This window comes from Abramis brama, assembly GCF_963993115.1.
Source record: "Abramis brama genome assembly, chromosome: 1".
NCBI lineage: Eukaryota > Metazoa > Chordata > Actinopteri > Cypriniformes > Leuciscidae > Abramis > Abramis brama.
Window position 1 is genome coordinate 61,151,630 of NC_139963.1, and position 71,766 is coordinate 61,223,395.

A 71,766-nucleotide genomic window follows, 5' to 3' on the forward strand; every position below is an offset into this window, starting at 1 on the left:
GCTATAAAGTTCCTGCTCTTGTAGCACTCGTTCAAAAAGTGTAGTGTTTTGTGATCATTCCAGCAAACTTTGTACTCCCTCTCAGAAATAAATTTAATCTATTTCTATTTTATTTTTGTGTGTCTGTGCACATATTGCTGTTCATATCCTATATAGAATATGGGGGAAATTTTCACTTTTGTTTTAAAATACTATATTGAGTATTAAGTTTGAGTGACATCATTTCCACTTGCTGAGTCCTGCTCAAAGCTTAGAACAACTTTGGATTTGAGTGAGACAGGTTTGTTGCAAATGTGTTCTGAAGTAAAGAGTTTAAATATAATAAATTAAGTCAAGATTTTGATCAATATCGGTGGATGACATGTTTTAATGCTGGATTGAGTCATTGCTTGAATGTCGTTATTTTTGTGTATATTCTGGGTTTTGTGTTAATGAGCTCTTAATATGTTACCATACCATGCCACTTTATTTATATAGCACAATTTAAACAAACAACAAGGTTACCAAAGTGCTTTACAGAGATAAAAATATAAAACAAAAACAAACAAACAAAAAAAAATAATAATAATAAAAGCATCAACAATAACAATGACATCGACAACGAAGACCACAGCAGCTCTCATGGTGAATCAAAAGCCAGGGAATAAAAATATGTTTTGAAACGAGATTTAAAAGTGTGGAGGGAGGATGCGCAGGCCGCAGCGCAACTTTAATGTGCGGCGGTAAATCATTCCAAAATTTGGGATCAACTGCTGAAAAAGAGCAGTTGCCTCTGGTCTTCAGCCTGGTCCTGGGCACATTCAGCCGCAGCTGATCACCAGACCTCAGTGACCTTGACGGGGTGTAAATGTGCAGGAGCTCTGAAATGTACTGAGGTGCCAACCCATTTAGCGACTTAAAAACAAACATTAAAATCTTAAAATGTATTCTAAAATATACAGGGAGCCAGTGGAGCAAGGCCAAAATAGGAGTAATATGTTCATGTTTCCGGATGTTGGTTCAAATTGCCGCCCACGCGCCATTATGAATGGCAGGTTTGGTAAAAACTATGCAGTTAACTTTGTCAAAGTATATTGTCTTTATATGTCTAAAATTGCGTATTTGTAGTCACGTGTGTACTTGAAATAGTTGATAGCAGATGCAGTTACAGTGTTAATGGGGGTTCACTTTTCTATCTTCTCTCTCCTGTCCTGTCTTTAATAAACTGAAGATATGTGATATTGTAACAAATATACTACCACTATACGATCATATGTCATTTGTGATGCATGTTGTGAAATGAAACAAATAAAAGGGACATTGTAAAAAAAAGTTTTATTAGTAAATGTTGTAGAGACCAGCTTTGGATTTGAGTGAGACAGAGACCACAGAACTGAGATTGTGTTGATTAATTCTTGTCCTGTCTTTAATAAACTGCAGACGTGGTTCCCCAAAGAGCCTGGTGTTGGTGGTTTATTTGTGGTGCTGGGTGAAATCCGCTACATAAGTACTTATTGAAATTAAGTACCTAATCAGTGAGTATGCGGTTTTGGACGCAGCCTTATTCTTCACTTCTGTTCACTGTCTGGTCTTGTTCATTTGAAAAGGATAGATATACATAAGGATATATATATATATAAGGATTCTTACCCAGCTATCACTACCCTTGATTGTCCAACTACTATACTCCAGCATCTCCATTGTCTCTAGCGTCTCCATCTCCATTGTCTCGTCTCTCCTGTGTGTCTCCATTCCTGTAAGAAGAACTATTCCAATCATCACCTGAACTCCGCTCTCCAAAGTATAATTGTTCATATCACTTATCTGCATCCAGTCTCTGCTCTTTGTTGTCAAATTAACTCCTGTTATATCTTCACTAATCATCTCTTGAGTCTGCTTCCGTAACAGAAGACCAGACCATCTACAGACAGACAACAATATGGGCATCGTCCTCAGTCCCCTAGACCACCTGAGGTGGAAGGGTACTTAAACCTTCTGTGTCCTGTCCAGGACCCAAAAATGCAGGTTACAAAGATTGGGACGCGGGTGCCAGATGGTGCCCCATCTCTGAGAAAGGAGGTCCTTCCTCAGAGGGATTGGCCATGAAGGGGCTGTCGCTAGGAGCACCAGTTCGGAGAACCAAGTCTGGCAATGTGAAGTGTCTGGGGAGGCAAACAGATCTACCTGTGTGTCACTGAACTGTTCCCAAATCAGCTGTACTGGGGATGGAGTCTCCATTCCCCAGGATATGGCCGTCGTCGTGAGAGCTCGTCGGCTGCATGATTCAGCTCTCCCGGGATGTAAATGGCTCGAAGCGACCTCAGATGCTTCTGACTCGATAAGAGGACATGGCGTGCGAGTTACAACATACGGCAATTGATGAATGACTGTCACCATTTTGTCTGAACAGACCAGTACATGCTTGCCCTTCAGCAACGTCCCAAAAAGGTGCAGAGCTAAACGTACGACCAGCAACTCGAGGCACTTGACTTGTCCTAGGCGCTGAGGTCCTGCCCAGGAGCCTGCGGCAGCATGCCCATTGCACATGGCACCCAGCCCGTGGTCGAGGCATCTGTTGACACAACACTCCGGCCCATAGAAAAGAGATGTTCAACCATGGGTTGAAGGTTTGACGGCAGGCCAAAGTGACTAGCACCCGGAGCGTGCCCTGTTGCCATGCCCATCGCAGGACTCGATCGCGAAGCCAGTGCTGAAGCGGTCTCATATGAAGCAACCCGAGCAGCGTGACAACCGCTATGGATGCCATATGCCCCAGGAGCCTCTGAAACAGTTTCAGTGGGACCTCACTTTTGCCCTCGAATTGACTCTGGCAATTCAGCAGTGACTCAGTGCGCTCACTCGACCGAGTTGATTTCCATACCGAGAAAAGAGATCCTCTGCACAGGGGAGAGTTTGCTCTTTTCCCAATTGACCCGAAGGCCCAGACGGAAGAAGTGACGGCAATGAAGCAAAAGTAAAAAACAAACTGATTTCTTTAAAACAATCACCCGCTGTTGCCTGTATTCTCCTCTTGACTGTCTGGCTCTTCCTCTTGACAAGGCGGGGTGCTGCTTTCAGTGGCTCAGGGAACTCCGCCGGTAACATTGACGTTGACGCCACACACTCCACTTTCCCGTCCTCCGCTTATCCCCCAGAACATAGGCGACTGTCCACCATATATGTTCATCACCATTTCAGTGGTGTCTTTAAGTTTCTCTTGGGGTCCTCCTCCCGTTTTTGGATATTTCCTCTTAGATATTTATTTTTTGGCATCTTCTACCATGTTTTTGTATCTTTTCTGTACGTCTTTAACGCTCCGCTCAATGGTCGGATTAACCCTGTTAACTGTCGTAGCAATCTTTTTCCAAATTATTATTTTTTTCTTGTTACTACATTCTCCGCTAAATTTCCCAAGTAAAATGTCCTTGTATCTGTTATACTCCTTCAACAAACACATATTTTCCACTGGGGTAAACTGCACTGAGCAGCTGAATGCGCTTACTTGATCTGCCATGTTTTTTTGTTTTGAAAAGTGTCTTATTTTACCCAGAATGCATTGCAGTGTAGTCCTACTTAAGATAGTCAAGAGTCATACGTGCTTTGTACAACGGTCTGATTTAGATGTCTATCTGAAGACTCCGGTGTAAGAGTCAGGCGCTCTAACAAGGCTGCATCCTCCAGCGTCTGTCGCTAGAGCACCTTTTGAGATCAGAGGAGTGAGGTTTACTCACACAGCGACTACTAGCTGTCCTCCATTACACTGGCTAGTTCCTATAACTAAGTTTCCAGAACTATGCGGTGTGAAAAACACTAATGACTTAAAATGACCGTAAAGACTTTCTCATATGATTCAACATCTCGTAATAATGAGATACTTTCTTGTTATAATGAAAAACTTTCCACGCAGATATCAAGCAGTCAGAAAATGTCTTTTTAATCATCATGGCTGTTAAGAACCTAACTTTGTTGCTCAGTGCATTCAGACTGTGGTGATGTGGTTTCTCCACTGTGTGGATCTTCATGTGTAGCTTCAGGTGAGTTTTAGTAGTGAAACTGGCTCCGCACTAATCACACGTGTGCAGTTTCTCCCAGTGTGGATCCTCTCATGTGTTTTCCGACTTAACTAATTGAATCTCTTGTCGCAGTGTGAACACTTGTAAGGTTTTTCTCCAGTGTGAATTCTCTGGTGCAGTTTTAAACAGTTCGCTGAATTCGGTTAAATATAATATCTCCCTTTGGAGTGGACTTTTAGCATTTTTCATATTTTTTTACGCTTGAAACAGCAACATTACACTCTAAATAAAGTAAAAAAAATAAAATGAAAAAGCATAATAGCACCCCTTGAACTAGTTTTTAATTCATAATTTTTATTAGGATTTTCTATGTTCAACAATTCAGAACATTTCTTAAAATTGTGACACCCAGGAAGTGGCATCATCTGGGCTATTACTACTGCATGATGGGAGGACAAGAAAATAATCTAAATCCATTCTCTCAGTTTTTACACAAACTGTACAGTGTTGGTCATAATCATCAACCCTGTTACCAAAGTTATTATTGTAAGAAGAATAATCTCCTTAACTATGAATAACTGCTCTAATTTATGAGAAACTATAAATGAGAAACTTTATCAGTAACTATAAATGAGATTTTGCTTAATTTATACTTAATTTGCAACACGTATCAGCCATTCTGGAAAGTTAATTTACTTGATTTGTTGTTTACAGTTTTAAGAAAAACTATATTTATATATGTATATAGTATATTAAATGTAGGCTATATGTATTCAAAACTATATAAAATATGGTATACTGTAAAATGTGATAAAACATAATGGAACCTATTTCAAAGTTTGCGTTCAAGCCACCAAACACCGTTGTTGTGCAAATGAACGGCCAGAGCACATTAAAAGTTTCTCTTTTTAGTTAAAACAAGTTAATAACTAATGATCTTTGCATGGGAAGTGAATAAATCAAAAACCAACTTTAGCTGGACAATTACTTTATTTTAAGACTTGCAGTGTAAACGCAGCTTAAGTGGTTTCTCCACTGCATGGATCTTCATATGTCGCTTCAGGTGAGTTTTAAAAGAGAAACTCTTTCCACACTGATCACACGTGTGCGGCTTTTCTCCGCTGTGGATCCTCTCATGTCTTTTCAGAGATGATGACTGACTGAATCTCTTGTCACAGTGTGAACACTTGTAAGATTTTTCTCCAGTGTGGATCCTCTCATGTGATTTCAGATTGGTTGACCGACTGAATCTCTTGTCACAGTGTGAACACTTGTAAGGTTTTTCTCCAGTGTGAATTCTCTGGTGCTCTTTTAAACTGTCCGCTGTAGTAAAAGTCTTCTCACACTCAAAGCACATGTACTCTCTCACACCAGTGTGAATTTTCTGATGTTTATGTAAACTATCCAGCCGTGAAAAACTCTTTCCACACACAGAACATGAATGCGGCTTCTCCTTCGTATGAACTCTCAGGTGTGTCTTCAGGTGTGATGTACTAAGAAATGTTTTCCCGCACTGATCACATGTGAATGGCTTCTCTCCGGTGTGAACTCTCATGTGAACATCAAGACTTTGTTTGTGTGGGAAATGTTTCCCACACTGATCGCATACATAAGGCTTCTCTCCGGTGTGGATCCTCTTGTGTCTCTTTAGGTGTGATGACCTAATAAATGTTTTCCCACACTGATCACATGCGTGGGGCTTTTCTCCAGTGTGGATCCTCATGTGAACATAAATATTTTGTTTGTATGTGAAACTCTTTCCACACTGAGTGCAGGTTGTAGATTTATTGGCTCTTGTTTTCTTTAAAAATGTCTTTTTAGTCCTTGAGTGACTCAAAGGTTTTTCTCCAGGTTTGACATGATGTTCCTCCTCCACGTCACTCAGTTCTTCACTCTCCTCGCTCTCTTCCATCAGGTCTGACATGAAAGAAATTATTTTTTTATTTTCAGTACATTAAAAATAATTCAGTAATAGACAACTGCTATTAAATATTATGATCACGTTGATGCATTTTTATAAATTATTATCCCTGAAACCTTCCATGAATGAGCTACATTGATCTTCCAATTATTACTTTTAAAGCATAAATATATTCCATGCTTCTGTATTTATTTTACTAAAGATTTTTTTTAATGTGAATGTGGGACACCAGAAACACAAGATCAAGTGAACTTCCCTATGCTGTAGTTCAAGTTTAAAGGGTTAGTTCACCCAAAAATGAAAATTCTGTCAGGCTTCTAAGGGTTTGAAACTTGCTGGCCCAGAAAAGGTATTAAAGAGATTGTTAAATAGTCCAGTATTTTTGTTTGTTTTTGCGCACAAAAAGTATTCTCGTCGCTTCATAAACTTAAGATTGAGCCACTGTAGTCACTTGGACTATATTAACGATCTCTTTAATACATTTTCTGGGCCAGCAAGTTATAATGTCTTAGAAGCCTATGGAGGAGTGATCCAGCTGTCAAATTTAATCAAAAATATCTTAATTTGTGTTCTGAAGATGAACGAAGGTCTTACGGGGTTGGAACAACATGAGGGTGAGTAATAACTGACAGAATTTTCATTTTTGGGTGAAATATCCCTTTAAAGTGCCCATAGAAACTTCACATACTGAAAGTCTAGACTGACTTTAACTAGTGTTGAACTGAAATGTTTTATTATAATTATCAGGAGCGCTTTAGATTCTAAAAAGTTCTAAAATACTTACAGTATACATAATTGATCAATTCTCCTGGTTGTTCCCCCTTTATTACCAAAACTTTACATATTGTTCGCTTATGTAATCTAAAGCATTACCAATTTATCTGTGTCCTACATGTTTCACTCAACCTGTTACTTTTGATATGAACCAATATAGAGGAAACCTCTGTATGTTTTAAGTACCTTTTGTTCTGTCATGTTATAAGTTCTGGGTAAAGTGTTATGTAAGATGTTTAGGTTCATGTTTGTATGTTGTTTATGTGAAACTTTGGCCAGGACTCCCTGGAAGAAGAGATTAAATGAGACTATCCTGGTGAAATAAAGGATACAAAAAATAAAAAAATAAAATAAAAATAAAAAAAGATTTTAACTTTTTAACTAAAGTATTTCTTAAACCTGTGACACTCTGCTGCATGGTGGGAGGGCAAGAAAATAATCTCAATCCATTGTCTCAGTTTTTACACAAACTGTAGCATTGACTGTATTCATAAACCCTGTTACCAAAGTTATTTTCAAGAAATATAATTAGAATAACGTCTATGATTTATGTGAAATACAACTTTATCAGTAACCATGAATCATATTTTGCTTAAGTTATACTTACAACCCTGTCAGTCATTCTGGAAAGTTAATTTACTTGATACAGTTTACTCTTTATTGCTAAAAAAATATATTTTTAACTATAGCTGAGAATTATCCAATATTTGGGTAATATATTTGGTCTTTGGAATTCATAATTCATAAAACATTTGGTATATTCCAAAATGGTTGCAAAAAAAAAAAAAAGTGAACCATAAACCAGAGCTAAAATTATACTTAGTTTGACCTGATGTTGACAATCAATATAAAAGTTTCTCAAACCTCCATTTACTGAACATTTGTTGAAAATTCAGTACCTATATTATAGTTTAACTGTTTATCTAAATGTGCTTGAATGTTTCTAACATGAATGTTCTTCAGCATCATGAATGAATGAAGAATAAACACCAACCTCTTTGTTCTTCAGGATCTTCAGTGTGTTTCATTCTGCAGGGTTCTGGATCACTCATGTTCTCACTGTCCTCTTTAATAAACTCAGTCTTTGCAGATTTCAGCTCTTCCTGATGCTCTGATGCTCGTCTTCACTTGCAGCTGATTGGAATTTACAGCAATTGCAGTGGGAGGAGCTTCACTGACCATGTGACTGCCATGGGAGGAGCTTCACTGATGATGTAATTACTGTGGGAGGAGCTGATCTGCCAAAATCAAAAATATATCAGTTACAGAATTTGTTTTAAGCATTTATGTCTAGAGGTGTAACGGATCACAAAACTCACGTTTCGGATCATTTAAGTTTTTTGAGTCACAGAGAGGATCAGCAAAAACAAGTTTTCATTTATTACTTGAAGATTAAAGTACTTTGATCGATACCACAGCAAAAACAGCTGGCATAAATGATAAGGTTAAAACATCATTAAAGACAAGTGAACATTCAATATTAAAATACACAAATGTCAAGCATAGATAAATACTATATAACAAAGTTACAAAGCCTAACAGTAGTATTCAGCAATGTAATTATTTAGCCTAAATGTAAAGCAACACTTTTGTGTTTACGGTAGAAATTAAATAAAGATTAGAAATATTGAATGTGTAAGTTGGCAAGACAAAACACATGCAAATGATAAACTTTCACTCTATGAAGGTTAAATTTAGCAATTAATTCACAAATCACATTCACGCCAAACCACGGGACCTGGTCCGAACGGACCAGGTCCCAAAACGTCTACAAGACAAACGTCTTTTTTTGTTGCTATTATTGCTAACCATAACATTGTCCTGCTTCTTCGTTAAAATATAGGCAGATATCTAGACATAAGAAAATCTAAACATTGTCTTCCAAAATATAATTGATGGCCATAAAAACAGTTAAAAAGATGAACACTGAAACAAACTTACATATTTGTAGTCAACAATTACCCAACATTAATCTATTCACACCAATGAAATGAGCTTTAAGTGTCATTTCACAGGAGATCTGAAGACATCAGCATAATAAATGAGGTGAAAACAGGAACTATTGTCATGAAATAAAGAGTGTTTTCAGCAGATCTGTTAATATTGATGAGCTTCAGACTATCAACACTCATTCAACAAGCCATTCAGGATCATCAGCAGATCATCTCACTTTATTCTGAGTGTTTGCTGTTAGAAACACATTATTTGAGTCAGGATACATGATAAAAGCCTGTAAAACTGCTCTATTGGAAGACAATACTGTTATTGCTCACAATTGTCACATGATGCACACACAAATATTGATGAGCCTCAGACTATCAACACTCAGAGAGGTAACTTATACTCAGAGTCAGTTACCATGGTAACTTACTCTGTGAACCTAACCTGGTCGAGAGCAGGTTTTCTGGGTAACCCACAGTTTCTTTTCTGTTGGTTACTTAGTAACGAATGATTTTTTTTTACTGAAGTTAAAGAAATATTAAATATAACATAACAATAAGAATACTTTACAAAGAAAATATGGTACTTTTATAGGTTAATAAATTCATAAATAAAAAATAAATTAAAAACACCATAAATTTTATTTTAGCGAAGATAGTGATATAACATTTATTTAAAAAAAATAATATTTTTTTCATCAGAGTCTGATTCTGCACCGCCAATAAATCGAAATTTCTTGAAATGTCACGCCTTTTCTTGTGGTCCAAGTCCTTCCCTATATGCCGTTGCATCTTGGACGCGTTTTGATGAGCTTTTCTGTTGTTTAGACATGGTTACATTCACTTAAAGTATCCAAAGCGCACAATACTCCATTGTACTCCGTTCAGTTGTTTACACCGAGTGCCTCCATAATGGCCGCGTATCCGCGTTACCGCCTAGAACGTGACGTCGGTGAAAACCCTCTTTATATAACATGTTTGACATCATTTAAGAAAGTAATTGAGCTTTATATTGATCAATCCAATTTTCTATGAAGAAAAAAGCAGTTAAAACTTGTAAATGTGTCTTATGTAGTTCTACATGAATCCCCCTAGTGTTACATTTGTTGTCTTTTCTTGTATACTGTAGTATTTGTAGCATACTCTTTTTTTTGTTTTTGTTAACAGTATAAAAAAAAAACACTAAAAAGAAGGGTTCACATTATCAGTAACTCCACATTGGTTGTTTCCTGCAGTACTCATAGATTTTGATATTCGTAATGAAAGAATCTGGAAACATTGTGGCTATTGTTGAAGATAGACTACAAACTATATATCAATCATTTGTCCCAGTATACGGATGGATCTCAATATACAGGAAGAACGGGTTTTGCTTTCAGTGTACCATCCTTAAACAATTCTGTTAATATGAGAACATCAGATAATTTATCAGTATTCACCGTAGAGAGGAAGGCAATAGCAACAGCACTACAGTGGATAGAAGAGACTCAAATCAAAAAGGTTATACTTTGTACACATTTATGTTCGCCATTAAAGTCATTGACGTCATTCACATCTCACAGTCGACAGGATATAGTAAAAGAGATATATGAAAAAAAATAAAAGTTAAAGTATATACTAAGAAAGAGTGGCAACATAATTGGGATACAGTAAATACAGGACATCATCTTTATGAAATACAACGAGAAGTAGGAGTAGTGAGGATAACTAAAAGAAGCACCAAAGAGGAAAATATTTGAACAAGATTAAGGGTTGGACATACTATGCTGAATACAACCTTAAAAATAATCAATAAACATCCAACAGGATTATGTGAGTATTGTGGATTAGAGGAATCAAACATGTTATTTGTGTTTGTCAAAAGTATAATAATGAATGAGAAATAATGAAAAACTTAGAAAGAGGGGAATGATAATTCATGAATGAAAAATATAATTACTTATGGTTTAGAGAGTTTATTTCTTTATCTCAAGAGAACAGAGCTGATTAAGAGAATTTTTTTTTTTTTTTTTTAGATGAGTAAATTCTGGTTCACACTCCAATACAGTAGGTGGCGATAATGCACCTTCGTCGCGCCGCTGTGACGCAATCGCACTTCAAATGTGCCTGCCCACACACACACACACAGTTTCAGCGTCGGGTCTTCTGAGGTGAGGAGAGCATTTCAGGGTATTTCTCATGTTTACACAACCATTACACACACTTTATACAGTTCATTAAGCGACAGACTCATTTCGGTATTGTTTTCATCGATCACAGCGATACTTGTGCGTCTTTTCTGGCGTCTTCCTACTGAAATAAACATTTAGTGCAGCAGCAGCGAGCATGAGGAGAATATGTTGAGTTCATTCAGACCTGAGCGATTTTGTGTTCGTTTGTGTGATTGTCTCGATGTTTGGCGAGAGAACTGTTACTGAATGTCAAGTCAAAAGTTAAAGTTTGAGATCTGTGAGGGGAATTGGACTCGATATCAAGTGTTGCTGCTTCCGTTTTATTTCTACTCTTAACATCTTTTGATTCAATTTGGTATTTCTTTACTTTGCATTGTTAACTGGAAAAGATACCGCTAAATACTTAAAATTGAGCTTATAGGTAGCCACGTGAGACAGTTTAAACCTATAAAATTATTTTTATAGGCTATACAGCCATCTACTGGTTACACAACAGTATTACAGATGATAAATGCTGCTTGACTCAGAGGTAAATATTTAGTACTGTAAAATCCCTTAAATATATAAGCAGTTTGTATAGTTATATTATAATACATTTCCTCTCTCTTTTTCCAGGGAGTGGAGTAGGGCTGCACGATTTTGAGAAAAAACCTAATTGCGGTTTTTCTGACAAATATTGCGATTGCGGTGCGATTTTTGCGTTCGATACTTTTAAGTGCATAAAACCTAAAATTATGAATAAAATATGTTGTTACTTTTACGACACAGAGGGTTAAATAAACTACATACATAGTGATTGAGGTAATGAGATTTTGATGAATGTTTGATGCTTCGTGATTATTAAATACCTGAACCTAAATACCAAAGAATAAGACGACATAATGGAAATTAACTTAACCACTTGGTCATTTGTTTTTAAATTTAACAATCTTAAACACTGAAAAATAGAAAATGAATTCTTATTAGATTTAGATTTACAATTAGAAAAACAAAATAATTCTGTAGTCCACTGCCATTTACTGAACATGAAACTGTTATATTGCACACATTTTAAAATAAATGACAATAACAATTAAAAACAACACCTTATCCAGCCTTCTGCAAGATAAGAAAGTGCAAAATCAGAAACTGTGTCAGAGTGCTACATTAAAGGTTTTTTACTATAAAACACCAACATATTTACCATTTCTGGCTTGAGACAGGCACGCTCACATGTGACAATGTTGTCACTGGCACTGAAAATATGCTCTAATGGCATAGAATAATGAGACATACTGGGAATTACCTTGACAAATGTTAAATTTACTTTGAGAAAAAGTGAACAATTCTAACCCATTAAACTTAAAAATTGAAAAATAAATAATACAATCTCTTATTAGACTTGGAATTAGAAAAAATAAATAGCAATACTGCAACCCACTGGCATTTAGTAAACATAAAACAGCTGCATTGCACACATTTTGAAGTAAAATAAAAAGCTAGATCAGCTTTCCTTCTGAAAGATAAAGTGCAAAATTGAGAACTGTGTCACAGTGTAACATTTTCAGAGTTCTTTTGCTAAAAACACCAACATGTCTACAATTCTCGCATGAGACATGTGACAATGTTGTCACTGGCACCGAAAAAATGCTCTGATGGCATAGAATAACAAGACATACTGGAAATCCACTTGAAACATTGTAAATTCACTTTAAGAAAAAATGGACAATCACCAAACATAAAACGGTTGTATATTGCACACAATCATTTTAAAGTAAAATAAAAAAACAACAACATCTCATCTTGCCCACTGCAAGACAAAGTGCAAATATGAGAACTCCTGTCAGAGTGCTACATTTTTAGAGGTTTTTTGCTAAAAACACCAACATGTCTACCATTTCAGGCTTGAGACAGGCCCGCTCACATGTGACGATGTTTCCTGAGGCACTGAAAAGACGTTCTGAGGGCGAACTCGTTGCTGGCACACACAAATACTTTCGAGCCAGTCTGCTTAGTATTGGGAAATTCACAGTGTGAATTTTCCACCAAGCCAGGGGGTCACTTTCTCCGGTAATGACTGGAGCCATCAAATAGCTGTTAAGTTCAGCGTCAATGACAGCCTCTACCCGCACAGCAGCAGAGGGTGTCTGTTTGGTAAACAAACTGCCCACTGAGCGCAATCCCTTCTTCTCAGTTGCCCCTGTGTCGCTAACATGAGGCCTTTTCTCCTGTAAAACATAAAACAGCAATAATGCATAAAGGAGATGAATGTAAAATAGTGGCCATAACGAGCACTGCACTTGAATTAAAAATAGACCACAATGGGTGGGGTCTCCTGGCAAAACATAAAAACACAACATAAACTACATTTCTGTCCCCGTAAAAAAGTTTTTTAAACGCAAATATTCTGCCTGTACCATTACTGGTGAGATCATGTTATATTAACATTATTCCTAAGTATCTGTGACATAAGTGGTGTGATTTTTTTTTTTTTTTTTTTTTTTTTTTTTAGAATTACATATAGCTCCTTTAATTCTTTACTAAATATTTTGAAATACAATTACATGATAATACTATTACCGTTCGTGCAATCTCCTCCATCTCAACCCTCACTCGGTCTTCAATGCGTGTCACGTTTTCTGGACTGATGTAATCTTTTTTAAATCTTGGGTCCAGAAGAGATGCGACATCCAGCAGCTCTTGTCTCTGGGTCATTGTAGTTTTTCTCCAAGTATGCAATGATTTTTGACTTAATTGTTTTCGTCAAGTAAGTGTCCTCTTCTTTGGCTGCCAGAGTTGTGTTTTTCAGCAGATACTGGACGGGTTTGAGGTAGGACACGCTTACATACTCTTCACCTGAGAGGATGTCTGTAAACTCTTGGAGAGGTTTAAGGGCACTGTTAATGGATTCAAGGACATCTATGTCCTGCCACGTGGGTACCAGGTGTCTGGTTTTTCGGTCGTCTGACAGTACCTGTGTCAGTGCTTTACTTTGCTCTAACACACGATCCACCATCCTTTGCCTTGAACCCCATCTTGTTTGGCATTCAGTGACGAGTGAGTGTTCTGGAAGTTTCAGTTCTTTCTGGGCATCCATCAGTTTCGACGACTTCTTCCAGCTGTGTGAAAAATGTCCCACTAGTTCCTTGCAGAGGCCCGTTGCTCGCTTGACCCGTGGTTCGTTTTTCACTGAATTCTCTTAAGAAAAAAACAAGAGAGAGAAAGCAGACCTGTAAGATTGACAGTTTAATCCCATAAATCTACATTATATAAGCAACAAAAAACAGCTATTAACAGCAACTATATAAAAAATAAATAACCACTATATAGAAAACATTTTAAGAATTTCTAACAGTAAAACTTAAGTTAATGAGTATCGCACGATATTGTGAGGCGCGCTTAGTCAATGTAATCGTGCAGCCCACACACACAAGAACAAGACTTGTGGGAGAAAAGGAGAGAATCTTACCAATAGCCAGGTGGAGCCTGTGGCCAAAACACTGCAGCCTCATCCACTCGTTGAGTTCAGCCGCTTTGATGACGTTGTCAGTAGTGATGCATGTTTGATTCTTTTCGCACAAGCCCCAACTCATCAAGATCTCCTTTATTGCGCTGGCTATATTTTCTCCTGTGTGCTCCTCGGGGAAGTACGTTGTCGTCAAACAACGGCTTTTCAGGTGAAACTCATCGTCAATAAAATGCAATGTAAGGCTTATGTATGGCTCAGTGGTCCTGCTTGACCATAAATCAGACGTTGTTGCAAAATATCCAATGCTTCGGAGTTCTGCCTCCAACTTCCCCCTACATTCCGCATACATTTGTGGGACCGCCACTTGACTGAAGTAGGTTCTGGATGGAACCACATATCGTCTGTCTAGTGTATGAACGAGATTTTGAAAGCCTTCCCCTGAGACTGTATTCAGGGGAATCATTTCTTTTGCGATATAACGTGTTATAGCCGTCGTGATTTCAATGTGCCTTCTTGAGGACTTTTCATATGGCGTAACAGAAGCGAATGCAGTTTTAATGCTTGGTTGCTTACTTTTTCCATGGCTAGTCGTGGCTTCGTCTTCATCCACACTTTTTGTGCATGCATCATATTGCTGTCGGTGGTGATTTTTAAGATGCTGGTATAGATTGGTAGTGTTTCCTCTGGATCTGGCCACGGCACGTCGACATATTTTACATTTAGCACTCTTTTGCTCCACGTCGTTCTTCGCGAATCCAAAATAAGTCCAAACAGCTGAAGTACCACCCTTCTTGTTAACCAAGTGCTCCCCCGCTTCCTCTCCCGTCACCGAAGAAGTGCCTTCGGCCATTTCTGCGCAGTTACAAGCTTTTTCTATTGGCACAATTCGAGGTACACGTTGTGTGTTAGCTGCTTTGCTGCTGACAGAAAGCCGGTGCACTGCATACAACCTTGTAACTTTCCATTGCCATTTCTAATTGGCCAGCAAGCCAGGAACGCGAGATTCAACCATTTTGATTGGCTAATAGGTTTGTCACTCAAATGTCAGAGGCGGGGGAAAAAACCTCAGACTCCTGAGGTTAGGTTATTGCGGGAGTTAAAACCTCAATATCGATGCGATAAAGGTTAATCGTGCAGCCCTAGAGTGGAGCAACTTTTTCATAAATAAAATTCTGATGCTGACACAGAGGATGGAGTGATAGTACCAGAGATCCACTGTCCCTATCAGACAATAATCTTACTCTGTTCAGACACATCACCTTTGAATGACTGGGATCTTGATCTTCAGACACCTGATCTTCAGACACCTGATTTATTGCAAATATTTCAATTTCCTCTAGATTAAAACAAACATAGTTCACAAGTACACAAGAGGTTGCACTTTATTCTTATTAATCTACGCTGATCTTGGATTAGCATACCAACAGCATATGAATGTTGAGGGGATAGTTCACCCAAAAATACAATTCTCTCTTATTTTACTCACCCTCATGCTGTCCCAGATGCATTTTACTTTCTTTCTACAGATAAACACGAATTAAGATTGTAAGGAAAGTAATCCATCTCTGCGAGTCCTAAAGACGCTTTAAAAACCACACACAGTAATCCATGCGACCTCAGTGGAAGAATCACTATTAAAAATCATTAAAAATTTAACCATTAAAAATCACTTCCGACCAACTGTCTTACGTACATGGGTTACAATCCACTTGTATTATGGACTCACAGAGATGGATTATTTCCTTAAAAATCTTTGTCTATGTTTATGTGAAGAAGAAAGTCATATACATCTGGGATGGCATGAAGGAGAGTAAATGATGAGAGAATGCTCATGTTTTGGGTGGACTATCCTTGCACTGCTTGTGTCCAGTCACTGCTTTGTTACTTGTACTGCAACAGGAACTGCTCAATCATTGCAACATTTAAAATGTATATGAATTTTTAAAATGTATTCTGTATTTGTAATTGTGCACTTTGTATAGTAATGTATATGATGAGAATACTGTGCATTACATGTATATTATGCAGTTAATGTTTTGTGGATTCTGGTCTTTCCGGTCACAACATGATTGCATCCAAGACCTTCACTCTGATACTTGTGTACAGGGGCGTTTCTAGGTTTTAAAAACATCAGGGGCTGAGCCCAAAACATCAGGGGCTGGGTAACAAGATAACATGATTCGACACAGAGAATAATGTATATTTTAGGTCTATATGCAGGGGGCAGACTGGTTAAAAAATTCAGCCCTGGCACTGTAGCCACACCAGGCCATATTACCACACAGACACACACATTCAAATGTGAGGTAGTTAGGGGGGTTCGGGGGCATGCTCCCCCGAGAAATTTTTTATTTCTCAGACCTACATATGTGCATTTTAAGGTGTTTGAAGGCCAACATTTTTTGATAACAATAGCTTTAAAAGCATGTCAGTGGGCAGTAGCATAAATTATTTGTCAAGCAGATAACAGATTCTTAAACATGAGAATGAGGATAAATGTTGAAATGAATGATCCACACTATAAAATGGAAATGCAAAATGTTTCTGCTTATTGTTGACAATACACAATCACATATTCCAAACAGGAATGGTCTTAAATGAGAAATCTTTCAAGGATTATTTTGCATAGATGTAAACTTTTTAGCATTAAAGATTGGTTTCAGCAACTTGTTTCTTTCTTGAGTTAATCAATGTTTTTGGCACTATTAAATCAGTTCAATTAAATTTCAATTGTTCACTCACAAAGACATGCAGTCACTTGTCACCATTACTGGCCTAATGATGCAAGTTGTGCAAACACAGACAAGCGGAGAGATAGAAACTGAAAAGGCTGATGCTGGTGAAATATTCGAACACATTCGAGGACCTTATATATATAGGCTACATATCAAATAGGAATACATTGTAATAATGTTAATCAAGCAGAATAAATCACACGACTGCGCAGCAATATTTAAGCACATTATACAAAGGAAATAATACAGATCTAGACAAATTGGGTTGCTTATAGTTAAAAGAATGTCATGAACGATCATTTAGGCTAGATGTAGGCCTATTTTTCACATTTTTGGTCACAAAATATTTAGTCAGTTTTGATGACTTTGCAATATTGATAAAATGTTAGAATATTAATAATGAAAATTGAGTAGGGCTACACCAAAATGTGTAACATTTATGTAGCCTACAAAGGAATACAAAAGCCCCGACATAGAGTTTTGACGCAGCTTTAATCTCCCTTTTGGTTATTTCAATACTTAATTGACGACAGAACACGACGTTACATGCTAGTTTATTTTGCGTGATAGGCCTACAGGGCACGCCGCATTTGCGTGATTGAAGAGTGCGCGCCGCGAGCAAACGGCTGGCATGACGTAAGTAAGTTAGTTTTTCTGAGTTTTACTGACATATATGACAACATCTGGTCTGACAGAAGACTGTGCGGCGGTGCTGACTGAGTTATTTTTTTGAAACCGGTGCGGCGCGCGCGCCCCCGAAGTTCATCCGTGAGAAACTTGAAACTTTTTTTTTTTTTTTTTTTTTTTGTATTAACAATACAATACAACAACATCTGTTTATGCCAGGGTTGATACACAAATACACTACTAAAACAGGCATACAAAACAAACAATAACCACAAAATAAAAATAAAACGAGACCAAATTACATAAAAGGATGCAAATTAAACATATTTAGAGAGTACAAGATCGGTCTTAATAGCCTTTCTATTTTTAAGACCTCTTACAGTGGTGTGATATTGTTTTAGCTCTGCTAAAAGGTGTTCAGAATTTGGTTTGGACTCTGCCCATTTCTTATGAATATGGAATTTTCCTAAGACTAAAAACAATTGGACAAAAAAAGAAAAATCCTTATCTGTTCCACCATCTTCAAAGTAAATAAACACATATTTTCCCCTCAATGTTAAAGTTTGTCCAGTTTTACGTCTTATATAGTTTTCAACATCTCTCCAAAATATCTTACTATATATACAATCATAAAACAGATGACAAATTGTTTCATCATAATTACCACAAAAGGTACAGGAATATTCAATGTCAATTTTAAATCTCTCTAAAGTTTTCTTTGCTGGGTATATTCTATGTACAATTTTATAAGACACCTCCTTTATTTTATTATTTAAGAGGAATTTGTCCCCAATTAACCACATTATTTCCCATTTGATTTCTTCAAACTGAGAAGCCCAAAAGGATCTTGCTGCAGGAAGTGTTTAGTGTGCATTAGATTCCTAATGTATTTGTTTGGGCATTTTTTGGTAGTGATGTCAATGTCGCCAAGGAAAATTTCTTGTGTAGTCAAATAACTGCCACTTACAACAGTTGAGTTATATTTTAAAATCTGAATGATATTTCTTGGCACAGCATCAAAAACGATAGCATACTCCTTAGGGGAGACAGGAAATTTTGCTTTTGAAAGAAACTCGTCGTATGTTAGTAACTGACCTTCTGTGTTCATGAGTTGTCAACTAAAATAATGTTATCTACCCATCTTTGGTAATATATAGATTTATTTTTATATTGAATATTCCTGTTGTTCCAAATATAACAGTTTGTGGGAGAAAATTGTGTTTGTAGACCATTTTCCAGGCTAACAGGGCATGCTTGTGAAAGTTGGCCAACTTCACAGGTAACTTCTCAATTTTAAAATCACATTTCAACAAGAAGTTTAATCCTCCCAGTGAATCAAAAATCTGTTTGGGAAAGGTGTTCCAAATGCTCTCTGCTTCCTTAATTAAATTACTTAACCATCTCACCAAAAAGGAATTACTTAAGGTTTCAAAAGTCAACACTTCAAGACCACCATCTTTCCTTAAATTACATAAAATATCTTTGGGATCTATTCCTCCAAATGAAATTAAATAAGATCTTATCAAGTTTTTTATATACACTAGCTGGCATTCCCATGGATAAAGATAGACAGACGGCACGTGATATCCCTTCTGCCTTAGACAATAGAACTCTGCCATTCAGTGACAAGTCCCTCATCAACCATATATTAAATCTTTTCCTTATTTTCTCTACTATGGGGTCAAAATTGAGATTACAACGCCTTTTTTCATTTTTATCAATGAGAACCCCCAAGTATGTTATTGTATTTTTAACAGGAATACCACTTATGACTGATAAGTCACATTCCTTTAGTGACAACAAGGCAGATTTATTTAGATTCATTCTTAAACCCGAGATTTTGGAGAATTTTGTGATAGAATCAATTGCTTTGATAACCTCGTGCTTATTACGGAGAAGAAAATAATAATTTTGGCAGTAGGAAAAGTTGTAATCAGCTGGTTAATTTTATTTTCTATTGTTGTAAATAATAGCTTGTCTTTTTTGTTGTTACACGCATAGATGTTTACAATAATGAATTGGGAATGATCTACATCAACAACCAGTATTACCCATCTCCCATTTGAATCTGCTAAATGTTTAATAATGTGCCCTTTAAATTTCCCTGTAAAATAGCGACCCCTGCTGACCAGTTACTCCCAAATGAAAACGATATTTTTTTTCCCCCATTGACTCTCCCAAAAAGAAATATCCGATTTAGCATGAGTCTCCTGTATAAAATAAAAATCAGCACCTTTGTTTTGAAAAAATAAAAATAAACATTTCCTTTTCAATTGGTCTCTAGCACCTCTGGCATTTACAGATAAAACAGATAGGCTACAGACATAAAAACTCAGAACAAATAACGTTAACTGTATGAACTTCTTTGCAAATCTGCAGAGATAACTGCTCTAATGTAATCATTAGCTGCCTCAATGCCCCTTATTACACATGGTTGTGTAACCCCCACAAACTCTCTCTACTCAGGATTTACAGGTTCTCTACTGGACTAAATACTTTCAGTGGGTCAGTAACCAAGAAAACACCCAAATACCCAAAACTCATCAAATAATAATTTTATTAGTTTACAATCATAATATTAAAACCCAGGGGGCAGCAGGTTAATGCAGTCATGACAGGTTCAATTTAATTAAGATGCAATGAATGATTTCAGCAATATGTTAACTTCAAGAATAATAAGGCAACAACAAACAGGATATGCTCAGCACACGATTTCAGTAGTTATTCAATACATGCATTAAATAAATTCATGTGATCACCTCTCATGCATAAGTTCATTACACTGCAAAGTGCAAACCTAAAAGTCATAAATACCACACCAATAAATACATACCAAATATTAATCAACCCAAACCATCAATAATACTCATGCTAAATACATAGCCGTCGTCAACAGTATAGGAGGCATATGGAAAAGGATAACCTGCCCACCCCCTTACACACGCGCTCACTCTACACACAAATAGCGCCGGGGGACCATTGGGTTCACACATACATCATGCAGGGCCTCCCCGGCAAACACAGCAAGGACATACATTAATAACCAATACAATAATAAAAGGAAAATGTACTGCTGGCTTTCTTACCCGCTACCGGACGTGGGTTCCGCGTTCAGGGAACTCAACGGCGGCCGCCAAACTTAAACGGGGAAAACCCCAGCAAAATATCCCTCCCGATCGATTCGCGCAACAATCTTAAACCCACGTCCCGGCACGGCAGCTTTGGCAAGGAACTCAGCAGCAACAACCAGCAAAAAAAAAAAAAAAAAAAACCAAACAACCAATACATCATACATTTATAATGTTTCCCTCTAATTACTAATGCCACACAGGTGTTTCTTTTCCCCAGCGCGTCATGAGGAAACGCGGTGGACGCTCTCAGTATTGCCACTCCCCTTATTTAAGGATGAGCAGCTTACAGTTGCACTTCAACAGAGCATACAGGATCTTTCCTTTTCAGGTGTCTTTAATTTCGTTTCCATTCACAAATGCTCTGATCCCCACGAAATAAGCCTTCTCTCCTCTCTTTCTTGCCGCTTCGAAAACTCAGGGAGCGTAAACGAAAACTTCAGAAGCGTATAATTAAAACTCTGGAAGCGCATTTGTAAGTTCAGATCAGCGATTGAAATATGAGAAATAGTTAGCAAAACATGCAGTGTATTAAAAACGAAGTAAAAAAATTTGCCTGCGATTTATTCTTTTTCAGTTTCAGAGATAATTTATTTAGTTTCAATTTATATTTTCATTAGTTTCTTGAGAAGTTACATTCATTTTTATTGGCACAATAATAATTCCATAGCCTGAGCAAACCCTGCGAGTGTCTTCTAAAGTATTTAAAAAGTGTGTGACAACTAACCCCGCGTTAGTGTGTGCTCTCCTCTATACTTCTAGAAGTGTGTTTAAAGTGTAACCTGAAGAAATCCTGATAGAGAGCGTGGAATTACTTGTGGGAGTGATCATTAACTCCACCCTCTCACTACACTAACCAGGAAAACACTCGTTATTCCTCGTTTCTGTCAAACTTGACTCCTCGTGTCCAGACAAAAGAAATAAAGAATCAGCGGTGGAGAATGAAGAAAATAGCTTTCGAGAAGGATTTATGATACGTTTGTTTCTGAACAGAGCAGATCTTAGTGAGATCTAATGAGCAATCCAGACATAATGCAGATGAGCGAGAGAGACTCAGTCCTCAGAACCAGGAGAACCAGCAGAGCCAGAACTCAGGAGAACTGGGAGCCGGACGGTGGCGATGAGGAGGCCGCGCTGAACGGCCCCCGGAGCCGCGAACACAAGCCGGCAGTGAAGAGAGAGTTTCTGCGCGAGAGTTGCGCTGTGGTTCTGCTGCTCGGGTTCCTGAGTCTGATGTGGGGTCTGGTTCTGATCTCAGTCCAGCAGCTCATCATCAGCAGCAGAAGCACAGGGCACTTCAACGCCACCCGGGCCAGGTACACTTTACCATAGTACAGCCAGGCTATCAGGTGCCTTACTATAGTACTGCATGATTACCATATTCATACTTTCGTTTTTGTTTTAAGCATGACTTTCATAAAAACGGTATCGCATTCAATGCCTTGTAAGCTTAAAACAAGAAAATGGTAATTTTCCAAGCCATGGTAAAATAATATAAGTGATTACATTGCAACTTAATAACATGAGGTTTAAAACATCAGTCATATATGTCTGTTTGGGTTTGATTAGACAGGGGAAAATATTAAATCATGCTGTAATGTGAAACTATTAACAGTTTATGAACGTTAAAATAAGAGGATATTTGCAATATTATTTTTATATATCATACTGCAGATATCTCTACTAATGATGCTTAAAATTAGCATTAAATTACAATTCATGTTTCTAAATGAATGATATTCATCTTATTGTGAATGTTTCATACATCTATAAAGAATAGAATAGAGCAGAATAGAATAGAATACAGCAGAATATAATGGAGCAGAATAAAGTAGGATAGAAAAGAATAGAGTAGAATATAGAAGAATAGTGTAATAGAATAGAGTAGAGTAGAGTAGAATAGAACAGAATGAAATGGAGCAGAATAAAGTAGGATGTAATAGAATAGAATAGAATAGAATAGAATTTGGCTTCACTGCAATAACTCGATAGGAACAAAACTATAATAATAACAGTAATCAGAGCAGCAGTAGACTTGTGCTCACGTGTGTAAAGTTATTTGTTATGATGTGCATCAGGATGCATTTGGATCGGATCACCAGCGTCGGGCCGCGGACCATGGGAAGCCCAGAGATCGAGATCACGGTGAACTACCTTCAGGATCAGATCGAGCAGATCCGGTCTGAGAGTAAAGCTGGCTCTCACTCCATCACAGTGGACGTCCAGCGGCCCAGCGGCTCCTTCAGAATCGGCGGCTTCATCAGCCGCTATGACCGCCTGACCAACATCGCCGTCAAGCTCGAGCCCAAGAGCGGCGCGCAGCACTTCATGCTCGCTAACTGCCACTTCGACACGGTGGCCGACAGCCCAGGTGTGTTTCTACAACGCTTCACACATCATCCTGCTGGCGTTCTCCTCAGGAGACTTTGAGTTTATGTGCTTTAATAGAGTTATATTTCTTCATTAATTCCTCCTTTAGAGTTTGTGAGAATTAATGGAGATCTCAGTTACGTCTCATTTAAGTTTCAACTTTGATACAATATCAACTTTGTGTCTTAAAGGGATGGTTTGGAGTAAAATCAACATAGGGTCCTTTGCACCATGACCTCGAGCCCAACACCCCCCCAGAAGCCTTTTTTCCCTTGGTTGAACATTCACAAGGATGTAGTGTCCATTCTGGGCATTATTAGTGGGGTAATTTACCAGATACATCCTTGGTTTCATTAGCGCCTGCACTAAGCCATCCGGCTGCTATCTCTAAATAAGCTCTAACTTTAATAATCACTTTCTGCATGACTTTTACGTGCTTTTCTCAACTCAGTGAAGTGACCTCGACGTCTGGGTTAGCGGTAGCATGAGCCGAGGTCTGGCTCGAGGCTCGAGGTCATGGTGCAAAGGACCCTAGGTTGATTTTACTCCGAACCATTCCTTTAAGTATAAATATGTCGCTACTAGTTTCTTGCTGTGAGTATTATGAAGCTTCATTAGGTGAAAGAGTTAATAAAATGTTATTGCTCAGAAGTTGCTCATTTGAGACTTGAAATGAAACATATTTGAGTTACATAAAGTATTTATATTTGTTTCTCCTTAAGTGGGAGCAAAATGTCTCAAATGAGTCTCTCGTCATGATCCAGAGAGAGTCTGGAGCTGTATAATGAATTTGTAGATTGGAAATGATTGAGTTTATATTAAGATCTCTAACTTTTTATTGCAAATCTGAGCAGTTTAAGACACTGTTGAAATTTCTTCTGAAACTAACAGAATCTTTTTCTCAGAAGATTGAGGAGAAACATGAGATGCGGGAGACTGCAGTCATTCTCTCTCGGTTAATCTCATCGCTGCATGGGAGAAATAACTGAGATGTTAAAGGGATAGTTCACCCAAAAATGAAAATGCTGTCATCATTTACTCTCCCTCAAGTTGTTCCAAACCTGTATGACTTTCTTTCTTCTGCTGAACACAAAAGAAGATATTTTGAAGAAAGTCGGTAACCAAACGACTGATGGACCCCATTGACTTCCATAGTAGGAAAAAAAATACTATGGATGTCAATGGGGACCAGCAACTGTTTAATTACCAACCTTCTTTAAAATATCTTCTTTTGTGTTCAGCAGAAGAAAGGAAATCATACAGGTTTGGAACAACTTGAGGGAGAGTAAATGATGACAGAATTTTCATTTTTGGGTGAACTATCCCTTTAAAGATCTCATTTGTGATTGGGAATCTAAAGGACAGGCTGTTGTTTGACTCTTGAGAAATTATGTTGAGCAATTGTGACATGATGTCATGAACAGATAATGCTCCATATTTATTAATGCGTGACCTTTATCTCAGTTTTGTTTGTTTAGTTTGCTGTTGTGTGGAGTGACAGTGATCAGACCAGTTTAAGGTTTCATTGTGTTTGGTGTCAGTGATCTTTGAGTCAGATCTTATGACTTTCTTATTTTTCACTGTGTTTTGTGTCTGATGTTGGGTGTATATGGACAGGCATGTTACACTGTTTGCATTATTTATGCATATGTAACACGTCAGGTCCTACTCCCCCCGCTCTGTGCGGGACTTGAACTCGGGTCTCCGGCGTGGGAGGCTGAAGACCGCAGTCACTCGAGCCCCACTCTTGAGATCAGGGAAGTGAGGTTTACACACAGCTCTTACTAGCTGGCCTCTGTTACACATACAGTGCATTATTTCCTATCACACTCTGACATGATCATCTGTGTTGTGAAATTCTGATCCTTAGAAAACCAGGAAGTGAAAGTGAAAAGCAGGAACATCAATGTGTGAGTGTGTGTGTGAGTCCCAGTGATCTGGTTTGCAGATGTCTGCATGCAAAAGATGCATATGCATGAGTGCTTAATAGAGGTTATGCAGTGACGTCACTTTCCCGCCGGATCACTCCCCCTTCAGCCGGACTGAGTGGCAGAAGAGCTGCTGCCTGACTGGATTTAATAGGGGAAACTGCGAAAACGCAAGTACAACGAACGATTATCAGTTTAAACTAAAGCTTGGACTCGATATAGTGTTCCTTACAACTTACTAAAGTTACTAAACTTCCTAAAATATTGACATGCAGCCAGAAATCATGTTTCCTGACATTTATATGTGCCTGATTTCGGTGCCGGGGAAATACATAAAGCAAATCTGCCTGTGAACGTTTTATATACATACAATATTGGTAGGTCTAAATCCGGGTGATCACTTATATCAATGTTATATATATTGTTACGGCCCTGTCTTCCACAGGTACAACCTCAGAATGTGATTGGCTGTAGACATCACTGTTAGTTGATTAATTTATGGGTGGAGAGTATGGCATTGGTACATCTGGTGGAACGTAGTTCTCTGGAGAAGTTGTTTGCTCTAATTTGTTCTCTTTTAGTTTGTTTTATTATTTATCAACATCTATCCGAATTATTATATTCTCTTTATACAGTCAATCGCAAAGCTCTTTCCCATTTAAGATGTGTTTTGTGTGTTTTTCGCGGCATTCACGCTGAAAACAAATGTTGCCTCTCAGTGTTTCTGCCTCTCAGTGTTTCTGCCACTCAGTGTGTGTGACCGCAGTGACTCCGGCCAATGGTGACGTCACACGCATAACCTTTATAGGTGTTGTGGTTTTAGTCAGACTGTGATTTTGTTTGAGTTTCACAACAGAGTTGTTTTTCTTTCATATTTGGATTTATGTTAAATCCCAGTCAGTTATGATTTGAATGCATTTGATTGACAGGAATTAAATTGTATTTTTGTATCTGCATTATCAGCATCTTGCTTATAATTAATGGTTTTATGTATTGGTATCCATAGCATGTTTTATTGCTTTCTTTGAATCATGTTTCTATATTTGTGTGCATGCTTTACTCTAGTGTATCAGTAATAACTGCAGGTACTGTGTGATCAATAACGTGTGTGTGCATGTGTTTCAGGAGCCAGTGATGACGCCGTCAGCTGTTCAGTGATGTTGGAGGTTTTACGTTCTCTGGCCAATCTCTCCACGCCACTCAAACACGGCGTCATCTTCCTGTTCAACGGGGCAGAGGAGGGCATGCTGCAGGTGAGAGGTCACGGCAAGGCTGACCTTTGACATTTACATTTACATTTAATAATTTAGCAGACACTTTTATCCAAATCGACTTACAAATGAGGAGAGAAATAGAAGCAGTTAAACTAACAATAGGACAACAATATGTAAGTACTGTGACCCTTCCCAGTTTATTCTGACACAGTTTAAGGTTGTTTTTTTTTTAAATATATATAAAGTAGAAGAGAATAGAAAAAAAGTCTTAGTATTAATGGATCAAGTGTTGCTAAAAAAGATGAGTCTTCAGCCATTTCTTGAAGATGGCTAAAGACTCATCAGCTCAGGTTGAGTTGGGCAGATCAGACGTGTGCTCTCTTCGGCTCGTTAAAGACCACTCTTGCTGCAGCATCTGGATCAGTTGCAGAGGTTTGACAGTGATGCTGGAAGACCTGCTAAGAGAGCGTTACAATAGTCCAGTCTGGATAGAAAAAGCGTTTGTACAAGGAGTTGTGTAGCATGCTTTGATAGGAAGGGCCTGATCCTCCTAATGTTGTATAAGGCAAATCTGCAGGACCGGGCAGTTCTAGAAATGTGGTCTGTGAAGTTCATTTGATCATCAATTACAACTCCAAGATTCCTGGCTGTCCTGGATGGAGTTATGGATGACGAGTCTAGCTGAAGTTATGGTGTAGTTGTTGGGTTGGCAGAGACCACACGTAGCTCTGTCTTCGCAAGGTTTATTTGAAAGCGGTGGTCCTTCATTCAGCCAGAAATGTCTGTCAGGCAGGCTGAGATACGATCAGCTACCGTCGGATCGTCGGGCTGGAATGAGAGGTGGAGTTGTGTGTCGTCAGCATACAGTAGCAGTGATGGGAAAAAACATGTTTCTGAATCACAGATCCTAGTGATGTCATGTAGATGGAGAAGAGAAGTGGTCCCAGCACTGAGCCCTGAGGCACTCCAGTAGCTAGATGTTGGGTCTTAGACACCTCACCCCTCCACGATATCCTAAAGGACCTACCTGAGAGGTAGGACTTGAACCATTGGAGTGCGGTTCCCGAGATGCCCTTCATCTTTAGGATTGACAGGAGGATCTGGTGGTTTACTGTATCAAACGCAGCAGACAGATCCAGCAGGATGGGAACTGAGGATTTGTAAACTGCTCTTCCCAGTCTCAGAGCTTCAATAACCGAGAGCAGGGCAGTCTCAGTAGAGTGTCGCTTTTGAAGCTAGACTACTTGTTGTTCAGGAGGTTGTTCTGTGTAAGAAAGGTAGAGATCTGGTTGAAAACAACTCATTCAAGTGTTTTAGCAACGAATGGAAGAAGGGATACCGGTCTGTAATATTCTAGAAATGCTGGATTTAGAGTGGGTTTCTTAAGCAGTGGGGTTACCCGAGCCTGCTTAAATGCTGTGGGAAAGATACCAGTGTGAAGAGAAGTGTTGATGATATGAGGGAGTGAGTACAGGTACAACTGAGGAAGAAATGGCTTGAAGTAGATGAGTGGGAATAGGATCAAGCAGACAGTTAGTGGGGTGATTGGAAAGGAGGAGTTTGGAGACTTCTGCCTCTGAGAGCAGAGAGAAAGAGGGGAGAATGTGTGTGTTAGCTGTTAAGATGTGTGTGTCATTTTGTTGCGTGACAAATTGGCCACTGATGGTGGTTGTTTTATTTATGAAGAATGTGGCAATATCGTCAGCTGTTAGTGTTGATGGAGGCGGGTTGAGAAGAGAGGAGAAGGTTTTGCGAGAGTCAGAAGAATTGTTAATTTTGTTGTGATCGTAAGTCATTTTAGATTTGCACCACTTCCTCTCTGCAGCCCTGAGTTTAGAGTGACGTTGGCTGAGAACATTAGATAGCCAGCAGACAGAGGGGGTGACGCGGGCTGGGCTGGATGACAGGGGGCAGAAGTTGTCCAAGCTGGATGACCTCAGCAAGCATGTGATTATCTTAGTGAAATGTGTTCAGACGGTTTGATGTGAATTGCTCACATCACTTTCATCATTCATGGTCTCACAGTGTGTTTGCCACACACACGCATGTTAAAGTGTAATTTGATCTCTTATAACATCTGTCTCTCTCTCAGGGGAGTCATGGCTTCATTACCCAGCATCCCTGGGCTCAGCAGGTGCGAGCGTTTGTGAACCTGGAGGCAGCAGGAGTGGGAGGAAAAGAGTTGGTGTTTCAGACAGGTACAGTAAAAACTCCACACACACCTGTGTGTATCAGAGCTGAACGCCTTCAGCAGGAGAATCTGCACTGTAGAACAAGTGCCAAAGTTAAAGAGATTCACCTCATCTCGTGTCACAACGGTTCTCGGCCTCGAGAACACAAAGCAAGCATGACAATCAGCTAAAAATCAAGATATTTCTTATTTTAAAGGGACACTGTGGATAAATTGTGTTTTTGTCAAACAGCGACCCCTAGAGTCGCTGTGGAATACTTGCACTGTCGTAAATACCCCTCCACCCCCCCACCCTCCACCCTGTACACCGGTACCTGCGTCGGGCATGGAACAGGCACACAGACTCCGAAGACATGATTATTGCAATTTATCTAGTTTGCAAATTGTGCTCGTTTATTTACAACCTCTACGTTAGGCTTATTTATGTCCTGATATTTATGTGAGATATTGAAAACTGTTCTCATGATAATCGCAAGAATCAACGTCAACAGCGTCGTCTGATATCCCTCAGGACTACGTGATAAATACACCTCACAACACCCGAGTTCAGCTGGCAAACTAGTTCGTGAGGCAAGCTAGGCAATAAAACATAACGCAAAAAACACGTAAGAGAACGAGTGTTTGTTGTCTGTTAACAGCTCTGATAATCGAAAGCTAGCTAGACATATGTGGAAATTATTGGACTGGTCTAATTATCAGCAATGGATGAATGAACAGCATGTAAAAAAATGATATACTACAAGCAAGCGCAACAACATACAACATAGAATGCAAACAAGTTTACAAATAAAAGATTTATTTACTGGCCACTTCATGCGTTTTCTCAGATCAGATAGCTATCAGATTTATCAAAACGATTCTATTTACACCTGGTCACAAATGTGTTTTTGCGATCTTCAATTCTCGCGCTATATGCAGATTTAATGGAGTGCACGTCACCGAAAGCAACAGATATGAGCTGCATTTTATTGATCATCAGCTAAAATTTCAAAATCAAAGACCGCAATAAGAGAGAGCAGCAGCAACAGCCCTGGTAAGATCATTTAGTTTCTTTACTTTTAATGATGATGATGATTGTGTGTTAAGCATCTGCGACTTACTTTTTACTTTGATTTGCGATAGTTTGCACGTTGGCTTGATGAATTGATGCTCAGCTTCTCATCTGCGGTGATGCGTGTTCCAGCGCGTCGTCATATCTGGCAATAACATATAGCCTATAACACGCTCTCACACGGTTTTTGTATTATTTATTTTTTAGCATTTTTGGGAGGAGTACAATTTACATATGTGGTTTCAACAACCAGATGCATTTACACTTGTTCAGTTTCGCCTGGAATGCGTCTCAGACCTCCTCCTGAAGTGGTTTGAGCGATCGGATTCAAATCCGTCTTGAATGTGTTTTGGAGGGCATTTACAGCTGTTTTTTTCACGATCGGATAGCTATCCCATCTGAGAAAACGCATGAAGTGGCCAGGTCTAAACACAACAGCCCCCATGACAAAAACATGCGCACGAAAGCCGAAAACAAACGCTGGTTGGCATCTCACGTCCATAGACAGTATATAAACGCTCACGTCCGAATTTGAGGAATTGGTGGGGGAAGTGACGTATGCCGTAAAGCAGTCGAATTTTGTAGTTCTTTTTGTGCTCTGGTTACTACCCGAACCCCGAAGTTACATAGTGCCAGTAAAAGCGATACAGACCCCGTCAGGCTATGGCAGACGTGTCATTCAACCTATTGTAAGTCGATGTACCATCACAAGGGTCTTGGAAATATATTATGAAAGTTGAAAAGTTACACGGTGTGGCTTTAACTCACCCCAGGATTTATATGGTCTTGAAAAGCTGGGATAAATGAGGAAGCTTCATTGTAAAAGTGATTTCTAGATCTGGAAATGTCATAAAAATAATAAAACCTTAAAAGGGTCGTGCACTGCTGTGATTGGCTGCTGTGAGACTTCAGGTAAACGCCCACTGCTGTTATTGGCTGTGAGACTTTAGTGTAAATGCACACTGCTGTGATTGGCTGACATCTTTGCAAATGAAATAGCTAAATATTACATTTGGAATTGTCTCGAAAACTTTAAGCACGTTTTAACTATTACAGCTCTCAAGGTTAACTAATCGTGAAAAGTGTTGATTATAGCATTATATTTAAATTTATAGTATTATAGGTATATCGTAGCATGAAAGGTTGCAGTGAGGAGCATGTAGCTGACATGTTGAGTGCATGAATGCAGCAATCTCTTCATTGTAACTCGATTTCTGCACACTAATGAATGCTTTCATCACAACTTAACAGTGCAAACACAAAGTAATAAGATAGTTTGATTGACAGCTCCAGAGGTTGTGAAGGGAGTGTTCTTTGATCTTTCTATATATAATTTAATCAGTTTAAATAACATAATTTTCATCCTACTAAGAGAAACGATGTGCAGTTGACCGTTTAGTCAGTGGTTTGATTTACTGACACATAGGCAAAGAACATCTGACTGTACATGAATCGTTACATATCTGAAATCACTGGTCACAGATCAGGCATAAGAATACTGTCAATTCCATTTAGTAAAAGTCTGTTTGCAAAGCCTGCGCCGAAATTACGACTGATTTACCAAATAATCCACAGTGAAATGTAACGAATATAAATAAATAATGCTCAACTGAGACATTCACATTGTTGAAGATAAATAAGCACATTCTTAGCATTATGATCCTTTGGAAGGTAATGTTATTTTTTTAGCCCAGTGATCCTGTATGGCTCTTCTGGTCTGGATATATACACTGAACACAGGTATTAAGGATCCAGACACACTTTATTTGGTAACACAGGGTAAAGGCAGGTGAATAGTATGGCAATGAAATGGCGATGGGAAGAACAGGCAGAAGAATGACAGTCTTAATCCTTTCTCACGATGCAGATGGAGAATGGAGATGCACACACCTCAGTAGTGGAGATAAAGTTCAGTATAGCACGTAGATTTCCTCAGGAACAGACGTGGAGAAACTGGAACAGACTCTGGAGAAATGCAAAGAGCAGGTAAAGGAGTCTTTCCTTGTTTAAGGCCAGACGTTTGACTGAGGCTGAGGTGTGTGCTTATGTAGTGTGCTGATAAGGGTGTAATTGATGACAGGTGCTGGTGATTAGTAGTCTGGTGACAGAGATCGCTGTGTGGTGGAAGCGAGGCCCCGTTTACACGTACATGGTTATTTTGAAAAACTGAGACATTTCCCTTCGGTTGTGCCCTTCGTTTACACGCAAACGGAGAATTCGCCTCTGAAAACGATTCTTTCTAAAAACTCCGGCCAGAGTGGAGATTATGGAAAACTTTGTTTGCACGTTTGCATGTAAACTGAGAAAAACAAAGTTTTAGGCAGCCGACGTCACAGTATGCGACAGAACTTGCACCTGCGTCAAAAGTGCGACCAGAAAGAGGAATTGATTTGTTGCTGTTGTTTCCGTTTTTGGGATTCTGATTGGCTAACGCGGGCTTGAGCTTCTCGTTACACTGCCACCTAAAGGTTTGGCATGCTCTTGACGGCATATATACACAGATTCATGTAAATGAACACTTTTCTGAAAACGGACAGGTGTGCACGATGTTATTTTTGAAAACGGAGAGGGTGAAATCTCAGTAACACAGCAGTGGGCGGGGCCAAAGTTGCGATGATGAAGTAGGCGTTGATTCTTTTTTCAGCAGAGGCGGTGTCTAATCAACGAGTTGTCTATGGGCTTAGTTTCAATAAAAGCTGGACCAACAAGGAAGTTTTCAGTTCTGAAACTTACAGGATATTCTTATAGAATGATGACCTCTTATATGTCATAACCTCAAGGAACATTTTATTTAACCCATTTACAACGTCATGGGCATTTTATAATGAATATACCATTTTCATCCTCTACAATATTTTATCAGGTAGAAATTGCAAGTAATTTTTTTTTTTTTTTTTTTATAATATTTTATCCTTATCCAGTAAATCAGGAATGACTGGAAAAGTCTTGTAAATTCACTGGTTAAAAAGAGCAGGAAGCTGTGGAAACTTGTTTCCGCCCGAGAATAATAAACAAAAAAGGTTAATGTAACCTTTTTATCCTATGATGTTAAATGACGGTTAATTCTAAAGGTCAGAATTATGATTTACAATATCAGAATTGTGAGATAAAAAGTCGCAATTACATTTTTAATGTTTTGATTATGTGGCAGAAACAAGCTTTCATACTTAAAACTTTTTGAAGCCTAACATTTTATTGTTTTCATTGCTAATTTTAATCAATGGAAATTCCAAGTTTTGAAAACATTGTCATTACAGCAGATCAACCAGAGGAATATTATTATAGTGGTAAAACAAGTTTATGTGTTTCCAATTTTTTGTCCCTTGTTTCTTGTGAGAGATGTTGATGCAATGATAGATCCAGAGAGGACCATTGATGTTTCAAACAATGACGAAAATTTGAAGTTTAAAAAACTTCAAAAAATGAAAGTCAAAAAATGAAGTTTTATCAATCAAAATACATATGAATTGTTACATAAAACAAACAAACGACTTGTAGCCCTGCAAGTTTGTTGGGCTCCATGCGCACGGTCAAAAGCTCTCGCTCCAGCGCCCCCTTCCTGTCAGGAGTTGCATAGCATTACATGTTCTTCCCACACACTCACAGAAATAAAGAACATTAACATCATTATAACAAATTGGTATTTAAATGAACAAATTTATAAAATTAAATAAGATGATAAATTTGGCTCCTCCTAAATGGAGTCAGAAAGGTAGAGAATCGCTTATCTAAACCCAGATGTTGTGTTTGTTTTTCTCTGTGCAAGACAAATGTTCTGTTCACATTCACTTCTATGATATGGAAAGAAGGAGCATGATCATTCTGTCAAACATCTGAACATGAGCCTGTGTGTGTGTGTGTGTGTGTGTGTGTGTGTGTGTGTGTGTGTGTGTCAGGTCCAGAGAACCCGTGGCTGGTCCAGGCGTATGTGCAAGCCGCTGTTCACCCGTTCGCCTCAGTCGTCGGTCAGGAGCTTTTCCAGAGCGGATTAATTCCCTCAGACACAGACTTCCGCATCTTCAGGGACTTCGGGAATATTCCTGGTATGGAATGCACACTGTAAAACATCTGTAAAAGTTATGGTAAAAAAAAAAAAAAACAGCAGCTCTGATTGGCAGAACTTTGACATACAACAATACAGTATTAACAAGTTAGAGATTAAATTTACAGGAAAAATACCTATTTTATTTGATATATTTAGTGGAATTTCAGTGATATATTGTTAATATAAAAATAAAAGTTATTGGTAATAAGAAAATCAGGAGTCTTTATTGAGACTGTGAGATTCACATCATGTTAAAGACTTCTTCTTCTTCTTCTTCTTCTTCTTCTTCTTCTTCGTCTCCTTCTACAGGGATTGATCTTGCGTTCATAGAGAACGGTTACCTCTATCACACTAAATATGACACTCCGGAGCGAATCCACATCGACTCCATCCGGAGAGCAGGTGAGACTCATGATTCCTAATCCACAGGCTCATATGAGGACCTGAGGAATAAAACATCTGCTTCTGAGAGAGTAAGAGTGAAGATCTGAGCTGATGTCCTGCTCAAGACACTCCAGATGCTGAGGGAGAGAAGATCACATACACACACACACACACACACACACACACACGTTTGTTTTTTTACCAATACAAATAAGTGCAATAAATATATATATTATTCTACAAGTATCTGTATCTTATATCTGGGTCTGGATCCGGATCTGGTTTCCCTCACAATCCATAAAGATGTGTGAATTGCAGACACTAAATTATGTTTTATTAATAAAGTTTGGGAGGAGCACGTTCAGATAATTAAATTCCCTTTTGGACAACACGGCAAATACACATAACCTTCACTCTATTTAATGATATGATAGTGTGAACTCGCGTGAATGTGTGTTTTGCTGCCTATGGATGCCTTGCTTTACCTATCAGTTGTTTTGAGAATGATGGACTTCCTGTTTCTCTCTGTCACTAGGCGACAACATCCTGTCTGTGCTCAAGCACCTGGTGATGTCGGATGAGCTGGCGGATTCCTCGGAGCATCGCCATGGTAACATGGTGTTCTTCGACTTGCTGGGATTGACGATGGTGGCGTATTCCACTCGCGCCGGCACCATCATCAACTGCGTGTTTGCCGTCGCCACGGTGATCTACCTGGGCTGGAAGTGCATGTTGAGCAGCACTGTGGGTACGTGATGGTCACATGACCAGACACCAGTTGTGTTTATTTTATGATATCGTTGAATGGTTTTATTCAGAAATGACATTAATGGGCTTTTTTTTTTAAAAAAAGAAGAATTATTTTTTATTGAACATCAGAAGGCTTATATAATTGCTATATTTCTAAAATGCTGATAATATGCATTATACTTATTAAATATTATCTAATATTTTACTGTATATATTATATTTTGGAAAATATTGTTCAAGTAGGGTCTAAATAGCCTTTGCTACTGATTTGTTGTTAAATGTATTTATTTACTTTAATGCCAAACCAGCAGCATTATTTAGATAAATACAATTTATTTCTAAAATATTTTTTTTAATAAATGATGTTATCGCTGATAACTGATAAGCTGTGTGATATCATGAATCTGTTCAGTTGTGTGTCGAACATCATCTAAAGGGGAGTATAAGACATGAATGAGTGAAGCTTCATACTGATGTAATGGATGTTAGCCTCTATAAAGCACTGATGTAACGTGTGTGTGTTTTGCTGCAGGCCGTCGGTGCTCGCGTGATCTGGCGCGTGTGTGTATTACTGCAGGTTGTCGGTGCACGCGTGATCTGGCGCGTGTGTGTATTGCTGCAGGCTGTCGGTACACCCGTGATCTGGTGTGTGCGGTGTGTGTGGTGCTCCTGAGCTGGGTCATGGCTCTGCTGACGGTTCTGTTCGTGGCTCTGCTCGTCACACTCATGGGTCGCTCCATGTTCTGGTACACACACTTCTACGCTGCCGTCTCTCTGTACGGATCCGCCGCCGCCGGCGTGATCCTGCTGATACACATGCTGGCCAAGAGCCTGTACTACAGGGTGAGTGAGGGGACAAAACATATACCAATACAGTTAAAATCCCCGATGTGTTCTTGAACAGCCAGGTATCCCAGAATGCATCTTGCACCTACCAACAAGCGTCAATGGCGGAGGAGTAAACCCGTGTCATTTAAAAATACTACTGTTACTGAATTCACGAAATGTAGTTTTCAGGCGAGAATGTAGTTGTTTAAAGCTCAGTGCTTTATTTATAAAGATGGCACCTATTTGAAAGTTTGATCTGACGTTTTCAGAGTTGTGGGATCCAGGCGATCAGCGGGTGCTCATTAACATTATCATCTTGTGTATATCTAATGTATCAATATCGTTTTGGCTAAGGGCAAAGTGAATTTCCATGACTTTATATATTTAGGCTATTTAACTGTACCGTTGTGGCCTACTAGAGCGTTGACTTCGACTGATTGGTTGCTTTATTTCTTATTGTATAGCTTCTTATACTGTGACACTGCCACAGTAAAGCCCAGCACGATGCTCACTTAGGGGGAATTAGGGGACTTTTGTTGGTCACTAAAGACTTTTATTATGATGGGCAAGCCCCTAAGAGGGAAAGGGCGGCCATTTTGATTGTGGCGTATGTGGTGTGGTGGCATGCTTTTGGCTTCCTAACTCCAGAGCTTTTGGTCCAAAAAGATGATCTCTGAGAAAAAGAGTCATGGAGTATTAGACTTTTGAGCTGCTTTACAAGTAGACACACTAGTCTGGAATATATATTTTTCCTGGACTATCCTCTTTCAGCTGGAGGACAACCTGTGTTTCTGTGGGGCCTGGAACCAGCAGATAACACTTCTTCTCTTTATGGGGACATTTGATCGTCAATCGTCGTCGACACCCAAGCCTCCTATCAACCTAGAGTGTCCTACCTTTGGTCAAAACCGTGAAAACTGGGATGAGTTCAAACATGCCTTCATGTCTGCCTTCCTTTCTGCTTATTTCTTGACTGAGTTAGAAGAACTTTTTAATTGCTATCTGATGTCACAGTATGTTTAGTAAGAGAAGCAAATCAGCTGATCTGTCTCTCTCCCTCTCCGTCTCTCTCTCTCTCTCTCTCTCTCTCTCTCTCTCTCTCTCTCTCTCTCTCTCTCTCTCTCTCTCTCTGTTAGTGTGTTCGGAGTTCGAGTCGTGTGGATCTGGCCGAGCTCTTCTTCGACGTCAGTCTGCTGTTGTGGTGTTGTTTGCTGCTCTTCCTCACTGTGCATGGCTTGTGTTCGGCGTACGTGCCTATGATGATGGTGGTGTTTCCGCTCGTCAGCAAAGTGCTTCTCAGAATGTTCATCAGAACCAGAGGTCAGAGGTCACGCCACACACACCTGATTCACATTCACTCGTCCCGTCTCCACTAGTGGACTGTTATGAGTACAGTACAGTAAAACATTGTGTGTCTACATTATTCCTCTGAGATTTAGCTTATTTGGTGTATTTGAAGCATATTTGTTTTTACAGCTGTCGTGGTTGCTTAAGATATTTTTTTCGTTTTTGTTTTTTTAAGTGCTATAAAAATATATTTTTAAATAAGTGAAAATGTTTTTGTTAGGTATACAGATTAATACTGTGTAGACAAAATGATATGCTCTCACTGTAACAATGCTGACATGGAAGCAGATGAAAATCATGATGCACAGGACCCAAATACAGTTTATTATAATGGTGATAATCCAACAAATGTGAAACATAAACCATGCATGAAACACAAAATAAAGATGACCTAGATCCTTGACTAGAAACCATAACCCTGGAACACGGACCAGCATTCAAACTTCAATACACAATAAAGTAGGCTTGTTCGACTTGTTCTTGTCATTAGTCTTTGTGTATTCAATCCCTCATATTTGCCATGTTACTAGGCTTGTTGGACTTGAACCGGCACTGCACAGACCGATCGGTTTATGACATCAAAGTACCGCGAGAGTGATTCAAAAGCATAAGGAGTCTGCTCTCTAATCTCTCGCGGTACTTTAATGTCATAAACCGATCGTTCTGTGCAGCGCCAGTTCAAGTCGAACAAGCCTAGTAACATGGCAAATATGAGGGATTGAATACACAAAGACTAATGACAACAAGAAACACCTGTGAACAATCAAACAATGAACCAATCAGAAAGTGACACATAAACAGGGGAAACATGATAAGGAACCAGGAAACATGACTCTGAGAATAACAAAATAAAATACATGAAACTGAAAGTGACAATCACCATGATACAAAGTTAATATTTTTAAGGTGAAATTCCAGTCATTTGCTTTGGCTTCAGTACAATGTCAACACAAAAGGCAATTACTTGATTCTGGATTGTTTTTTGTGTAATATATAATTTCTGTATGCAAATATAAAACAGGCTTAATTTTACCAAAATTGTTTTTTTTTTTTATATTTGTATTAAAACTGCACAAAATTTGTTTTTAAGTTGTTTAGTAGAACTGGTCAAAATTACTTTATAATATGTGTTTTAAAACTGGACTTTTATTCTGCCATCCTTTTATGGTGTTTTTGGTCTGCAGTAGTTTAGCTGAAGATGGGGTCAAAGGGCAGAAATCAGGGCTCTGATGTTTAAATGAGGTCATTCATGATTTAGTGGCACGTGTGTGTGTGTGTGTGTGTGTGTGTGTGTGTGTGTGTGTGTGTGTGTGCAGGAGCATCTCTGTTGTACACCGTCCTGTACCTGGTGGGTCTTGCCTTACCGTACGTCCACATCATGTTCATCATCTGGGCGGTTTGCGAGATGTTTACACCTATCCAGGGCCGCAGTGGAACCAGGGGAATCCGACCCGACTTCTTCATGGGGTCAATTGTTACCCTGGCAACCGTGATTCTGTCTTCCTATTTTGTGAGTCATACAGACGAACTGTAACACAGTAAATGCAAATGTAAACATTCAAAATTCAAACCTTTAAATTCAAACATTCAAAGTATGACAACCAGAGATTAAATCATCTTAGGTTTCGTGTACTTTTGCTTCCATTCTTTTTTCCTTTTTTAAACCAGAAATGAAATATGGAAGATGTGGTTTCTTCTTTTTTTATTTTAACACTGATTAATAGAATCAGCAGATACAAGCTAATTTTCCTAATACAAGATTATTATTTTATGAAAAATAATATAAATGATATACATCTTGTTTTTTAATATGCCTCTTGTTTAGTGCTCCATGTTATTGAGCTTGTGGTCTCGATCAAATCCCTTTGCTTTTCACTCTGTTATATATATATATATATATATATATATATATATATATATATATATATATATATATATATATATATATATATATATATGAATAAAGGCCAAAACGACTTCTAAATTACTGTGTCTCTTTTGTCTGGCTGCTAGGTGTTTTATATTGTTTTATGTGGAGAAATTGTAAAGGTTTAGGAGGCGCTTATAGGTTACGCTAGATGTAGCCGACTGTTCAAATTGAAAATAGCCCAACATATGTCATGATGACAAAATTATATCCCAATATATTATTGTAATGAAAATTCCCATGCGCTTCGCCTCAGTGGAGGTTTGACATGAATTGTTTCTCAGTTCTCATTGAAAGCAATGCGTTACGGACGTGTCACTGCTATATTCTAAAGCGCTTTACGTGTCTTAATGTACTAAAACAACAACAACCGGGGGAAACTATTTTCGGTAATAAGGTGAATACTGAATTTGATCCTCCAATATCACTGTCTTAGTACATTAGTTTTCACGTAAAGCACTTTAGGAATGTCCCGCGTTCTTGTCGTCAGTATAGGAACATCATTTCTCTCGGACAAGTATCGGAGAATGGGTTGACTTTTAACGGGAACAAGAGGGAAGCAATCTCGCCTGTCATCATATTGGGAATGATGACAGAATTTACAGAAGAAAACTTGCAAATTGACACTTTTTTTCAACATTAATTCATTTTTAATCTTGGTTTATAAAGATTTGTAACCATGGTAACTGTTCCTTTAAGCAAGGGTGATCAAAAAACAAAAGAAATGAACTCCTATCTCACCAAAAAAAATGACTATTTATTTACACAAATAAATCAATATTACAAAAATAAATGTAATTAAAGAAAATACATTGAAAAAAATCTCTCTCTCTCTCTCTCTGTCTCTCTCTCTCTCTCTCTCTCTCTCTCTCTCTCTCTCTCTCTCTCTCTCTCTCTCCAGATGCATTTCATCTATCTGTGGCGCAGCACGAAGTGTGTGTTGGCTGTTCTGGGGTCAGTGTTCACGCTGATGTTTGTTCTGGTCTGCTCTGGTCTGTTCTTCCCGTATTCTGGTGACCCGTCCAGCCCGCGACCCAAACGAGTCTTTGTTCAGGTACCAGAGTTTACTCGAACTCAAACCATAACATACTGTCCTGTCGGGAAATAAAATAAGCATTAGCTGGAAGTAAGTTTGTTTTTATATATATTTTAATTTAATTTAGTTTAAAACATTTATAAAAATGGTATTGCTTTACAATAAGGTATTAGTTATACATTAACTAACATGAACTAACAATGAGCAATGTAATATTACAGCATTTATTCATATTTTTCAATGTTAATAAAAATGTTCCTGTTCATGTTAATTCACAATGCATTAACTAATGTTAAGAGATGCAACTTTTGATCTTAATTATGTATTAGTAAATGTTGAGGTTAACATTTATGATTAATAAATGTTGTAGAAGTATTTATCATTGTTAGTTCATGTTAACTACCATACAAACTATAAAGACATATTTAAAAAGAAAAAGACAAACAAACAATAAAATTACTAAAACGTTAACTAAAATTTAAATGAAACAGAAAATATAAAAATAAAAACTCAACTTTTCAAAATACTAATAAATACTGTAATAGTATCTCAATCATACAAAACACATCACTGGCTCAGAGGAATAATCCAGGATAAATCCTTGTTTAAATGGTGTTTGCAGTAATGAACTGAGTCAAGCAGAGTCAAGAACTACACAGCAAAACCTGGGAGTATATGTGAGACCACACTCAAGAGTGTTAAAGTGTTCAAATTAAGCCCTATTCGGACAGTAACTGTTTCTCATGAGGACGTCTGTAATAATACATCTGCATGGCACCTCAGTGATAAAACTGCATTTATTGTGAGTTTTGTGATCATATGAACGCGTTGATCACGTGGTCATTCGCATGATTGCTGTAAATAAAATGTCATATACATGGAATAATACGAATAAATTTGTATTTGATTTAATAGGAAAATAATGTTCTATTTATTATTTAATTCTCATTTTTTCCTCATTTTTTTTTATCTCAAAAGGATGTAATTTTAAAAATATGGAAATTAGTGGAAACAAGATAACGCAGTCTCTTATTTACATGAGGTAACATAAAGCTGCTTGGTTTGTATTTTTAATGTTGTAAATAGCCTACATATTTTAAAATTGTATCATATTGCTGTCACAATAACAACCTATTTCAAATGTGTATGTGCTTTCTTCTTTTTCTCAACCACACACTGATCATCATAATGGTGACTTACAGTTTGTGATTTTCTCCTTCAGTGATTCTGCTTGTTAACAGCAGGTGTTCATCAATAAAGGTCCATCGTCACTTAATTATCTCATTAACTTTAACACTGCTTCAGTGTTCATTTAACACTCATGTTTTAACTTTAACATTGAGTGTGGTCTCACATATACTCCCAGAAGAGTCAATTTTACACTGGAGTTTTTGCTGTGTACAGATATTAATCTTATGGGGTTTTTTTGTTTTGTTTTTTTGTTAAAGCACTTTAGATTAATTCTTCAGTAAAATGTGTCTAAATCCAATGAAGTGTGTGTGTGTGTGTGTGTTTGTGTGTTTTCAGCACATCACACGCAGGTTCCACGCGCTGGACGGATCTCTGCAGAGCTCAGACTCGGGATTCTGGATCAACAGTCTGGATTACACCGGCATGCAGCACATCACTCCTCATATCCCGGAGATCAACGACAGCATCCACACACACTGTCAGGATCACTACTGCCCCTTCCCATGGTTCTCCATCACGTGAGTGTATGGTGTCGGAGGATTGGAGGATGTAGTTAATGAACCTCGTGACATCTTTCTCTCGTTGCTTCAGGGAGAACTGGTATCTTCCGGCTCCTGAAGTCTCTCCTGACGCTCCGCTGGACTTCCAGCTCGTATCCAGACAGGACACTGAACGGGGAACCGTTAACATGACCTTTGAGGTCAAAGGTGAGACTTCAGCCTCATTTCATCAGGAACCAAATGGGAGTGATGTCTGCCAGATTTCTAATGTACATAAGATGATTGTTTTTACTATGTGTATTACATTATCTATTTTAACAGAGATATTATTACTTGCTTTTGATACTTTATTTAAACCAATTAGTATTTCCTTGTTATTGTAATTATGTATTTTAAGTAATGTAAAAGGCTATTGTTTGCTTAGGTCCATTTTTCTAACCACCCATAAAAATGAATTACAGATTAGTCGTTGAAATAATCGTCCAATTACTCGATTACCAAAATAATCGTTCAAAATCAAAAGCAGTTTTTTAATTATTAAATCTGCTTTTAGTTTAAATTAATATATTACAAATTTTCCCATTTTTTAACTAGTACAACAAATACAAATTACTAATATTTAGATTTATTACTAGTTGCAATTTTATATGTTGATAAAGTATTAACATTTTAACAAGTTATATATGTTATATTTATAGTTGTATGCAAAATACATTTAATAACTATATTAAAAAGAATAAATAATCACATGATAATGTATAAAAAAACACACATGTATAAATAAATATCAAAAAGAATAATGACTGTTGATGACTATTCTTCAAAAACTGTTTTTTAATAATTAAAGCTGCTGTTTAAAATATATAATACATGTCTGTATATATAGCATATTTCTTTAATTTGTTGCATTTCTTTAATTTAAAAAAAAAAAAACTTATTTTATAAAATACATGCATATATACATTTGTATTAGCTATTTATTAAACTTTTTATCCATCCATCCATACAAATATTTGCCTTGATTTTTAGAGAATACAATGAAATAATCAGCAGCGTTCAATAATCCAGTGAGTGTGTTTGACTGGTTTAGTTCACTCTCTGTGTTTATTAATGATGAATAATGTCTGTGTTTATTAATGATGAATAATGTCCACATGTTCAGCGTCTCCTGTTGTTCTCGCTCAGGTCCGAGTCACATGTCTCTGCGCGTAGAGCCCAGTGCCGGCGCGTTTCTGATGTCCCGGGCATTGGGCGACGGGACGCTGCACTACAACAGCAGCGGAGTAGACTTCATATATTACTCTCACGGCCTCGACGCTCCTGCCTGGAACTTCTGGTTTGAGATTCAGGTGGACTTGAGCTAAAGGACCACAGATGTAACATGAGGAGCGTGGAGGTGTTTATTGTGTGTGTTGATGTGTGTTTCTCGTCTTCAGCCACCCGAGTCCTCAGACGCGTCTCCTGACGAGGGCTTGATCTCTCTGGCCGTCTCAGCTCATTACTTATCCGGTTCAGACCAGCGCTCCGAGCAGCTGGACTCGTTCCTGAAGAGATTCCCAGCCTGGGTTTTCCCGTCCTCATGGATTAGCACATACCACGTGTACAGATACTGACCCAGTAAACACGTGAGATCATGTGATCACAGTGACATCACACCATTCTCATACAGTGATACTCACAGTGTGAGTAATATGTATGAGCTCATTGTGAATTTAAAATGTTGAACAGGTTGAGAGAAGGCGGTTCAAATATTGTTCACTGGGGGGACATTCTACTTCTGTTTCTCAACACTATCACAGATAATAAATAAAGAGGATGAGGCAGTCAATCGATATAGATTTTGCTTTATCATTTATTTGGTGGTATGTAAATGTATCCAGCTTTCAGGACAGCTGACAGTTACTGACATGAGTGATAAAAATAAATGAAAATGGATGAAAAAGAAAAATCACAAGTTTGACATTTCAGTTAAGGCTTATAAAAAAGACTATGTCCCACAAAAGATAGACGTTAACTGCAAACACACTGTGTTCAGTGTTCGCATGGCGCACATATGATGCAAATTGCATCTTAAAAGTCGATTACAATATTTTACACACATGAAAAGGAAAATAAAACTTTTAGCTACCAACAGACAATTATGGGGTACTAACCTGAAAAATATGATCATGAAACCAATGAATGCATGAACTCGCAATTCTACAAAATACCCTTGAAACTTGATACCTAAAGCTAAACTTTTCAGTGCACGATGTTCACCATAATGTCTTGAAACTTGTGACGATGAATATCTGTCTTCTGATGTTTGTTTTGGTCTTCAGCAACACCAGCTGATTCGCCTCTGCTCGCTCTCCTGCACATCCACATTTTAATTCTCCACACCAACTGGTTTCCTCAGACGCATTTTGCGCATGCATCATTTTCTGATGTAGGATTTGTTCAGCCAACACAGAATTTTCACTTCGACTTGACTGAACATAATTAAATATGTTTGGTAAATATAAAGTTTTAATTTTAATTGTAGACCTTAAGCTATGATTATGATGGGGATAATTGTTTGGAAGTCATTTATTGAGCCGATATTTAATAGTCAGTTTTCACAATTCTTAACTATATATATACTTTTGCAGCGCGTTTCTGTATTTGGTTGTGTTGTGAGTATTTGGAGCACATGTGTTGTGAAACAGATGAAGATGTTTTCTTAATTTGCAGGTGTTTTTCTATTTGCATGCGTTTTCTTCAGTTGCAGCGCATTGAGCTCTCTCGGCCACCGTACTTTTCCCCTATTTCATTTTATTTTTTAAATCCCAGAATTCTCAAATAACTACCATTTAGAATATCACAATCATATTAACAAGTTCACACAATCAATTTGGTTTAAAGAACTTATGTTGACAAAAAAATTTAAAAATCGATATTTTTTTATGAACAACTTGGCAAATAACCTAAATCAATAACAGCATAGGCCTATACAACGATGAATAAACACTTACTTTTAGTCACTGACGCACACAACTCCGGCAGGAATTAAAGGACAAATCCAGTGAAAAATGAACTATTAAAATAAAATAAAAACAGAAACAGATCAAACAAAAACAAAAAAAGAGGACCTGCAGTCCCATTTACCCATCAGCAAGTCAGTTTTTAATTAAACGTTAAGGTAACAAAGGAGAAGGAAAATACATGGCTCAGGATGAATTGTCAGTTCCAAAAGTTGTGACAGAACAGCAGAGACGTTGCAGATCGGAGGACATTCTCAGAATAGATGGAGAAAGCTGCCGATACCCAGTGCTACATTTGTCACATACAGAGGAGGGAATAAGTTTCATTCTAAAATGTTTCAGAGGTGTATATTATTTTCTGTGGATTACATTGTAGTTTATCAGCTGGTGGGCAGGGTTTTTAGATGAGACTAACATTTTTCCATATTGTTTCCCAATTAAAACTGTGATCATGTGCTCCAAGCTCATGAGTTCTATATTTCTCCATGACAAGACTATCATAAATAATAAAGATCTTGGCTGTTTTCCCCTTCATGGTGTTGTATAATATCAAGAAAATGCAATTACCTGCCTCCTTGTTTATTATAGATGCCTTTATTGTTACACATATTTAGCCAATGTATTGGATATAATGCATTGCATTCAATGTTGTTATTTATTTTGTTTGTCAAAGATGGCTTATATTGTTTTGGCATAGATGTACAGTAATTGGTTATGTATGTATATGTGACTGTGCCAACCCATGTTAAGAGGAGCAGAAAAGTGCGATTATGTGTGTGCGCTAGACTCCTAGAACTTTAAATGAACTCAGCCATCTTAGCTGAGTTTACTGTAGTTCAAGGACATGAAGAGGTGGACCGCTTGCACATGCCTGGAGAAGGATCTGGGAAACTTTGGAGGAGTGACAACCCAACGCCTGTTGTAAACAACAGAAGTATAAAAGACTGAAGAACTGATTTGCCCGTGGGGATACTGATACGCCAGTGCCCCCGACGCCTAGAAGCCCAGAGCTGAGGACAAGAAACCCCAAGCAGAAGAGAAGAAGCCCAGAGCTTACTACACCTTTGATTCAAGATGTGATTATTGTATTTTATACTTAAACGATGAAGTTTTATTTGCCTTTATATTTTTGTTTATTATAAAAGAAAAGTAACCAATTAAAATAAATTTAATTGATTACAAAATCTGCCTACCGAGACTTAGATTTATGATGCTGGAAGACTTTTAATGAGAACATACCACAGGGGAGTCTTCTGACCAAATTGTAAGTACCTTTTGAATGCTTACGGTTTAGGTCAGATTTGACTTTCTTTACCTTACCTGAGAATAATAAATAAATAGGTAAAAGGTGTTAAGAGTAAAGTACACACCGTAAAACAATGGATTCAAACCAATGAGCCATGGGGTGAGATGTTACAGGTCTGTCCCACCCAACAATATGATCTCACGTGATCTCACCATAGAATAGTGTACGATAACTAACTAAAACTGTAATGTGTGTTTGGCAAAACTAACTAAAATAAAATTATAGAGTAAATGTCCTTAGTTTTCGTCTTTGTCAAGGTCTTTCATTTTTTTAATGCTATTTAAAACACGCAGCGTATTCCCTGCTCACCCTCCGTCTCTCTGTCACTCATGCGTCTCTCACATGCGCGCGGACACACACACACACACAGAGCCCCTCCCCTCCGTGCACACCGTCTCCATCAGAACGAGTGTTCGTTTGACGTTGCAAGTACGCGAAAGGTTGGTATCTCCATCTCGTGAACACCTTTACACAATCATACATTAAAAAGTGGTATAAAAATATTTTAAATTCTGAATATAATTTTGTCAGTGTGTTAATGTTGACCCGAGAAGCGATTGCGCCTTCTTTAGAAAGTTAACTAGTCGCAAGATTGAGGTAAAATGCACTTTTTGGTTGTGGTTGTCGATGTCAAAACACTATAGGCTAAGCTGTGATTCAAATATTAAATAATGTTATGTCATTTTTTTTTACTTTTACACTGAATGTTTGCTGCTTCAATCCAGATTCGTATCCAGTATCGCCCACCCCTAGTTCACACTTATATAATAATTGTTTTGTTTTTTCAAGCTGTAATGTGGGTGCGGTTTGGATCACGAGCTTTATATTAGTTAAACAGGTTGGGTCAGGTATTAGTGCTTAGTGCTGCTAATATAACGGATATATAACAAGTCAGGTGTTTTGTTATATCACAAGTGTGAATTTACCAAACTCTGGTTTCAGCTACATATCACCCTCTTTCCATGCGGAAGTTCACTATTTTCTTTAAATCTGTGAGACTTCCGATTCATTAGCTGCTATAGGTAAATAACTAAAAGCATAAAGTGCACAAATATACTATTTGCACTACAAACCAGTGTGTTTATGACTTTGGTAATGAAATATGATAATACCAGTTTGCAATGTTAAGCAGAATAACAGACTGTTTTTGTACAAATAAATATACTAAAAAATGCATTTAAGCTACAAATAGCTATGTCCATTCTTGCGCTAAAATAAGTTAGATATTTGGTTTGCAAGGGCTGTGTGTGCTGCCTGCACATCACAGGTGTGCAGCTCACACGCTCAACCTCATTGCCAACAATGAGATTCATAAATGGTTGGCATCAAACCCAGAATCCAGGGCTGTTTACCGCAGTTCCACTGCTAAGTGTTCAGCACTATGGACCAAAGCTAGCCGGTCCACAGTTGCATCTGAGTGCCTAGAAGAGATCAGTGAAAGGAAGTTGATTGTGCCCTCAGTAACCCGGTGGAACTCATTTTATGACGCCTATGTTCGGATCATAGAAATGCCACTAACTGACATTAACAATCTTTTCACACAGATTCAGATTAAATGTATGAATGACAGGGAATACCAGTTTCTGAAGGAATACTGCTCCATTATGACGCCTTTCAGTGTTGCACTGGACATCCTACAGGCTGAGGAAACTTGTTTTTATGGGACACTTCAACCAACACTTGAAGTTCTAATGGCCAAAACTTTAGCAATGCAAAATGGCCTTTCACAGATGCTCACTGGGTTGCCTGAAATAATTGTGGGAGCAATTAAAACTCGCTTTGCCTCAACAATTGACTCCAAGGATGCCCTACTGGCTGCAGTCTCGCTGCCTAAGTTTAAACTGCGCTGGGTAAAAGAGGAAACCAGAAGAGATCACATCAAGTACCTTCTCACCACTGAGTGCCGCGCCCTAACAGTTGAAGAGCCTGCCACCCCAATGAGTGATGCTCCTCAACCTGCTGCAGTCACCTCCCGTGAGGATGACTTCTTTTCATTTGATGAAAAGCCCAATGCCATGGCTGATGCACCTATCAGTGGAAACAGAGGTAACAGCTTATTTCAATTCTGATCCGGTGATGGAAAGCCTGCATCAGTTTCCCAGAATTAAAAAAATTGCACTACTCTATAATGCACCAAAACCATCCAGTGCACCAGTCGAAAGACTTTTCAGTCTTGGGAGTCTGGTACTCACCCCAAAACGCAACCGTCTTGGTGATGGACGCTTTCAGCGCCTTATTCTGATGCGCTTCAACAGATATTTCAGTCAAGTGGGTATAATGGAATAGGCTAGCCCTCACCATAGCCGTAAGCACAGCTTCAATTTCCCTTTACTTTCATTATTCCATGTTCAGCTGCACGCTACCTCTGTTTTATGTTTGGCAGGAAACAGAACTTTTAAAATCCAATTTTCCTGTTGGAAATGTCTGACCATTACTGAAGTTTCTGATTTTGAACCATATTTGCTGTCAGGCCTTGTGGGCCCAAACACCTTAATTTCAGTTTTGTATTTCTAAAGGTTTTTCTCGTATGACTTCCCTTATTACTGAACTTTTTGGAGTTTGACTTAAATGACTGAGCCATATTTCCTGTTAGGCCTGTAGGCCCAAACACTTTAATTTAATTTTTGTATTCTCGAAAAGTGTCTAGTCTTATAGTTTCATAGAGCCAATTGCAATCTGTCTTGTTGTTGTAGCCTAAAGTGGATTTATTTTAACCTGCCTTTATTTGGTAGCCTGTTTTAACATGTAGGCCTAAGGATCTCTATTTGTTCTGTGTTTTCTTTCTAAGCAGTTAGGCTATGTTTAGCCTATATGTTCATTTCTATGGACTAAAATGACTGAGGCTGAGGGTTGGTCCTCCAATTGCACTTTATACTTCTCGAGAAAGCATAAGCTATGTTCATCATGCGCACTTTGTGCATGACAGTTTTGTGTTGTGAACCTCTTGAATTCAAAGAGAATAAAATAATGGCAACAATAAGAAAAGAACAAATGTGCATCTTGTCATGGCATTAGAGTTTACATACAGTTTTGTTGTGTCTTATATTTTGTCATTTTACAATGGTGAGTTCTACTTCTGTAGTTATTCTGTAGTTATTTTGGTGAAAGTAACTCAAAAGTAATACAGGAGTAATGTAACGCATTACAATTCTGAGACAGTAATATTGTAAGGTAAATAATTACTTTTAAATGACAGTAACAAGTAATCTATAATGTATTACAGTTTGTAAGTAACTTGCACAACACTGATAATGAGCCACGTGAGACATTAAATTAATACTAATAAATATGAATAGCGTTTTACCCTACAATAGTGCAACTATTTGGAACATAACTATTCCCTTAGTTCCCATAACTATTTGGAAAGTTTTATGATCATTTTCAGTTTCTGTGCGTTTTAATGATCTAACTACTTTATAGTGATTAATGTAGTTATCATAAGATCAAACTAGGTATATTTAGATTAATGTGGACATATTATGCAGCTGTAATTATTTATCTGTAGTGGTTGATGAAGATCATTAGTGATTGTTTTTGTGTTATTGATGTTTTATCCATGTCATAGTGTGAGAAATAACGGTTTTGTCTTTCACTAGAGCAGTTTTACAGGCTTTTATCATGTATCCTGACTCAAATAATGTGTTTCTAACAGCAAACACTCAGAATAAAGTGAGATGATCTGCTGATGATCCTGAATGGCTTGTTGAATGAGTGTTGATAGTCTGAGGCTCATCAATATTAACAGATCTGCTGAAAACACTCTTTATTTCATGACAATAGTTCCTGTTTTCACCTCATTTATTATGCTGATGTCTTCAGATCTCCTGTGAATTTACACTTAAAGCTCATTTCATTGGTGTCAACAGACTGAGGGGATTTGTTGGCTACAAATATTACTTATATTTTTTGGTTCAAATGCTTTTCTTACAGTTCTTTACTACATTCTAGACAGTTGCCCTTATTTAAATAAATGTCCCTTGCATTTAAAGAAATAAAGAGACCGTGTACCTCACCAGTGCCTATACTTTCATTTAATTGAACAACTTGAGTGGGTTGATTCCCTCATTGATTATAGACGGCGGATGTCCGCCCTGTTACATGTATATAGTATATTAAATGTAGGTTATATGTATTCAAAACTGTATAAAATATGGTATACTGTAAAATGTGATAAAAAAATAAAAGAACCTATTTCAAAGTTTGCGTTCTCAAGCCACCAAACACCGTTGTTGTGCAAATGAACAGCCAGAGCACATTAAAAGTTTCTCTTTTTAGTTAAAACAAGTTAATAACTAATGATCTTTGCAACGGAAGTGAATAAATAAAATAATAACTAGCTGGACAATAACTTTATTCTAGAGCGGCTGTAAAGCCAAAACAATCTGTGTTACTTTAATTTCCTATTATGACTGTAAAGCTGCTTTGAAACAATCTATATTGTTAAAAGCGCTATATATAGGAAGGTGACTTGACATCAGTGCATCTCTATAAAATATCAAACGAAAATTACCTTTATTTTCCGGTCTATATCGGTTCAGATTTCACACTGCAAAACATCTGTGACAGTGGTTAACATCAATTCTGGCAAGTAATCATGACCACCTGACGTGAATTATAAATAATTTTAAAGATATAAAAAGATATGGTCTAACCATCAGATATGCATTAAGACTTGCAGTATAAACGCAGCTTAAGTGGTTTCTCCACTGCATGGATCTTCATATGTCGCTTCAGGTGAGTTTTAAAAGAGAAACTCTTTCCACACTGATCACACGTGTGCGGGTTCTCTCTGCTGTGGATCCTCTCATGTCTTTTCAGAGATGATGACTGACCAAATCTCTTGTCACAGTGTGAACAATTGTAAGGCTTTTCTCCAGTGTGGATCCTCTCATGTGTTTTCAGACTTTTTGACCGACTGAATCTCTTTTCACAGTGTGAACACTTGTAAGGTTTTTCTCCAGTGTGAATTCTCTGGTGCTCTTTTAAACTGCACGCTGAAATAAAAGTCTTTCCACACTCAAAGCACATGTACTCTCTGACATCAGTGTGGATTTTCTGATGTATATGCAAATATTGCAGCGATGAAAAACTCTTTCCACACACAGAACATGAATGCGGCTTCTCCTTTGTATGAACTGTCAGGTGTGACTTCAGGTGTGATGTACTAAGAAATGTTTTCCCGCACTGATCACATGTGTACGGCTTCTCTCCAGTGTGGATCCTCATGTGAACATCAAGACTTTCTTTGAATGGGAAACGTTTCCCACACTGATTGCATGCATAAGGCTTCTCTCCAGTGTGGATCCTCTTGTGTCTCTTAAGGTGTGATGACACAATAAATGTTTTCCCACAATGATCACATGTGTGGGGCTTCTCTCCGGTGTGAACTCTCATGTGAACATGAAGACTTTGTTTGATTGTGAAACTCTTTCCACACTGATCACATGTGAACGGCTTCTCTCCTGAATGAACTCTCACGTGAACATGAAGACGCTGTTTGGCTGTGTAACTCTTTCCACACTGAGTGCAGGTGAAAGATTTCTTGACTCTTCTTTTCTTTAAAAATTTATTTTTAGTCTTTGAGCGACTCAAAGGTTTTTCTCCAGGTTTGACATGATGTTCCTCCTTCACTTCACTCAGTTCTTCTCTCTCCTCCTTCACTTCACTCAGTTCTTCACTCTCCTCCTTCACTTCACTCAGTTCTTCACTCTCCTCCTTCACTTCCCTCAGTTCTTCTCTCTCCTCCTTCACTTCACTCAGTTCTTCACTCTCCTCCTTCACTTCACTCAGTTCTTCACTCTCCTCCTTCACTTCCCTCAGTTCTTCTCTCTCCTCCTTCACTTCACTCAGTTCTTCACTCTCCTCCTTCACTTCACTCAGTTCTTCACTCTCCTCCTTCACTTCACTCAGTTCTTCTCTCTCCTCCTTCACTTCACTCAGTTCTTCGCTCTCCTCCTTCACTTCCATCAGTTCTTCACTCTCCTCCTTCACTTCCATCAGGTCTGAAATGAAAGAAATACATTTTTATTTTCAGTACATCAAAATAATTCAGTAATAGACAACTGCTATTAAATATTATGATAATTTTGATGCATTTTTAAATTATTATCCCTGAAACCTTCCATGAATGAGGTACATTGATCTTCCAATTAGAGATGCGCAGTTGGCGGTATTTGAGGTTGTTATGGTCCATAACTAGTCTTACCTGCTTGCCTTGCACATCTAATTAATGGGCACAGTTTTCCGACCATTTTATTGACAATTACAAATGTGAACATGCACTGTTGTGCGGTGGAATTTCATCGAATTTCGGAATGAATAGAGTCGGCGTTTCTTTAATATCGAGGCTCTATAGTTTATTATATGATTGTTAGGCCTGTTGTTGGTATAAAATCAATTGCACTTTGCCTGAAAAAGACGCGCTCTCCGCTCTCTTCCCGTGCATTCAAAATTAACGGGAGTCTTCAGAACAGGCTCGTCCTATAGTCGTCACCCTGACATGACAGTGCGTAGAGTTAATTAGCCTATAATGTAAATGACTTGTTATTTTATTTGAGCTTTCTATCTATTTGCTAAAAAATAAAGTGAAATAGGCATTCATTAGTAGTAGGCTAAATAGCAGCATGTTGAAATGATGTGCCAAAATGCGTTTTCTATTAGGCTACAATTAAAATATTGTACAGTAGTCTATCAGATAAGGTCAGGTTTGCCGAAGTGCATTTAATTTAGGCTATTTATTTATTTTCACTGCTATTTATTAGATTTACAGGCAGTTTACTGCTGATATTCTGAGGTAAGAGCTTTCTAGTCTCGCGGCTGTCATCAGCAGCGCCTTGCATCGCCCAATCAGCGGATGGCGGGCGCGGTTTTGAAAATTGGTCAAAAACGTTGGTGCGGATGGATGGCGGACGGATGATGAGTTTTGTGATGCGGTTGCGGATGAAATAATAGCCCATCCGCGCATCTCTACTTCCAATTATTACTTTTAAAACACAAATATATTCGATTCTTCTGTATTTATTTTACTAAATACTTTTTAATGTGAATGTGGGACACCAGAAACTCAAGATCAAGTGAATTTCTCTGTGTTATAGTTCAAGTTTAAATTTCTCTGTGTTATAGTTCAAGTTTAAAGTGTCCGTAGAAACTTTAACTAGTGTTGAATTTAAATGTTTTAATATAATTATCGGGATTTAGATTCTAAAAAGTTCTAATATACTTACAGTATAAATAATTTGTCAATTCTCCTGGTTGTTCCCCCTTTATTCCCAATACTATACATATTGTTTGCTTATATTTACAAGTAAGGACTGTATAGGTACACTATAATTACAGAATTCGTTTGTAAATTCGTCATAATTACTTGTACTTTACGGGCTATAATCTAAAGAATTACCAATTTATCTGTGTCCTACATGTTTCACTCAACCTGTTACTTCTGACATGGACCAATATAGAGGAAACCTGTGCATGTTTTAAGTAGCTTTTGTTTTGTCATTTTCCTGGTGAAATAAAGGATACAAAAAAAAAAGATTTTCCTCATTTTAAAAACAGCGTTTTTCTTAAACCTGTGACACTCAGGAAGTAACATCATCTGGGTCTCAGTTTTGACAGAAAATGTAGCATGTTTATCACATTCATCAACCCTGTTATCAAAGTTATTATTAAGAAATAAAATTAGAATAACGTCTATAATTTATGTAAAATACAACTTTATCAGCAACTATAAATCATGTTTGCTTAAGTTACACTTACAACCCTGTCAGCCATTCTGGAAAGTTCATTTACTTGATACAGTTTACTCTCACTATACTGAGAAATATCCAACATTTGGGTAATACATTTGTTTTTTGGAATTCATAATTCATAAAACATTTGGTATATTCCAACATGGTTGCAAAAAAAAAAAAAAAAAAGTGAACCATAAACCAAAGCTAAAATTATACTTATAGTATATATACTATATAGTTTGACCTCATGTTGACAATCAGTATGAAAGTTTCTCAAACCTCCCTTTACTGAACATTTGTTGAAAATCTGTACCTATTCATTACCTATTTCATAGTTTAACTGTTTATCTAAATGTGATGAATTGTTTGAATGTTTCTAACATGAATGTTCTTCAGCATCATGAATGAATGAAGAATAAACACCAACCTCTTTGTTCTTCAGGATCTTCAGTGTGTTTCATTCTGCAGGGTTCTGGATCACTCATGTTCTCACTGTCCTCTTTAATAAACTCAGTCTTTGCAGATTTCAGCTCTTCCTGATGCTCTGATGCTCGTCTTCACTTGTAGCTAATGGGAACTTACAGCATTTATTGGAGAATTACAGTGGGAGGATCTTCACTGATGATGTAATTGCTGTGGGAGGAGCTTCACTGTCCATGTGACTTCTGTGGGCGGAGCTTCACTGACTGAACTGCAGATTGGTTGGAGGAGATGATCTGCCAAAATCAAAAATATATCAGTAACTAAGTTGGTTTTTATAGGGTCAAAGAGCAGATGTCAAATGTTAGTCTGCATCAAATCAAATTTAAAAGTGATTTTATATACATAGAAAAACACATTAAATGCAAGTAAACTGTCCATTTTAATGTTTAAAATATATTTTGTAAAGACATTCAAAACATAGGTTAAATAATGTTAGAGTGAGCGGAGACAATTGCCACCTTAGATATAGAATGTTTTGTACATGCTCCCAACTATAGGGTTTCCAAATAAATTGAAAGAACAAGCAGAGATGTGTACAATCTTTATTTGACACTCAGTGAGATGTAAAAATATAATTATACATAAATTATCCTGGAAAAAAAATGTACACGTTACAAATGCAATAACTTTCACACAGAAAGAAAAGAATACTGATGTCATAAAGTCACTATCAATAAGTCATATTTGGGAAAGAGAAAGAAAAAAAATTAAAACAAAAAAGATCAAATTAATTAAATTCAAACAACCTCAATTCACACCTTCATGCAAATGTATAACCAAAAATCACAATCCACACAATAAACAAACAAAAGTATAAATGGATTAAATAAATCCCCCGAATCCCAGCAGTTTATAGCCCATGGTGGTTGTAAAGGAATTGACAGTAGATAAGAGCGGTGCCAATAACCACCCACTCAAGAACACAATTAATAGCCTAAAAAAAATCAAAATAAAGAAAATACAATTAACAATATAACAAATAAATAACTCAATACCCAATCATCACAGCACACGCACACACTTCCATACACACAAACACCACCACAAACACTCGTTCACACCGAGCTCACTCAAACACGCGCTCGCATCGACACACACTCACATAAAGCCCTGCTCACACAACCGTGCGGTGCGCGTAATGTAAATGTATGCAATAGGCTACATAGCAAAGTAATATTTGTTTATTAATCTGAATTTGTTATTGAAGACAAAGTGTACAATGTGTATTTGGAATAAGCCAATTAAAGATATCATTGAGCATATACTTTTACTCAAATAATAGCCTACACTTATGCTATATTGCTTACGTTTTGAAGACACTCGTAATGAATTTGTAATGTACTTGTAACACAAATAAAGTGCACTTTAATATCACTAATCATGCATGTAATTAGTCCCTACAGGCATAATATTACTTACAGTAAAGTACTTTTTACATAAAGTAAAAAAAATACTACTTGAGGTTGTTCCAATTTAACACACAAATGTACACTAAATACACTTAAAGTTGTGCTCTACTACAGTTTAATTACAACTAAAATATAAGTAAGTATTTGTAACATACTCTTCTTTTTTGTTAACAGAAATAAGATAAAAACTACCCCCAAAAAAGAAGGGTTCAGCCTTTCAATTGGGACATCCTTCGTCGCGCTGCTGTGACGCAATCGCACTTCAAATGCGCCCCCCCCCCCACACACACAGTTTCAGCGTCGAGTCTTCTGAGGTGAGGAGAGCAGTTCACGGTATTTCTCACATTTACACAACCATCAAACAAGCTTTATACAGTTGCGACATGCTAATTTCTGTATTGTTTTCATCGATCACAGCGATACTTGTGCGTCTTTTCTGGCGTCTTCCTTCTGAAATAAACATTTAGTGCAGCAGCAGCGAGCATGAGGAGAATATGTTGAGTTCATTCAGACCTGAGCGAGTTTGTGTGAGAAATTACTGAATGTCAAGTCAAGAGTTGGGTCATTCCACGAAATCGGTGCCTTTTCAACTTTAAAAATTTGAAAAATATAATTGTTTCAAACTGATTTTTTTCAATACCAATTAATTCAAGACATCTTAACGTGACAAAAAATTGTGTTGGGCCATCTCAAGCTATGCCATTTATTATTTTATGACTGTTTATTTATTTCATGTTTTGATATTTTCCTCAGTCCTGTTACTGACTAAAGTGATACTATATATAATACTTCCAATTACAAATATGCAACAGTTTGCACATATTTAAGTAGTATTTTGGTCCCTCTTTTCATTCAGATTATGTCATATTTAAAAAAAATATGTTTTATATCATAATTGCCATTCAGATTACTAAAAATGTCCTATTTCAGGGATGACATCACATTACAATTAAGAAATATCTATACTTTGACAAGACATTTATTTTAAAAAGGGTCTTGTCCAAAATGCAGTATAGTACATGTTACTATGGTGAGATCTGTTTGACTGTCAAATGTCATTTTTCTTTTAAAATATCAAATTAATGACAGTAACAGGACTGAGCTCTCAATAACCAAGAGGGTCTTTAGTCACCTATTGTTTGCCATTGCAGTTAATTGCATGCATTATGGACAAGAGTTATGAACTTATTTATGTACTAGTCACCTATGGAACATTAGGCCATGACAATCTGCTTCCATATGGGAGGTAATCTAGAATTACAGAAAATGAGATGGACTAAATCCAGAAGAACTGCGGGAATGTCTCCGAGATGCTTGAAGAAACCTTCCTGAAAAGCTACCTGAAAAACTATGCGCAAGTGTACTTGGACAAAAGCCGTTTTAAATGCAAATGGTTGTTACACCATATTGATTTGAATTAGTTAATAGAAGTTTTATTTTTGAAAGCATTCTCACTTTACAGCATTTTAACACAAGTGCAGTACTTTTCATAGTACTGTAGCTTTGCAGGAAGGTTTCTTCAAACGTCTCGGAGATATTCTTCTGGATTTAGTCTCTCTCAGTTTCTTCTGTTTTTTCATGATGGACTCGATGATGGTGAGATCAGATCAGACCGGCTGTTGTCAGACTCCTTGTGCATACACAAATCTCACTGGATTATTACAGTTAATGGCAAAAAGAATGTTTGAAAATGTAAACTGATATTTCCTACTGACACAATACAGCAAAAGATATAAATAACTGACTTAAAACCATTTGGTTGATTTAAATCAACTTTGGACGTATAAAATGTATAAAAACTTTCCCTCCTCTCTGGATCCTGGTCTCTACGTGCGCGATAGTGCCGTTGCTTCTCAGCTGCAGTTAATGACATGTTACTAACAACTGTAAAAGTGTATAACAAATTAAGTGGTGTTAATTCTATGCAAATAAGACAAAGTACAAAGTAAGGTGCATTGTATACAAATGAAAAAACGATGCAGAAACAAACAATGGTACTAAGCAGCATGTGCTTGATGCTCATATGCTGCTGACTCATATGTCGCTGGTTTTAGCTTAAAAATACACAAAATAACCTTTATAAATGTCTATGTCCCTGAGTTGTTGTACTAATCCTTAAATTGCAATTGAATGTAAATATCAAATACACCGTCTATGACCTAGTTATGCAGCTGGGCTAGAATCTATGCCCCCTATTGCTCTGGTATAGTAACAGGACTGATGGTAACAGGACTGATGATTTGATGCTAATATGCTAATTTCTAGCTAACAGGTCAATGTCAGAAAGGCACATGGTATGTAATCTGAAAGGTTATTACTTCTAGATTTTGGTAATAGAAGGATTAATAAATAATTGTTTATATGTACACTTTAAAAAATGGTAACAGGACTGATGTTGTATGCCGACCCCTCTCTAACAACCCTGACAAAACATGAAAAATAGAATATTTAAGAAGAGAGAAAATTACCCTTGCTTACACTGTGGAATCCACTTGCTCTAAATGATGTCACTTCCTTGAAATTATGTCACTTCTGGTTTGTACCATTATTTTATAGGGGGGTTTTGGTGTTAGTAACAGGACTGATATGAAATTAGGGGACAGTGATAAAATTACTTATATTTCTAAGAAATATATCTATTTATGTCAAAATCATTGCTTAACAATGAGATTACACTTGAGACAATATAAAATTGTGAAAATTGTTTCATTTTACCAAGATTTTACAAATGAGAAGTCCTGTTGAAAAAGAACAACCATAGTGAGGGACAGGCCAAAATCCTTACCCATAGCATATAATATGTGATTTTAATTATTTAAAATTATATTTTATTGGCTTTTACCTGGTCTTATATTGATGCATATGATCTATAGTAACATTAAGTTTTTTAAATGACACATTTATTTGTTGTTAAAGCAACATTAGAACTGAATATTTGTAAGGGACGCAAAAGGCACCGATTTCACGGAATCACCCAGTTACAGTTTGAGATCTGTGAGGGGAATTAATGCTGCTGCTGTTTTATTTCATCTTTAACAAATTAAATGTTTACTTCATTGTTAAAATACATTGGAACAGATATGTTCCAGTGTATTTTAACAATGAAACAACACATTAGTACTGTATACAGCTAAATACTTAACATTGAGCTTATAATGAGTTTTTTTTAGGATAATTGTCAGTTTTGTACATTAATGCAATGATTGTGATTACTAGAAAATCAAAATGTAGGCTATTTAAGCTTAACATTATGCTGTCTTAGTTATTTAGATGAAGTGGTTAATTAAGTTTGGTTTGTTTTTATATATTTTTTTATCTTTTATTTGTGTCAGATGGTGAGTAGCAACAGTATTTTCTTTCAATGGAGATTTACAGGCAGTTTTACAGGCTTTTATCATGTATCCTGACTCAAATAATGTGTTTCTAACAGCAAACACTCAGAATAAAGTGAGATGATCTGCTGATGATCCTGAATGGCTTGTTGAATGAGTGTTGATAGTCTGAGGCTCATCAATATTAACAGATCTGCTGAAAACACTCTTTATTTCATGACAATAGTTCCTGTTTTCACCTCATTTATTATGCTGATGTCTTCAGATCTCCTGTGAATTTACACTTAAAGCTCATTTCATTGGTGTCAGCAGACTGAGGGTAATTTTTGCTTACTATATGAATGATTATTTCTTGTCTTTTATGCTTTTAAATGTTTTTCTTACAGTTCTTTACTACTTTTCTAGATACATGCCATTATTTTAACGAAAAAACAGAATAATGTTTATCTTTTATTGTTTATCTATCTATCTATCTATACATATATTTATGTTTCATTTCCAGTCATAGACCATATTTAGAACAAGAATAATTTGGTGACACATTCAAACACTGTATTTTAGGATCACAGTGCAGCCCCAAAATACTAATTAATTTATAAGTCTTTATACTTTGCCACTATCCTTCAAACCACTTTTTTGTCAGCAAGAAGTTTTTAATCATTTAAAAAATAATGAAATTTAGTATGATCTCTTATTCTTTTATACATTAAAAAAAAATTCAGAATAATTATGTTGTTTCATTTTTACATACAGATGTTACGCTGAATGATGATCCAACATTATTTCACCTATATTTTGAAAAATCTTTCTTCACAAAAGTTATTTGAAACATTACACTTGCATTTACTGGATTTTCTATGTATACAAAATCACTTTTGTAAATTTAATATAAATCAGACACTAAAATTAAACATCTGGTCTTTGACCCTATTAAAACAAACTCAGTAATTGATATTTTTGATTTTGGCAGATCAGCTCCTCCCACAGCAACGGGGAACATGAGCATGAACATGGGAACGACAGTGAGAACATGAGTGATCCAGAACCCTGCAGAATGAAACACACTGAAGATCCTGAAGAACAAAGAGGTTGGTGTTTATTCTTCATTCATTCATGATGCTGAAGAACATTCATGGGGGTTTGGGGGGGTTTGACGAAGACAACAAAAAAGGGTTAAATATTTCATGTCATTTTTATTGACACGCACATATTTAATTGACAAAACTGAGTGTCAGATAACTTAACAGACATTGCTACGCTGACTGCTCCACAGACTAGCTACAAATCTTGCACCCTTTTTTTGGACATTTAATTTTTCGCGGCTTTTTGAAAAAATACTCCAATGCCCTATCATAAGGGAAGGCCTCAGGACAGGGTCCATTGATTGAGATCCTCAAACACGCAGCCAGGTGTTCTCCTTGCAACTGATTTCTAGGGCTGAAACGATTCATCGAGTTACTCGATTAAAAAAATTCCTCGAGGCAAAAACTCTGCCTCGAAGCCTCGTTAAATTCCTATGACGCGCACTATACGCGCCGGGATCTGATTGTTTCACACGGACCGTTGTTCAATGTTCAGGAAGCACACCATAGCGCGTGATACATTTTGAATTTATTTGGCGCGATGGCAGAGAGTAAAGATGTCCATATAAACGGCAGAGAATGTCTAAAGTTTGGGATCGCTTCCTTTCAGCGTCGCTGCAACAAGGTAACGATTCTGTCCCCCGCATTTTTTTTTGACCCAGTGCTAATATTTCCACCCGTGCCATGTTCGCTTATTTTAATCCCATACTGTATTTGTAGTGATGTCGTGATGCGGTTTGACTAGATATGATGTTTAGCTTTGATGTTTTTAAGTAGTAAATGTATTCACGTTCAATTGCAAGAGAGTATAGTCTAAAAAAAGAACCCCTTCACACACACACACACACGCACCCTCGTCTCTCTCACGCGCCAGTCAGACCAGTTGCGGCAATGCATCACATATGCTTAAACTTTTATGTAGCCACGCAACAATAATTTCAGCATGCATTCACTGTATACACCGGGACGTGATGGAGGAATTAATATTGTATTGCAGTCTTTGTGAGACCTTTTTGGTAGGCTATGTCACGTCTGTCAAGTAGTTACAGACAACAACAAAAAATGAAACTCCCCAGCCTGCTTCTCCAAATCCACTTGTACTTTTGGGGAAGACATAATCGGCTAGCAAAGTAATTGAGCATAGAACATTTTCAATTAACAAAAAAATATGCTACTACAAAACGTGCTAATATACTTCAACTAGCCTAAGTGAAAAACAAAATGCTGTTCTTTTTCTATTTAACAAAATGCATATTTGCAATAAAACATTCCCCTTTTCAAAGCTACACTTTTTTATATAAATTGTATACATTGTGTACCTGTTTGGCTTGATATTTTATATTCATTTAATTTATTTTTGTTCTCCGGTGGGTAATTTGCAGAAGGTGCAATCTTTTTTTTTGTAATGTTGTATTAAGAAGACAAAACTAAGACCAAATGGCCTTTATTATTTAAGTTTGTATTTATAGTTTTACATGTTATACAGTATAAAGTATAAAGTTGACTTAACTGTATTGTTATATAATTGTTGGCACTGGCATTTATAAACACTAAATGGGTAAAAATTACAATAAATAGGCTTAGTTTTGGAGCCAAATGTTGGATTTTTTTTTTTTTTTGAGAAATAAAAGCCAAATGCTTGATCATTTTACAGCCACATCATTTTCGTTATGCATTATTTGTTTGGGTTGTTTATAAACTAACATTTTTTATCCGATTACTCGATTAATCGATCGATAAAGTGGTAGATTAAAGGGATAGTTCACTTTGAAATTAAATTTTGGTATGTTTTAGCTTACCTCAAGGGCATCCAAGATGTAGGTGTCTTTTTTTCCGCAGTAGTTTCAATTTTGATATTTTTAGGTCAAACCGTTCTTGTCTGTCAGTCCTATAATGCAGGTCTGCGGTCACTGTCTCAAAGAGCATGCACAGAGTCCAAATTAAAACAATTCCCCATCGTCCAAATTAAACAATTCCCCATCGTAAGTACACATTGATGGCCTAAGACACGAAACGAGCGGTTTGTGTGAGAAAACGAACAGTATTTATATCGTTTTTAACTCTTCTACACAACAACGTCCAAGTGATCTAAGGGCGCGAGCGCATCCTGGTGTGTGACGTGTGCGCAGACTGGTGCATAGATAAATATACACTAGAATAGATGTCGCCTTGCCTACGGCATTCGTTCCAATGAACTGCCGTAGCCAAGGCGACATCTAGTGTATATATCTTTCCACCTGATGAAACGAATGCTGCAAAACTAATGAAATGAACACGGCTAAAAATCAACCAATCAGAATTTTGGTCGAGCCAGAACGTATCGACTAATCGACTGGGAGATTACAGCCCTAATAGGCACCAGATTAGTTTGGTTTGCTGTACAGCTATTGAAGGCCTTAGACTTTCTATCTTGTAATAGAACAGCAATAGAGAAAGATACAGGCACACTGGGTTCCCGCTTGTTCTGTAAACATTTGAGAAAGTTACTGTTATCATAGCGGGGACCCAACACATATCACTGAGAGCTGGTATCAGTTGTTTTTGGTTCACCTCGAGCAGATGGGGGAGGGTGTGGGCCCTGGCGTTGTGGCAGAGGCCGAAGAGCTCTCACAGGAGGGGGAGGGCGAGCTGGGCCCGCAGGCTTTGGTGGTTGAGGTGCCTGCCGTTTTTTTGTTGGTATCTGGGGGCTTGCAGCAAAAGAGTGGGATAGTTTGGTTCCAGCATACACCAGTTCTTCCATTTTCTGTGAGAAGCACAGAAGTGGCGATGCTGGAGAGAGGGAAAAAGTGTCTGGTGAAAGGGGCTGTTACTCTGGTGTTATCAGAGGCTGTAATATGCTGTCCTGGCTTCCCTGGCTGTTTTCCAGGAAGTCGTCCTTGGGTGCTGAATCTTCAAGCAGTTCTGATATGTCTGTCTGTGGTGAGCTCTGTGGGCAGGGCTCAGCTGAGATTGTGTCCGTGAGCAGAGGTTGTTGTGGCGGAGTGGTGTTATTATTATTATTATTATTATTATTATTATTATTATATTTTTTAAGCAATAAACAGTAAACTGTATAAAGTAAATTAAATTTCCAGGATGGCTGACAGGGTTGTAAGTGTAACATAAGCAATATCTGATTATTTGTATAAGTTGTATTAATTAATCATAAATGATATAAGTCATAACCTCCGACTAATAATCAGACTTATGAGTTTGTGACCGTGAGATCAGCATTATTGGCCAGGGTGAAACTCTAAGTGACACTGGAATCCAAATGAACCAGTAAAATATAATGTAAAGAGTTATATAGAGTAATCAAATGTCTATTTAAATTATGATGTAAATGACTAATAATGAATTGCCGTTCCAACTTGATCTGGAACGCAGCGAAGCTTGTGTTTCTGGTTTCCCACGTTCACATGTGAATGAATGGGAGTCATTAGAATTAAATGTCTAGTGTGACTGGACTGTAATAATTAAAGTTTTACGTAAAATAAATTAAATATTAATCTAAACTTTGGTATCAGCATTGACACTGTTGTATACTTTTTAATGCTAACATTACATTAGATAATTGTTTCATTGATCAAATATATTTAATAGTTCTTTGCCACAGAAACATGGAATTTGTGTCTATAATGTCTACTAAGAATTATTATTAGAAGATTAATGTACCTCGGAAAGTACTTTAGTTATTACATTGTAAGGGTCAGACAGGTCAATTTAGCTCAAAGGGAATTATTAATTAATTCATAGAGAATGTTGAAAGAATCGCTTATTACGGCTGAGCAAATGTCTCGTCCAGCGTTCAGTATCAGCTCTGCAGCGAATATAAATATCTGAACTAGTGAAAACACTATTTATTAGCAACGTAACTTAGATCAGCAGTTTAAGACATTAAATTCCTAAGCACATAACACAAGTAACACCTCTCTTTAAAAGGCAAACAAAACTTTGATTATTCTAACGCATAAAACTAATCTAACACAAATATCAGCTCTTTTTATGTCCTTTCACTTCATATTCCTCTCTTTGAATTATTTCTGTTGTACTAAAAATGAAATAACTATTTCTCTTTGATTTCAGACCTGATGCAAGAGAGTGAGGAGAGTGAAGAACTGAGTGAAGTGAAGGAGGAGAGTGAAGAACTGAGTGAAGTGAAGGAGGAGAGTGAAGAACTGAGTGAAGTGAAGGAGGAGAGTGAAGAACTGAGAGAAGAACTGAATGAAGTGAAGGAGGAGAGAGAAGAACTGAATGAAGTGAAGGAGGAGAGTGAAGAACTGAGTGAAGTGAAGGAGGAGAGTGAAGAACTGAGTGAAGAGGAGGAGGAGAGTGAAGAACTGAGCGAAGTGGAGGAGGAGAGTGAAGAACTGAATGAAGTGAAGGAGGAGAGAGAAGAACTGAGTGAAGTGAAGGAGGAGAGTGAAGTGAAGGAGGAGAGTGAAGAACTGAGTGAAGTGAAGGAGGAGATTGAAGAACTGAATGAAGTAAAGGAGGAGATTGAAGAGCTGAGTGAAGTGAAGGAGGAGAGAGAAGAACTGAGTGAAGTGAAGGAGGAACATCATGTCAAACCTGGAGAAAAACCTTTGAGTCACTCAAAGACTAAACAGACTGTTTTAAAGAAAAGAAAAGACAAGAAATATTTCACCTGCACTCAGTGTGGAACGAGTTTCACAAACAAACAAAGTCTTGAAATTCACAAGAAAGTTCATACATGCAAGAAACCATTCATTTGTAATCAGTGTGAAAAGAGTTTTACAAGCAAACAATATCTTAAGCGTCACATGAGAATTCATACTGGAGAGAAGCCGTTCACATGTGATCAGTGTGGGAAGAGTTTCACACAATCATCAAGCCTTGATGTTCACATGAGGATCCACACTGGAGAGAGACCGTTCACATGTGATCTGTGTGGAAAAAGCTTCATAAAATCATCAAACCTTCACATGAGGATCCACACCGGAGAGAAGCCGTTTACATGTGATCAATGCGGCAAAACATTTCTCTGTGCATCAGACCTGAAGAAACACCTGACAGTTCATACGAAGGAGAAACCGCATTCATGTTCAGTGTGTGGAAAGAGTTTTTCACGGCGGTGTCATTTACATAGACATGAGAAAATTCACACTGGTGTGAGAGAGTACATGTGCTTTGAGTGTGAGAAGACTTTTACTACAGCGAACTGTTTAAAACTGCACGAGAGAATTCACACTGGAGAAAAACCTTACAAGTGTTCACACTGTGACAAGAGATTCAGTCTGTCAGATCATCTGAAAACACATGAGAGGATCCACACTGGAGAAAAACCTTACAAGTGTTCACACTGTGACAAGAGATTCAGTCAGTCTTCAAGTCTGAAAACACATGAGAAGATCCACACTGGAGAGAAGCCGCACACGTGTGATCAGTGTGGGAAGAGTTTCAGTATTAAAAGTCACCTGAATAAACACATGAAGATCCACACAGTGGAGAAACCACATCACCACAGTCACGGTAAGTAGTCCCCCAGCTAACAGACGGTTTTTAAAAGAACGTTCTCCATATATTCAGAACCTAATGTTGGTTCTGGGAACGTAAAAAAAAGTCCAGTTTTCTTGATGTGTTTTAAAAGGTAAAATGTTCCTCAAACGTTCTTTCATCTTAATTTCGATTTAAAATTCAACAATCTAGGAACGTTGATTTGTAACATTCTAAGAACATACAAATGTCCAGTTTCCTGAATGTTAATAGAATGTCATTTAAAGGTTAGGATGATGTTCCTGAAACATTCTGTCATGTTTGGAACCATCCTCAAACCAGATTTGACTGGTTTAAAATGACTATTGAACTCATCAGTGATTTTGACTTGTGGCTTCACTTTTAATTTCACATTTTTTCTCTCATTTGAAATGTCACATGATTTACTGTTTCTTTTAGACCTGATGGGAGAACCAGAGAGAAACCTTACACACGTGATCAATTCGGGAAGAGCTTCTCGGATAAAGGAAACCTTAAGAGACCCACAAGGATCCACACTGGAGAAAGACCATACGCATGTTGTCAGTGTGGGAACAGTTTCACATGTAAACGCAAACTTAGGAATCTTATGATGATTGTTGTATTTGTATACCGCTGTAACCTTATAAATCATTCTAAAACATTCCCATAACCTGTTACAATTATAAATTGCCCTTACCTACAGGTTAAAGAAGAATTCACTTCTGGGCCTCCTGCCAATACCACAGCATCCACACCGGAGTGAGACCTCAATGCGGGAAGAGTTTCACTCAGGCTTTCTCTCTGAAATCACATCTTCTCATTCTGAAGAAAGACCATTTAACTGTAATAAGTGCGCTAAACAGTTTCATTGGGCGCCAGTCCTGAAGAAACACCTGAAGATTCACAAAAAGGAGAAGATTCATTAGTAATATTACAGCAGAAAAGAAAGGTGTGTTTCAGTGATGGAAGTCCTTTACTACAGAAGATGTACTGAAATAGTGCCAGAAAATTCACACTGGAAAATTAAAACATTTGAAGGCAAAGTTCAGGAGCTGAAGAAGAGGCCATAACACTTTTAAGAGAGACATGAATCTGATATTATTTTTTTAAATGTTTTTTATAATTTTTAATTAGATCATCTAGTTTCTCTTCTACTTCTACTCTTCCATGCAAAGGGAAGATATACTTTCATGGAAATTTTCTTTTCTTCTCTTTCAACACTTCTCTTCTCTTGAGATGCTTTGGCTCTTATAAGTCATTAAAGAGAGAGATCTGTCTCATTCGCTTTACTTTTACTTAATGTTTAATTTAATTTACTATTTATGTAATGTAATTTACTATTAATTTTATTTTAATATTAATGTTTAATATTTGATTAATGTACTGATTGATTAAACTCTTTACTCATTTTATCAATCTCATTGTTATAGTCTGTTTATTGTCTGCTCATTCTGCTTGAACCAGGAATAATTTAGTTCTGAAACCCATGAAGTAACATATTATGATTGCTTTTTGAGCTTTCCATGTTTACAATTTCTCAATAGAGCTTTTAAATAATAATAATAATATAAATAGTTTTTAGCGAAATTTTGATAATCTATTGCTGACTGCCAATGACAGTGACGTCAGTCCTGAGTCATATTAAAAATTAATTAAAAATTAATGAATCGTTCATGACCGACCCATTGTAACACTTCTAAAAAGCTGTTCTATTTCTTATGCTGTAATGCTTCTTCCCACCTCAAGGGGGATCTAGGGAGGTTTCTAGAGATTAGTTATTCGGACGTTCGTATACTTATAGTGCGTCCAAATATGCCTACTTTCCTACTATATAGTAGGAGAAAACAGTATGTGAAAAGAGTAGTATGTCCTCAGTAAACCTCAGTACTCATAAAAGAGTAGGCGAGAAGTTCCCGGAGGATCTACTGCTTCAGCCCCGATTCTGAAGAGCTCGTGGATGGATACTTTTCTATCCCAGGAGGCCACGGGAGAGGATACGTCATTATCGAACATCGTGGAGGTCAGCGACGCGGGTGTTTTCAACTGTGAGTAAACGCGGTTCCTTGTGTTAAAATCACGTGTTGACTACTGGATAGTAAACTGTTGAATTGTTGAAGGCGTCAAGACAGCATAGTATATTTATGATTTTCTGTCCAGGGGTAGGGCTCCGAGCCGGAGTTCAGCCCGAACCTAGAGTACCCTAGAGTGTATATATATATATATATATATATATATATATATATATATATACAGTGAGGAAAATAAGTATTTGAACACCCTGCTATTTTGCAAGTTCTCCCACTTAGAAATCATGGAGGGGTCTGAAATTGTCATCATAGGTGCATGTCCACTGTGAGAGACATAATCTAAAAAAAAAATCCAGAAATCACAATGTATGATTTTTTAACTATTTATTTGTATGATACAGCTGCAAATAAGTATTTGAACACCTGAGAAAATCAATGTTAATATTTGGTACAGTAGCCTTTGTTTGCAATTACAGAGGTCAAACGTTTCCTGTAGTTTTTCACCAGGTTTGCACACACTGCAGGAGGGATTTTGGCCCACTCCTCCACACAGATCTTCTCTAGATCAGTCAGGTTTCTGGGCTGTCGCTGAGAAACACAGAGTTTGAGCTCCCTCCAAAGATTCTCTATTGGGTTTAGGTCTGGAGACTGGCTAGGCCACGCCAGAACCTTGATATGCTTCTTACAGAGCCACTCCTTGGTTATCCTGGCTGTATGCTTCGGGTCATTGTCATGTTGGAAGACCCAGCCTCGACCCATCTTCAATGCTCTAACTGAGGGAAGGAGGTTGTTCCCCAAAATCTCGCAATACATGGCCCCGGTCATCCTCTCCTTAATACAGTGCAGTCGCCCTGTCCCATGTGCAGAAAAACACCCCCAAAGCATGATGCTACCACCCCCATGCTTCACAGTAGGGATGGTGTTCTTGGGATGGTACTCATCATTCTTCTTCCTCCAAACACGTTTAGTGGAATTATGACCAAAAAGTTCTATTTTGGTCTCATCTGACCACATGACTTTCTCCCATGACTCCTCTGGATCATCCAAATGGTCATTGACAAACTTAAGACGGGCCTTGACATGTGCTGGTTTAAGCAGGGGAACCTTCCGTGCCATGCATGATTTCAAACCATGACGTCTTAGTGTATTACCAACAGTAACCTTGGAAACGGTGGTCCCAGCTCTTTTCAGGTCATTGACCAGCTCCTCCCGTGTAGTTCTGGGCTGATTTCTCACCTTTCTTAGGATCATTGAGACCCCACAAGGTGAGATCTTGCATGGAGCCCCAGTCCGAGGGAGATTGACTCTGAAGAGCTCGTGGATGGATACTTTTCTATCCCAGGAGGCCACGGGAGAGGATACGTCATTATCGAACAAAAACAGATCTGTGTTGAGGAGTGGGCCAAAATCCCTCCTGCAGTGTGTGCAAACCTGGTGAAAAACTACAGGAAACGTTTGACCTCTGTAATTGCAAACAAAGGCTACTGTACCAAATATTAACATTGATTTTCTCAGGTGTTCAAATACTTATTTGCAGCTGTATCATACAAATAAATAGTTAAAAAATCATATATTGTGATTTCTGGATTTTTTTTTTTTAGATTATGTCTCTTACAGTGGACATGCACCTACGATTAAAATTTCAGACCCCTCCATGATTTCCAAGTGGGAGAACTTGCAAAATAGCAGGGTGTTCAAATACTTATTTTCCTCACTGTATATATATATATATCTTATCATTGATTGCTGATTGAGTGCTCTCCACTCGTGTTAAGTACCTCCCGAACTTTGTTAATAAAATATCATAAAGTGAGTTAACACATTAGCAACAACCTCAACATAAAAATTTTGTATTTCCATCTGCCCTTATGAGACCCTCCATCACTCCACCTGTCCTTGCGAGACCCTCCATCACTCCACCTGTCCTTACGAGACCCTCCATCACTCCACCTGTCCTTACGAGACCCTCCATCACTCCACCTGCCCTTACGAGACCCTCCATCACTCCACCTGCCCTTACGAGACCCTCCATCACTCCACCTGTCCTTACGGGACCCTCCATCTGTCCTTATGAGACCCTCCATCACTCCACCTGTCCTTATGAGACCCTCCATCACTCCACCTGTCCTTACGAGACCCTCCATCACTCCACCTGTCCTTACAGGACCCTCCATCACTCCACCTGTCCTTACGAGACCCTCCATCACTCCTCCTGCCCTTACGAGACCCTCCATCACTCCACCTCCATCACTCCACCTGTCCTTATCAGACCCTCCATCACTCCACCTGTCCTTACGAGACCCTCCATCACTCCACCTGTCCTTATGAGACCCTCCATCACTCCACCCATCCTTTTGAGACCCTCCATCACTCCACCTGTCCTTATCAGACCCTCCATCACTCCACCTGTCCTTATGAGACCCTCCATCACTCCACCTGTCCTTACCAGACCATCCATCCCTCCACCTGCCCTTACGAGACCCTCCATCACTCCTCCTGCCCTTACAGGATCCTCCATCACTCCACCTGTCCTTACGAGACCCTCCATCACTCCACCTGTCCTTACGAGACCCTCCATCACTCCACCTGTCCTTACGAGACCCTCCATCCCTCCACCTGCCCTTACGAGACCCTCCATCACTCCTCCTGCCCTTACAAGACCCTCCATCACTCCACCTCCATCATTCCACCTGTCCTTATCAGACCCTCCATCACTCCACCTGTCCTTACGAGACCCTCCATCACTCCACCTGTCCTTACGGGACCCTCCATCACTCCACCTGTCCTTATCAGACCCTCCATCACTCCACCTGTCCTTACAGGACCCTCCATCACTCCACCTGTCCTTACGAGACCCTCCATCACTCCTCCTGCCCTTACGAGACCCTCCATCACTCCACCTCCATCACTCCACCTGTCCTTATCAGACCCTCCATCACTCCACCTGTCCTTACGAGACCCTCCATCACTCCACCTGTCCTTACGGGACCCTCCGTCACTCCACCTGTCCTTATGAGACCCTCCATCACTCCACCCATCCTTTTGAGACCCTCCATCACTCCACCTGTCCTTATCAGACCCTCCATCACTCCACCTGTCCTTATGAGACCCTCCATCACTTCACCTGTCCTTACCAGACCATCCATCCCTCCACCTGCCCTTACGAGACCCTCCATCACTCCTCCTGCCCTTACAGGATCCTCCATCACTCCACCTGTCCTTACGAGACCCTCCATCACTCCACCTGTCCTTACGAGACCCTCCATCCCTCCACCTGCCCTTACGAGACCCTCCATCACTCCTCCTGCCCTTACAAGACCCTCCATCACTCCACCTCCATCATTCCACCTGTCCTTATCAGACCCTCCATCACTCCACCTGTCCTTACGAGACCCTCCATCACTCCACCTGTCCTTACGGGACCCTCCATCACTCCACCTTTCCTTATGAGACCCTCCATCACTCCACCTGTCCTTATGAGACCCTCCATCACTCCACCTGTCCTTACCAGACCATCCATCCCTCCACCTGCCCTTACGAGACCCTCCATCACTCCTCCTGCCCTTACAGGATCCTCCATCACTCCACCTGTCCTTACGAGACCCTCCATCACTCCACCTGTCCTTACGAGACCCTCCATCACTCCACCTGTCCTTACGAGACCCTCCATCCCTCCACCTGCCCTTACGAGACCCTCCATCACTCCTCCTGCCCTTACAAGACCCTCCATCACTCCACCTCCATCACTCCACCTGTCCTTATCAGACCCTCCATCACTCCACCTGTCCTTACGGGACCCTCCATCACTCCACCTGTCCTTACGAGACCCTCCATCACTCCACCTGTCCTTACAGGACCCTCCATCACTCCACCTGTCCTTACGAGACCCTCTATCACTCCACCCGCCCTTACAAGACCCTCCATCACTCCTCCTGCCCTTATGAGAACCTCCATCACTCCATCTGTCCTTATGAGACCCTCCATCAATCCACCTGTCCTTACCAGACCCTCCATCACTCCACCCGCCCTTATGAGACCCTCCATCACTCCACCTGTCCTTATCAGACCCTCCATCACTCCACCTGTCCTTATGAGACCCTCCATCACTCCACCTGTCCTTATGAGACCCTCCATCACTCCACCCGTCCTTATGAGACTCTCCATCAATCCACCTGTCCTTACCAGACCCTCTATCACTCCACCTGTCCTTACGAGACCCTCCATCACTCCACCTGTCCTTACGGGACCCTCCATCACTCCACCCGTCCTTATGAGACCCTCCATCAATCCACCTGTCTTTACCAGACCCTCCATCACTCCTCCTGCCCTTATGAGACCCTCCATCACTCCACCTGTCCTTACCAGACCCTCCATCCCTCCACCTGCCCTTACGAGACCCTCCATCACTCCACCTGTCCTTACCAGACCCTCCATCACTCC

The 71,766-nt window shown here is 38.3% G+C and overlaps 2 protein-coding genes across 3 annotated transcripts; both read left to right on the forward strand.

Moving 5' to 3' along the window:
• Window positions 1-21,582: 21,582 nt before the first annotated feature.
• LOC311092010 (endoplasmic reticulum metallopeptidase 1-like) lies at window positions 21,583-45,918 on the forward strand. 2 transcript variants are annotated; one of them, XM_084128239.1, is made up of 15 exons: window positions 21,583-22,052; window positions 22,815-23,107; window positions 26,160-26,287; window positions 28,341-28,446; window positions 33,387-33,533; window positions 33,845-33,937; window positions 34,455-34,667; window positions 35,202-35,512; window positions 36,634-36,817; window positions 38,161-38,354; window positions 39,673-39,825; window positions 41,335-41,516; window positions 41,590-41,705; window positions 42,684-42,847; window positions 42,935-45,918. In XM_084128239.1, the coding sequence occupies exons 1-15, from the start codon at window positions 21,751-21,753 to the stop codon at window positions 43,109-43,111; spliced, it is 2,763 nt and encodes a 920-aa protein (XP_083984365.1). In that variant the 5' UTR covers window positions 21,583-21,750; the 3' UTR covers window positions 43,112-45,918. The 2 variants fall into 2 exon arrangements, with proteins under 2 accessions (XP_083984365.1, XP_083984366.1); XM_084128240.1 differs by having other exon boundaries at window positions 35,247-35,512.
• Window positions 45,919-59,734: 13,816 nt separating this feature from the next.
• Window positions 59,735-66,574, forward strand: LOC311078006 (uncharacterized protein). The gene is made up of 4 exons (XM_084106652.1): window positions 59,735-59,848; window positions 63,908-65,314; window positions 65,738-65,883; window positions 66,003-66,574. Exons 1-4 carry the CDS (start codon window positions 59,791-59,793, stop codon window positions 66,060-66,062), a joined length of 1,671 nt encoding a protein of 556 aa, XP_083962778.1. The 5' UTR covers window positions 59,735-59,790; the 3' UTR covers window positions 66,063-66,574.
• Window positions 66,575-71,766: the final 5,192 nt, after the last annotated feature.

Excerpts from the sequence above, each read along its gene's own strand:
- LOC311092010 (XM_084128239.1), top strand. The coding sequence starts at position 21,751 with ATGAGCAATCCAGACATAATGCAGATGAGCGAGAGAGACTCAGTCCTC. Across the intron at positions 35,513-36,633 it reads CCAAGAGCCTGTACTACAGG|TGTGTTCGGAGTTCGAGTCG; the intron begins GTGAGTGAGGGG and ends TCTCTCTGTTAG. Across the intron at positions 41,706-42,683 it reads CATGACCTTTGAGGTCAAAG|GTCCGAGTCACATGTCTCTG; the intron begins GTGAGACTTCAG and ends GTTCTCGCTCAG.
- LOC311078006 (XM_084106652.1), top strand. The coding sequence starts at position 59,791 with ATGAGTGATCCAGAACCCTGCAGAATGAAACACACTGAAGATCCTGAA. Across the intron at positions 59,849-63,907 it reads AGATCCTGAAGAACAAAGAG|ACCTGATGCAAGAGAGTGAG; the intron begins GTTGGTGTTTAT and ends CTTTGATTTCAG. Across the intron at positions 65,884-66,002 it reads GTGTGGGAACAGTTTCACAT|GTTAAAGAAGAATTCACTTC; the intron begins GTAAACGCAAAC and ends CCTTACCTACAG.